Source organism: Aulostomus chinensis, chromosome 12, assembly GCF_037954235.1.
Source record: "Aulostomus chinensis isolate RoL2024-O1b breed Wild chromosome 12, RoL_Achi_v1.0, whole genome shotgun sequence".
NCBI lineage: Eukaryota > Metazoa > Chordata > Actinopteri > Syngnathiformes > Aulostomidae > Aulostomus > Aulostomus chinensis.
This window is the reverse complement of record NC_141331.1, coordinates 16,269,959-16,341,087: the sequence shown is the minus strand read 5'-3', so window position 1 is coordinate 16,341,087 and position 71,129 is coordinate 16,269,959. Positions and strand designations below refer to the sequence as shown.

The 71,129-nt window shown below is 43.3% G+C and overlaps 2 protein-coding genes across 2 annotated transcripts in view; both read left to right on the top strand.

Moving 5' to 3' along the window:
• The window catches only part of col4a1 (collagen, type IV, alpha 1), a 37,855-nt gene extending 14,147 nt beyond the window's left edge, over window positions 1–23,708 (top strand). The window contains exons 2-51 of the mRNA XM_086220511.1: window positions 4,350–4,403; window positions 7,225–7,314; window positions 7,542–7,586; window positions 7,675–7,719; window positions 7,871–7,933; window positions 8,128–8,181; window positions 8,393–8,419; window positions 8,542–8,616; window positions 8,701–8,763; window positions 8,888–8,923; window positions 9,019–9,057; window positions 10,152–10,247; window positions 10,347–10,382; window positions 10,482–10,541; window positions 10,674–10,709; window positions 10,793–10,837; window positions 10,937–10,969; window positions 11,967–12,027; window positions 12,142–12,177; window positions 12,267–12,413; window positions 12,540–12,623; window positions 12,713–12,796; window positions 12,999–13,069; window positions 13,176–13,367; window positions 13,583–13,751; window positions 13,877–13,969; window positions 14,117–14,221; window positions 14,382–14,479; window positions 14,929–15,079; window positions 15,196–15,309; window positions 15,450–15,617; window positions 16,383–16,472; window positions 16,552–16,704; window positions 16,795–16,893; window positions 16,980–17,069; window positions 17,233–17,372; window positions 18,282–18,489; window positions 18,666–18,764; window positions 19,207–19,257; window positions 19,765–19,950; window positions 20,039–20,172; window positions 20,281–20,353; window positions 20,438–20,509; window positions 20,663–20,791; window positions 20,889–20,987; window positions 21,063–21,275; window positions 21,358–21,535; window positions 21,621–21,735; window positions 22,590–22,762; window positions 22,866–23,708. Coding sequence (XP_086076637.1) covers window positions 4,350–4,403; window positions 7,225–7,314; window positions 7,542–7,586; window positions 7,675–7,719; window positions 7,871–7,933; window positions 8,128–8,181; window positions 8,393–8,419; window positions 8,542–8,616; window positions 8,701–8,763; window positions 8,888–8,923; window positions 9,019–9,057; window positions 10,152–10,247; window positions 10,347–10,382; window positions 10,482–10,541; window positions 10,674–10,709; window positions 10,793–10,837; window positions 10,937–10,969; window positions 11,967–12,027; window positions 12,142–12,177; window positions 12,267–12,413; window positions 12,540–12,623; window positions 12,713–12,796; window positions 12,999–13,069; window positions 13,176–13,367; window positions 13,583–13,751; window positions 13,877–13,969; window positions 14,117–14,221; window positions 14,382–14,479; window positions 14,929–15,079; window positions 15,196–15,309; window positions 15,450–15,617; window positions 16,383–16,472; window positions 16,552–16,704; window positions 16,795–16,893; window positions 16,980–17,069; window positions 17,233–17,372; window positions 18,282–18,489; window positions 18,666–18,764; window positions 19,207–19,257; window positions 19,765–19,950; window positions 20,039–20,172; window positions 20,281–20,353; window positions 20,438–20,509; window positions 20,663–20,791; window positions 20,889–20,987; window positions 21,063–21,275; window positions 21,358–21,535; window positions 21,621–21,735; window positions 22,590–22,762; window positions 22,866–22,947 — 4,854 coding nt within the window. The 3' untranslated portion in view covers window positions 22,948–23,708. The remainder of the gene's footprint in view (window positions 1–4,349; window positions 4,404–7,224; window positions 7,315–7,541; window positions 7,587–7,674; window positions 7,720–7,870; window positions 7,934–8,127; window positions 8,182–8,392; window positions 8,420–8,541; window positions 8,617–8,700; window positions 8,764–8,887; window positions 8,924–9,018; window positions 9,058–10,151; window positions 10,248–10,346; window positions 10,383–10,481; window positions 10,542–10,673; window positions 10,710–10,792; window positions 10,838–10,936; window positions 10,970–11,966; window positions 12,028–12,141; window positions 12,178–12,266; window positions 12,414–12,539; window positions 12,624–12,712; window positions 12,797–12,998; window positions 13,070–13,175; window positions 13,368–13,582; window positions 13,752–13,876; window positions 13,970–14,116; window positions 14,222–14,381; window positions 14,480–14,928; window positions 15,080–15,195; window positions 15,310–15,449; window positions 15,618–16,382; window positions 16,473–16,551; window positions 16,705–16,794; window positions 16,894–16,979; window positions 17,070–17,232; window positions 17,373–18,281; window positions 18,490–18,665; window positions 18,765–19,206; window positions 19,258–19,764; window positions 19,951–20,038; window positions 20,173–20,280; window positions 20,354–20,437; window positions 20,510–20,662; window positions 20,792–20,888; window positions 20,988–21,062; window positions 21,276–21,357; window positions 21,536–21,620; window positions 21,736–22,589; window positions 22,763–22,865) is intronic.
• Window positions 23,709–51,877: 28,169 nt separating this feature from the next.
• On the top strand, window positions 51,878–65,700 carry irs2b (insulin receptor substrate 2b). Its single transcript, XM_086220510.1, has 2 exons — window positions 51,878–55,436; window positions 63,202–65,700. Exons 1-2 carry the CDS (start codon window positions 52,094–52,096, stop codon window positions 63,204–63,206), a joined length of 3,348 nt encoding a protein of 1,115 aa, XP_086076636.1. The 5' UTR covers window positions 51,878–52,093; the 3' UTR covers window positions 63,207–65,700.
• Window positions 65,701–71,129: the final 5,429 nt, after the last annotated feature.

Here is a 71,129-nt window from a genome sequence, read left to right as displayed (position 1 = left end):
AGTGATGCCGGTCCTCCACATCCTGTTCTGCCCATTTTAGCAAAATGCACAACACTTACTGCATCTTTAATACCCCAGAGCGACAGAATTGTTGCACGGTTGTTGATCTTGCAACGTCTGTGTGAAAGCCGTTAATTTAAGGGGTTTGAAATGCTGTGCGTGTCTACATGTGTGTTCTGTATAATAACAAAGAAGAAGGGATGCCAAATGACATAAAGCTCCTCACCGGAACTCCAGGTCAGCCGCTTCGTCTAAAGCGGGGGACAAGTATGAGGATGTTTCGAAAGAAAAGTCTGCTGCTGACATTGTCCAGATGTGTTTGACCATCGGTGCGCACAGTGAAGCGGTTCAGTCAGTGTGGGGCCCTCCGGTGGTACAAATCAGCGATGCATCATTTATGAGCAACATGTAGCAGGCTTTACCAAAGCAATGTAGCATTTAGTTTTACAGGCTTTGAACGGTTAGGAAGCACGACAGCGAGTCATTAAACTCTAGAAAGCTGAAGGACACATTTTTTGAATTACCCTACTGAGAAAGCAACTCTCTACATTTGAAAATCATTTCCTGTGCAAATAAGTGATTTTCCTCCATTGTTTATCTTTCATACAAAAATGAGTCTTCACATATGTACACAGATGTTTCAAGTGGAAAGCAGTTCAACTGTAATGAGATAATATACTCTTGACTATCGGGTGAAGAAGACCATTTTTTTCCTTTGAGGCCTGAAGTTAAAGTTGAGCTTTTAACATTGATGCAGTACTAAAACTAACAGGACTGCAGAGAAGTACTCTATCACCAGTATTTTGCATTTGGACACGCGGTCGTGGATAAAAGGTGACAACCGTCAGCGGAGAGGAAGGTTGTTTGATTTTAGTTCTTTTGACATTCAAATTCAGCCAAGAAACAATTGGAAGGGAGCCTGTCAGAGATAACACAACCATGACTCAGTCCGAGTTATACATGATGTTGGGATTTATTTAGTTTTATACTGATATTGACCATTGGACCGGTAGCGATTTACACATGCTTATGACATGCTGATATTATTGTGCATGCTTTCTTATTGTTGTGATGCAACTGCAAGTTCCTAACCTGACCTTTGGTGGACTTCTCACTTACTGTATTTTCGAGTGACTCCGCTAGTGAACCTTCATTACTGCTCCATGTTACCAGCCGTGCCGGATTCCAATGATGCAACACTTCTATACTCTCACTCTGGTTTACACTGTGTGTTTATGTTGCAATCTTTCGACTGCCAAGATCTGACAGTGGGCTCGTCTCAGCGCCTGCGTATCTGATGATGTCAGACGTATCAAGCAAGTGTTGAACCCTTAACCTTTTCGCGATGGGGCTGGAACTGATGTAACCTCTGGCGCCTCGGACGCCGCTACATCATGAAGGCCTGTATTCTGCTCATCCTCAGCCGCTGGCGTACCTTGAATCTATCTCAGCTTGTGTTAAAGTAAATTCTCAGGTCTGTGTTTCTGTGCCAGTTCAGCCTCTTTAAACAATCGCAAACACACTGTCACACACACACACACACACACACATACACACACACACACACACACACACACACACATTATGCCATGTTGATTTTTCACAGTTTGGAGACGTCCAAGTCTACCATCCAGATTTAGGGATGACATAAACACTTTTCCAGACACACGTGAGGCTGCACAGCTTTACTGGATCTGATTTATCAAGAACTTCCATGAGTCATGAGCCACTGTATATTCACAGAGGACATCAAGTCACACTCAGCACAGCCCAGCCTCAGACTTCTGTCTGTCTGTTTGCTCTGTGGAGCATCAAGTAACTTGCCTGTGTTTGTGTGTGTGTGTGTGTGTGTGGGGGGGGGGTATAATAACGTCATCTGCATCTGCTGATGTTCCCACAGTCCATACATGAACACCCTCACTGGTTATTTATGCAAAGCAGGATGAGTGGTCAGATCATTTACTTAAATAAAACTTGTACCACAAAGTAAAAATACTGCGTTATAAAGCCAAAGATTCCAATCTTTGATAAGTTAGTAAACTATTCGCTCAAGTCTAGATGCCTCTTACATGAGAGGATTTGTGAGATGTGATCAACTGAATATCTGACAGTTAAACAAATGTTTTAAAAACTCCTTTCATGGTATTCAAAGAAAAATACATGGAATACATGCACAGGACTTGACAGTGCATTGAATGAGTTGGTTTAGAGGCGTTTCATTCAATATTCAGTCAACTGTTAAATGGTGTTTCTGTATGTTCCTGTCAGTTCTTGCGTGTGTGTGTGTTCAGTGTAAGTAAAACTGTCATCCACTTTTAAGGTTTGTAAGTGTAGGTTTGTAACCTAAACCTGAATTATGACCAATACTGATGACCACTCTGAGACCAGTTTTGATCAATCAGAACCTGATCGTTAGAGGTGTATGTTACAGATGTTAAACTGTGGCACAATATTTTGTGGATTTTATTATGAGAACAATATAATTAGGAATATGAAAGTTAGGGATGGATACCTGAACTTCGATACTCTGGATGAATCGCTTCAAAATGATATAGAAATTCCTCTTCATGTTGTAAAACTGGAAAAATGAGCTGAAAACGTACGAACAAAAGACTTGAAACTTACACCTTAGAAACGCACTTTGTATTTTTCATTTTAAAGCTGTCAGACTGTTTGGACTGTATGAAAACACCAGTGAGCTGAACGCTAAAACTAGCACTTTGTTAAAATGGATGTTATTGGGGTCAAGCAGCCCGAATGCTTGTAGACATAACAGAAAATGAAGATTGGCCCTGTTGGCACAGCTCAGGATGCACTTATTAGTACTGGGTTGATGCATCCCTTGAATTTACTGGTATAAATAGTTCTTCCTCTCTAAACACTCCCATCCATCATCGCACCTGAGGATGTGTTCGATAAAGAGAACAGAGAATCATCCAAACTGTCCAAACGTGCCTTCCCATCTGGTTTGTTTGGGTATGACGCTGCAGAACGGACGTGGAAGCAAAACAAACATGAGAAATCAAAAGAGGGGAAACTGCTTTATCTACCTGCTGTGTTTCGGGATCCGACATGAGACGTTCTCGGGTGGTGCCTTTCATCACACACTCACACATGCATAGCAGCCTCATTGTGTGCACCGGTTTGATGTTTGGGTTCACTGCTGGTGCCCTCCGACGTACAGGAATGTCTGCTCAGCTAAGTTTTTAGTCTTAAAAAAAAAAAAGACTCAATACAAAGAGAAATCAGTAAGTGAGACGGACCTGAGCAGCTGTGGGTGCTGGCATCAGCGTGCCTTTACTCCCTCGACGAGTTTCCACAAATCTCTTATTGCTGCGAGCCAGTAGGATTTTATTTTTGTTTTTTTTTCTTCCTCATAATGAAGCACACATGCGTTTCATTTTCACTGTCAATGATCAATTTCCTCTGTTTGTTTTATGACACTTATCTGATGCAAAGCAGGTGTTCTTGAAGTTTTTCCCTGCCGTGGATGGAGCGAGGGGTGTTTGAATGGGAAATGACGAAGGCCACACATGTGCAGATGGAGGAGAACAAGTGCAGTGGGACAGGGTGTGTGCGTGTGCGATGGGGGGGTTGAGTTTCCCATGGTTTCCTGTACTTTATAGACCACATAGTGATTCGGATATGTTGAGGAGGATTGCGTGTAAGTGGGGGAATTGAAGAGGGGAAATGGAGTTACAGGAAAGGTGATGAACAAATGGAGCAGACTGGACAGTGATGTAGTTGTTTATTTGCTGGATGTGTGGGAAGAAGAGAGAAAGATTTTTGTGGTTGCTGTTCATTCTCCACTCAAGAGTGCAGAGCATATCCCCCCCCCCCCCCCAAAAAAAATAAAAAATTGACAGACTTTTGGCTGGATGCTGTGCACGTGAGTTGAGCAACAGCTGGGCGATGGAGGGAGACGAGTGGAAGAGAGAAAGAGAGAGAGAGAGCAGAGCGGCCTCATTCCCAGGGTCCAGCCTCAGGAGACCATAGAACATACTGACGTTGTAGTCCGACGAAGTCTCCTCTAACAGGAAATCAAACATTATTCCAATAATCTCCTTCTAATCCTTTGACCCGCATCTGTTTATGATCTATTATTTCTGTGGGATCGATCAGGATCCAGCCGACGTTCACTGCAGTGATTTGGTGTATCAGCAGGTTTCATGTGATCCATCTGACGGTGGCAAGAAGCCAACGTGCTATAAAAGAGTGAAGACATTGTAACACTTCACACATCAGGCACCTTTTCTACTGCGGGCAGTAATTTGCTGATGGCGTAACACTTCGTTTTCGCTGTTGTCGTTAAGTTGACGGATGATTTTTATTGTTCTCTTCATTCTCAGGGTTGCGGGCCATCATGTGGAAAATGCGACTGCAGTGGTGTCAAAGGAACAAAGGTAGGACTTCGGTTTGTCTCTTTATTTGCCATATCTCTGTGTTTTGTTGGGGTTTTTTGTGCTGTTTCTGAAAAGCAGGGTCAGACTAATGGAGTCAGCTCACTCATGTGTGAGAGGATGCTCTGCTTTAGGTTCTATGAAACCAAACTTTTGGTTATGAAAATCCTGCAGGTGAAAATTCCCTGTGTAATTGAAGAAGATGTTCCATTTTGGTCACATCACAACATATCGCAGTGGTTTTCTACAGGTCATCTGAAAGGTTCCCTTTAGAACTTCCTGCTGGTGTTAAGGATGCCTCCTTGTTCTTTCAGTTCTTCTAAGTGTAGGGGAATGTTATGAGGAGAACCTTCAGGTAACATTCAGGATGTTCTTGGAACATTTAGAGGAACATAATTATAGGATGTTCCTTTTAGGTCTTTGCACTCTGTTCTCAGAATGTTGGCATAACTGAAGTGACTATACAAGAACCTTCAGTATGATTATGGGAACTTCTGGAGAACCTTAAGGGATCTTTTCGTATCTGTCAGGGAACCTGCTGGAAATTTCCTGACTGATGTCTTTGTTGGTCACATTCTCTGTGTGTGACTGTGATTGCTATTATAGTTTCTACAAACATTCTGCAAAAATAGTCTCGTAGATGTTCCCCAAAACATTCCTAGAATGTCCTGAATGTTCCTTTAACCTCCTCCAAGCTGAGATATCTGCATCGTGGCCATCTAGAAAGGATCTGCAAATGTTAGAAGGTGACATCCTTCACATCAGCGGGGACGTACTCAGAACTTTTCGTGCTGGGCACTGGGACAGACTGGGCGGACTCAGGTTCTTTGAGTGGAGACCTGGAGGGGAACAAAGATCAGTCTGAATAAGAGCAAGTCCGGACACACAGCTGGGCCCAATCCTTGTTCCCGTCTGACTGACGGAAGTTCTCAGATGCAGATGTTCGAGTGGCGGGGACCCCTGCCGCGGACTGGCTGAGAGGTCGTCGACCTGAAACATGAAAAGTTTCTGCTCAGTGCCAAGAACAAATTTTCCCTCTTACAGGTCCTCAGTTGTGAGAAGAAAGCAAATTTCCAAACAGAAAGTCTGGCAATATTTATCTGGACCTCAACAAATCACGACATGAAAATAATACAGCAAGTTGAAGAAGCTGTTTAGCCTTTTTGAAAACAGTTTGAATCGGTGACATATTTTAAATGACTTACAGAGATAAACAGCTTGGTTGTTTTTGCTGGAAGGTTTTTGTACATTTGTTGAAAATATATTAAAAAGAAAGTACAAGACCATCATTTTCCCTTTTAACTGTGTAACATGTCCACATGGTCAGAAACATAGGTGCCTTAAAATGAATATAATCCAGCAGTGAAGAACCAGTAACTAAAGGTCGCAATGACTGCTTTTATGTTTTCACGAGCAAAGAAACAGGAAGTGCATCACCAAAGCAGTACCAACTTTGTAGGTTTATTGTTCAGCGCAGCTCCTGCTGTTTACGTTTTCATGTGTATTATTGGCTCAGGGATATCAGACGGGTGCAGACGGTTACCCGTCCGCTAGTGGAGCGACTGGCTCATTCTTCCAGCAACAGTAGCCAAGCATGCAGCCCCAATGACAACAACAACAGATGACTGTGTTCAGTGGATCCTGGCCAGTCCAAAGCCCTTCTGGGTTCCTAAAGGTACTGGGAGGACAAACAGCCCCCCCCCAGTATCCAGTGATATCACTTCCTGTTGTTGCCATAGTAACCCCCGTGATTGTTCCCATGGTTCAATAAGCAATGTTTCTCGTGACTGATGTAAACCAGGTGTGTTGTATTCGGGGAGAAGTAATTTGTCCAGCCCTTCACGTCACTGTCGTCCTTGGCGGTTGCGAAGCTATGAGGCTTTGCTGCCATCTAGTGGCAGACGATGAAAACAACAAATCAGAGCATTCAGTCTTACGCAGTCAGACGCATTCAGAGCCTTTGCAACATGATATCCCGCATGTCAGATTTGAGCAGAAATTTAAATGAATGTGTTTGAATGAACTACAACGAACTAAAGGGCATTTCGGTCCAATTAGTTTGACATAAAACATGATTCATTCTTATTTTTCAATGATTGACCTTCTTTTTGCGTGGAACCAGTTTGACCTCCCTACCGGATTAAAGTACAAGCAGAATGAGACAGATTGTGTAAAAGAACTTCTGTGGTTTATTTAAAAAAAATAATGTGAAAAACTAAACAGATTCTATGAATGATTTAATAAGATGAAAATACAGAGCTAATTTCTTGTGAAAAACAAATGCAACATGCTAAACACAATGTGGTTTTCAATATACAGTATACAATCAACCTATCAATTTTAATTTGAAAATCATCTTGCACAGGTTGGCAGTGGTTGTTCAAACTGCAGTGTTAAGCCTCATGCTGCCTTTAGTTATAGCGCCACCTGCTGTTATAGAGGGAGAGTTTTCAGATAGTGTCTAGAGTTCTGGTGAGGAGAGGTTCTGTATTTGTTGATGAAGTGAATGTATTAGATGGTTACTATTTTACTTGAAACCCTGAAATATCAAATAATAAGAACATAAATTGTTTTCACGTATCTTTTTGTTACAATTCCAAATTATATTTAGATTATTTTTCCTTACCCTCAGTGTTTGGTGAACTTGCCCAGTGTTGACATGCAGTATACAAAATAGTCTTCATCAGCCTTTCTGCCTTTCTTGACAAGCTCCTGACTGCTACATACATACAGTATAAAAATGACTTGGAAAACCAGTGTATTCAAAATGGTTCCTGTTCTGTTTTTCTGCCTGTAATGACGTCAGTGCTTTCCCACTTAACAGGGTGAACGTGGACTTCCTGGTCTTCAAGGTAACATGGGATTCCCTGGGATGCAGGGACCTGAGGGGCCACCAGGAGCCATGGGTCCCAAGGTCAGTGCGCACTCATAATCATTCATTTTGATATTGACATGATCCTAGAAACATAGTAATCACCATCAGTGTGTGTTCAGTGTGTGTGTGTGTGTGTGTGTGTGTGTGTGTGTGCGTGCGTGTGTGCGTGTGTGTGTACATGTATTTGTGTACTTACTTATTGTACTTACTTCACATCTCACCAGAACCTATTTCTCTTGATCATAATGATAACTTCTATTTTTTAGGGAGATTTGGGTGAGCACGGGGCCCCCGGTCTTAAAGGAGTGAGGGTAAGTTGCTAACAATATGAGCACTACGACACGTTCCAGTTGTCGTCATGTTTGATATAGTAATGTTGGTATGGTCATAAACTTGCAGGGTCCCCCTGGTCTGCCAGGTTTCCCAGGAAACCCAGGACTCCCAGTAAGTTCCTCATATTTTCCTTCATATCTAACATCCTTCAAAAATCCAATAAAGTCCCACCAGTGGGAATCTGATTTTACATGCCACCATTTACTGAAATATCCTTTATTCTCTCCATTATAAATTGTCTCTTCTACTCTCCTGTTTGTAGGGCATTAATGGAAATGATGGGCCAGCTGGTCTCCCAGGTATCCCGGGATGCAATGGGACAAAAGTAAGACATGACTTTTTCAGAGTCTTACTCATGGACTTACTGGGTGTGAAACTCTACGTCATAGTTCCTTTGAAAGAATGGGGCAGCATCTCAAGACCAAGTACCTGAAAATCAGCCTGGTTGTTTTGTTTTATTCTCTTTTGTTAGACACACAGCTTCTTTTCCCTTCTACAAGTGTCCTGTGTGTGTTTCAGGGGGAGAGAGGTAGAGACGGCACTCCTGGCTTTGATGGCCTTCAAGGACCCCCTGTAAGATGTTACGACGCTACACCACACTGACCAACACATACGTGTTACTGCCACTGTGCCATCTTGTTGTTTTGACTGACAAGCAGTTTGGGGGGAGGGGGGGGGAGGGGGGGCTTCCAGTTAGCGGACCTAAATCTTATCTGCTACTCTGATATGGGCTCCTGGCTCCTGTCAGTTCTCTAGTTTAACTGCAACGTTGTTCTCTTTGCAGGGTATCCCGGGAATTCCTGGAATGAAGGTCTGTTGACATTCTATAAAGCTTGTATGTAAATGTATTGTCTCCAGTACAGTAACCAGCATGAATCGTCCATTAGTCAGATGCAACATGTTTCAACCTTCTTGTCGGTTCGACTCCTGCAGGGCGACCCTGGTGGTGTGATTGGAATTGTTCCCTTGAAAGGAGACAGAGGTTTCCCAGGCACACCTGGACTACCTGTACGGTTTGTTTGTGTGTTGAAAAGCAATTATGTGATCTCAACTGTGATTTGGTTACAAGTTCTTTCTACACACATCTTTCAGGGATTAATCGGAACTCCTGGACCTGTCGGCCCCCCAGGACCTCGTGGCTATCAAGGACCCAAAGTTAGTTATTACTAGAGATGGACTTTTATGTGTTTATTTATTGTGCTTCTCAATAATGGCGGGATGTCTGTAGATCCTGTTAGATAGAGTTTTCGGGTTGTAATGGAGTGATTGTGTTTTGCAGGGTGACCCTGGTCCACCAGGACCTCCTGGAGAGAAGGTAAAACACACGATGAAGAACGGTATCTCCATGAAACCCAGTCCACTATGGTCACACAGCTGAGACATGAATGTAACTTTTTAATTTCTCTGTAGGGTGACAAGCTGGCCTTTGTGAGTGAGAAAGGAGACAAGGTGAGAAGATAACGTATTACTAACTCTTTGTTTTCAATCTGGAGGTGGTAATTACATTATTTACACATTAATAACATATTAATAACAGTAACAAGGGATGTTCTCTTTGTTAAATTACATCTGGTCAGGTGAGAAGACGCTCCATTCCAAAATATGACACTTGACTTGATAAAAAGGTGTTTTCGTATTAATTTCCGATCAATTTTAATTTCCTGTAATTTACATCTGATCGTGATGGTGGAACACTGATATTCGTGTAAAATAGCTTTACACTCATCATGTGGAAACCAGCATCAACTGAAATAATCACAAATGTATGTTCCGAACCCAAAAATTCCAAACCATTTACTTTACATTCTACCAGGATGATTGTTATTATTATATGCCAATGTTTTGACACATGGAATATTTTACAAGTCAGGGTTGTTGCCACATTCATATTAGAAAAGTGTTCCTTTAGTTTTACCTGAATATTACCTGGCTAGTTATCTCATTCTTATTAAATCCAATACCAAATAGCAGAATATATATATATATATATATATATATATATATATATATATATATATATATATATATATATATATATATATATATATATATATATGTATGTATGTATATATATATGCAGTGGTTAGCACTGTGGCCTCACAGCAAGAAGGTTCCGGGTTCGAGTCCCGGCTCGGGCACGGGATCTTTCTGTGTGAGTCTCCATGTTCTCCCTGTTCCTGCGTGGGTTCTCTCTGGTACTCCAGCTTCCTCCCACAGTCCAAAGACATCAAGAGAGGACGAGGCTGATTGATACTCTAAATTGACCGTAGGTGTGACTGTGAGTGTGAATGGTTGTTCGTCTCTCTATGTTGGCCCTGTGATGGACTGGTGACCTGTCCAGGGTGAACCCTGCCTCTCGCCTGTTGACGCTGGGATAGGCTCCAGCCCCCCCGCGACCCTTAATGTGTAGGAATAAGCGGAAGATGACGATGGATGGGTGGATATATATATATATATATATATATATGAATGGATGGATGGATGGATGTTTTATTTGTGTTACAGGAGCCTCACACATTATCGTATCTGTCATCTCCCTGCAGGGTGAGCGAGGCTTCCGTGGCCCACCAGGCCCGCCTGGACCTCCATCACTGGGAGTAGAGGGGAGACCTGTCACTGAGCATGTACCCGGACCACCGGTACTCACTCATTCAAAGTCCCAACAGATTATTTCTGCAATGAATAAGTCACAAGTGCTTTTTTTTGATGTCAGTTGTAACCCTTCTTTATTTCTAAAGGGTGACAGAGGACTTAAAGGGGATAAAGGAGAAAAAGTTAGTATCTTGCTTTCTTATGTTGTGCTGCTGTGTCCACACAGGCTACTTCTTCCTATTTCGCACAATAATCACTGATTAGTCATGTGTCCTTTGCAGGGCTTTTGTGTCTCGTATCAAAATGGTATTAAGGGTGATCCAGGCCCCTCAGGACCAATAGTAAGTTGTACGATATACCTGCATGGGTTGATATAATAAGTGAAGTTTGTCACTGACATATTTGTGTGTGCATATTTATGTTTCCGTGCCATGGATCCATGTAACAGTGACTTTTTGTTCCTGTAATTTAAGGGCAAACCTGGCAAGGAAGGAGACACTGGACGAAAGGTGATTATTGTTTTTAGTCTGCTCTGTTGTCCAAACTGTAGTTTGCTTTTATCACTTAACCCCCCATATTTACTCTCATTCAGGGAGAAAAAGGTTTCCCTGGAGGTTCTGGATACCCTGGGCCCCAGGTAAGTTTTTACTCAACATACCATAATAGCTCATTCTTTCATCTAGCATTGTCTCGGAAGTGATATGATCCCACAGGCTGATTCTTTGTCTTTTTTCAGGGTGAAAAAGGAGAGAGAGGCCCACCGGGTTATGTAAGTTATCTCTTTCTCTAACTTCTATTTTTCTTTACCGCGCCACTTTCTCTCCCTCTCAACCTCAAGCAGGATGTATTCTAAAAAGTCACCAGCAGATGTCCCCACATCAGCATTCAGTTCAGAGGGTGGGTGTATGTGTCTTATAGTGACACCGAGGACAATCAGGTGAAACCAAGTGAGATAGACTTCCAGCCATGGAGGCACCTTGTAGATAGAGAGGCTCTTTGGAAAGATGCCCTCAATCTGCATTCTGGGACTTGTTGGATCTAGTAATACTGGAACTTTTATCAGTACTCAATTGCATTTAAGATAATAAAGAAATTCATTTGAGTCAATCGCACACAAGTAGTTGTAATTCTGCCATTTTAAACATGCAATGTTTCCGTAGTATTCACTGGTAGAGGAGCTTCCAGGTGAGTGAGTGCAGATTAGTGGTCAGAATACTTCCGGATCTCAGGATTGGAGTGAATGTAATCCACAAGGATTCAAGTTATTTCTAGCAACTAAATCATATAAGTTTCACCACTTTTAGTGCAATTGCAGCAAGGAGGTTATTATTGTTTATGAGAATTTTTTTTTTTGCACTGATTATGGCTGATTGTTTTATTCTGAAGTCCCCAAAGGGAATCTTTGTCAAGCCACATATCTTCAGTACAATCAGAAGTAGAATTGTGTTTTTCAAGAGAGATCAGGAGAAAATTGACTTTGTTTAAGACATTTCTGTCTTACTGTCTTACCAGCTTCTGTTATTTCGAACAGAACATTTGACAATTTTACTCATAATTCAACAATTAATTCACTGGTTATGACACAATTTTAGATTGAAATCAAATTTTAGAATTTGATTCCTTCAAAGTCTTGACATCTCTCTGAACATATTTGGATGTGAACTGCAGTTTGATTTGCTGGCAGTGGTAGACAACCACAGCAGTTCTATTTTTTTGTTTGTCTCGAAGATCGTGTATCTTTCTGCTTTGTAATTTTGAAATTACAGGGAAGTGGTTCCCCTGGTCCTCCGGGTCCTCGTGGTCTCCCAGGGTTACAAGGAGAGAAAGGTACATTGAGGCTTCAGTATGCCCACAAACGCACATGCTCTCCCGTGAATCACCTACACTGGATCAGCTCCATACATCTGTGCTTTTTGTTTCATTTTTGGTTTGTTCCTACAGGATTTCCAGGTCCTCAAGGAGAAGCAGGTCCACCAGGTAAAATGATCAGCTTTTTAATTGATTTTTTTTCAAGAAAGCACACAATCATTCAGAGTGAAGTACAAATTCGCTTTCCTTTGCCTTAGGTCGCTTTGTTGAAGGGCCTCGCGGAGAGACTGGTCAGAAGGGAGACACAGGTCCCAAAGGAGATAAGGGATTAGAAGGAGAGTCTCTCGTTGGACCACCAGGACAACCTGGGCTCCCTGGACCCCCTGGACCCCCAGGACCACCAAGTATGCATCATTTTTGCAATCAAGAGTGATTTCAGTACATGAACATACCTGCAATGAGTGTGTCTACAGATGTATTTATGGCCTAATTCGTATGTTTTTTGCATGTGTTGTGACACAACCACACAGTTGCCTCTAACTCGTGCAACATTCAGAAAGGACTTCCTGGCCCACCTGGACCTCCGGGGTTACAAGGGGAAGACGGACAGAAAGGTAAAGACAATTAATGTTGATGGATTAAAGTTCCACATTTTAATCTCTGAAGTATTGACATTCATGATGATCATATTTGTAACTGTCAGGTGACAAAGGTGACACCTGTGTTCAGTGTGAAGGTGTCAGCTCCCCTGGACTGCCTGGCCCCCAAGGACTTAAAGGAGAGCGGGGTAGGTGAATGTGGTCATTTCTGAATATGTTACTCTCATCTTTGTCCTTGCAAGTCCTCTTGACCCCAGTGGTTCATCACTGTCATTGTCCCGACACAATTTCTGCTTTTTTCTTACTTTTTATTGTCCAGTGGTGGCCTGTGTATTGAGCTCAACTATGAATTCTGAAGGAATTAAGGATTTACTCCTGTCTCCCTTCTAGGACCTCCTGGGCAAGTGGGTGGCAAAGGAGCCAAGGGTCAAACTGGACCCCCTGGATACCCTGGACAACCTGTAAGTAGAATAATGTCCACCATGGTGCTGCATTGAGGGGAGTATCAAAGAATGTTAATGACATTTCCACTGATGGATCAAATACTGTATGTTTATCTGTCTGCAGGGCTCCAGTGGTAGTCCTGGGTTGACTGGAGCCCCTGGTGCTGTTGGTGAGCCAGGGGATATTTTCCTTGCTCCTGGTCTGAAGGGGGACAAAGGTCTGCCTGGTGTTTCTGGATCACCTGGCCGGCCAGGGCGGGATGGACAGCCGGGGAGTGATGGCCTTCCAGGTGTACCTGGCATTAGAGGAGAACCTGTAAGTGTGTATGCTATATCAGGACATAACCAGTTGGCCCTGCAAATGAGCTATAGTCCTTTCTACTGAGATTCTGCCTTTAACACACTTTGAAATGTTCACATTCACCGTGTTTTACTTATTCCACTTTGTCTTACTGCGACACTGAAGTCTCGTTCTCTTTCATTTAACATCAACCTTTAAAAAGTTGACTGGAAATCTCTGTCATTTTTCAGGGTAAACAGGGCTTCAAGGGTGATCGTGGCCCAACTGGGGACCCTGGTCTTGGCGGAACTCTTGGAGAGCGGGGTCCTCCTGGTCTTCCAGGATTTGGCCGACCAGGAGAGCCCGGAGAGAAGGGCAGTCAGGGGAGACCTGGAATTCCAGGATCACCTGGAGCACCCGGTAGGCATGGAAAAATTTGATCCCTTAAACACTGTTAAAAGATGGACCCAGTTGTCCAAACTGGGCTCACAGACGCACACACACTGTACACTGCTGAATTTACTACGTATACTTTCATCGACCAGGTGTTAAAGGTGAGCCAGGTAAAGGTGTGAGCACTCCTGGACCTCAGGGTGTGCCTGGACCACGAGGAGAAGCTGGCAGACCTGGACCTCAAGGTGAGCAACACCATACTCATCTGTCACAGTCTGATAAATTTTGTTTACTTGATCAGTGAAACAACATTGATTTGGGGGAGCAGGAGCAAAGTTTGATCATGTAGAGATTGTTGGATTGTTGACCTCACTGCTTGTGGTTGGCTGCAGGAGACAGAGGTCAGCCAGGGACAGCCGGATTACCTGGTTTCCCTGGAAATAAAGGTGACCCTGGGCTTCCAGGAATAGGATTCCCTGGGCCAACTGGTCCAAAAGGTGATTTATTCCCATGACCATTCATGAAGGCATCAAAGACATTCAATGGATAGTATGTGCAAGAAAATGTAAAAAAAAAAGAAAAGAAAAAAAAGTTATTCACAATACATAAGATGTTCCCACACAAAATCAAACAGAACTCTTGTGTCTGGGTTTCAAGGAATTAGCGGAATTCCAGGAGCATCAGGATTACCAGGAGAGCCAGGCAAACCAGGACAGGATGGCTTACCTGGACAACCTGGACCACGTGGACAAAAAGTATGTATTTGTCTACATTTTTATATGAATGAATAATTTAATTAATTATTCTGCACTATACATTGATGTCACTGCTCTCTGGAAGAGACATTACTAGTACCGGTACTTAATGCTGATTCCAAAAAGGTGAGGTGTGAATTATGCATCGTGGATGTTATTATCAGATGTGCGTTTGGAATTTCTACAGGTGCAAATAAAATGTTGTCAGAGCTGCACTGAAGTTCACCCTTCGCAGCCATGCAGCCTTTGATTACTGCACTGCTGTTGGTGGCTCATCTTGCTTTTGCCCAGCTGTAGCAGAACACTAGTACCAAAGTCTTGTTATTCATTGCATTCTGAACAGACAACCACATCTACAATATCTGTTCTACTGTCTGATAACTTGAGGTGTATAAATTGTGCAAAATCACTGCTGTCCAATTTGACATGCGAACTTCTGTCCTCTCCAGGGTGACCCAGGACAGGGGTTGCCAGGTCCAAAAGGTTCACAGGGCCCCCCTGGAATTACTGGCTTCCAGGGAGACAAGGGTAACATTGGACTACCTGGAGTTCCTGGACGGGAAGGCCAGACAGGACCCGCTGGACCTCAGGGACCAAAAGGTACTGCAAGGCCACTTATCAATGTGAAGTCTGGTTCAAGGTTTACCTTGCCCTAGAGTTAAAAACTCATCTCTGCCCCAAAAACTGATTTGTTTTTCTTTGGTCTTTGAAACTAGGTGGTGTGGGACCCCCAGGACCTCCTGGAGTGACAGGCTTACCTGGTGCTCCAGGAAAAGGCTCGCCTGGAGCTCCTGGATCTCAGGGACCCCCTGGAGAGCCAGGTCCATATGGTGAGCACAAACAATTGCTGGACATTTATTCAGAAGGTGTCTTTGGACAATAAAAATGCAGGTGTTGATAGAACACTATGAGAGCCCAGACCTAAAATACAAAGTATTTCTATGATTACTCTTTTTTTTTTTTTTAACAGGTCAGGGAGGTGTAAAGGGAGAAAAAGGCTACCCTGGTCCTCCAGGTCTGGACATGCCAGGGCCTCAAGGAGAAAAGGGAGTCTCAGGATTCCCAGGATTGCCTGGTTCTAAAGGACAGACAGGGCCACCAGGCTTACCAGGCAGGGACGGACTTATCGGAAACATAGGTGAGACTTAAAAGTACCAAACTGACAAGGTGTCATCAATGTAAGCTTCTTCTTAGTTTTGGTCTGAGTTGCTCATTATTGGAAGAACTGTCCAGATTCAGAATATTATTTGCCTTGGAGTTATTTTCTTTGTTGTATTTTCAGTTGTACTCCACACTTTCTGTCCCAGTTTCACATTAAAGGCCTTCCTGGCAAGAGGAATTGTGCCTTTAGAGCCACTGGAGGGCTGACATATGAATAATCTACACAGAAAATATTAATTTTATTGACAGCTTAAAAAAAACAAAACATTATCACACAAAAAGAGTGCCATGCAGGTTCTCACAAATAGGTCTGATATAATCTATCTTATTTATTCAGTCGTATGCTGATTAAGCCACAAACACTTTGATTTAAGCTAAAAATGAACAAAAAAATTTACTATTGTTAGTCAGTTAAACATTAGCTTCAAGCTAAATGAACATGGCTGGAACTGTCTGCATTCTGGAGTCATAGACAAGTGATGCATGAGGAAAAGATTGTTTACATGAGCTCAAGACACCACAAAATTAAAACAATAAAGGATTCGCATATCTAATATTTGACACTACATGCCTAACTAGCGAGAGGTAATGGATGAAGGATTCGATTTGATGTTAGGAGTAGCAGTAGTAGACTGCTAGTTGACTATAGCTATAGAATTTGAATGAAGAAGAGCTGTATTCTCTAGATCTAGTCTTACATTTCTTTTTCAGTCAGCGTAATCTCACTATGTGTGTTTGCCAGGTTCAAAAGGTGAAATGGGAGTCATTGGGACACCGGGAGTACCAGGATTTCCTGGACCCCCTGGTACACCTGGATTTCCAGGTCCAAGAGGTGAGAACATTTCCAACCTCCGTGTAACTGGTCTTGAAGTTAATCAGCCAAGCTGACAATTTCCCACCATGTCTGTCAGGTGATCCTGGTATCACTGGACCAAGAGGAAATATTGGTGACTCTGGACCAAAAGGAGATAGGGGAGAGATAGGTATGCCAGGACCTCCTGGGAACATGACTAAAGTGGAGATGGAACACATGAAGGGGGATAAAGGAGACCATGGAGATACAGGTGGGATTAGTCTGTCTATGGACCCACACTTCCAGCTGTATCTAAGTGCTCCTACTGTAAATAATCTCTTTATAATTCTTTATCCATCAGGTCAACCTGGCCTCACTGGACAGAGGGGTCACCAAGGGATGCCCGGAGACCCTGGACTGCCCGGCAAAGATGGAGAGCCTGGTTTACCTGGACAGCGAGGTGACCAAACTGAACAGCCTACTTCAATGTAATTTATGTCTAATTATTGTAATTAATAACTTTTCTTACTCATTGATGCATTTTAGGAGAAAAAGGAGACCCTGGTTTTCCTGGAGAGCCTGGCAGCATCGGAACACCTGGACAAAAGGGGAGTTCGGGAGAGATGGGGATACCAGGTAAGAAAGAAAGATTAACTTTGCAGTGCACACTATTCATTGAGTGTATTATGAACATGAAATCTGTCCATAAAAATACACCTGTTATCCATTAGACCAATACAGACACAAAAACTTTTTAATTGGTGTGAAGGCCATTCTTAAATTTGGTGTGTTTGTTCAGGTCCAGGGGGTCCAAAGGGTGTTAAAGGAGATATTGGTACACCAGGACATCCTGGTTTCAGAGGCACTGATGGAGAGAAAGGAGATCAGGGATTACCTGGTGAGCCAGGTATTGGTCTTCCCGGATTCCCAGGACAAAGGGTAATAAATCCTCTTGCTAAAATAATGGCAATTACACCAGTGTCATTTCCACAGGAAGTCAAATTTTGGTTGCTATATGACTGTCTATCCCCTGGCTCGAGCACGGGATCTTTCTATGTGGAGTCTGCATGTTCTGTGCCTGTGTGGGTTCTCTCTGGTACTCCGGCTTCCTCCCACAGTCCAAAGACATCAAGAGAGGACGAGGCTGATTGATACTCTAAATTGACCGTAGGTGTGATTGTGAGTGTGAATGGTTGTCTGTCTCGATGTGTTGGTCCGGTGATGGACTGGTGACCTGTCCAGGGTGAACCCCGCCTCTCGCCCTAAGGCAGCTGGGATAGGCTCCAGCCTATCAGATCTGCCTCATTCAGACTGTAGCAGGTGTGGTTCAGACATGGTGTATAAATCAGGCAAGGACAGGAGCAGCAGTGTCTTGATTAAGCCCCTTTTATGGGTCAAAATACCAGATAGCAACTGCTAACATCTGGTTTTTGGCTGCAGTGGAAGCAGGTTTAATCATTATTCTGTCCTCGGTCAAATAATCTTGCTATAGACACCTGTATTTCTCAGCCCTGCGCTCCAGTTGGCACAGATATACGTCACACATCCAGTGTTTCTGTTCTTCAGAGCCACATACTGTGAGAGTTTACTTGCCCCCTCTGCCTGTAACGTTTGTGACTTTTGTCATCTCTGCCATAAAGTCTGTTTTCAAGCAGAGCTCTCATAGGCTGCTCTCTTTTCTTTACTGTTTTCTGTGGCATCAAATAAGAAATTGGCTTCTTTTCGTGGGTTCACGCAGGTTTAAGGTAACTGCATGTATGTTGGCATGTATGAAGATGAAGCAGTGCTGGCTATGAGGATTTATTAACATACAGGCAACACATAATCTCTCTTCCTCTTCTTTCATAGGGTGAAACTGGCCAGCCAGGATTCCCAGGGCAACGAGGAGACAAGGGCCAGAAGGGTCATATGGGTACACCTGGCACACCAGGACACCAAGGAGCTAAGGGAGAGACAGGACTCATTGGTGCTACAGGACAGCCAGGAATACCTGGGCAGAAGGGTGTCCCTGGGCTTTCTGGGTCAGCAGGAGAGCCTGGTCAGGATGGTCGGCCTGGTAAGTTCCCCTACCTACAATTAATTGATCATGTGAGAGCAGAGTGTATGGAAAAAGTGTGGAAATGTCTCAGAATTGCATTTGGACTAAAAACCAGACACCTGTTTAATCTCAGTGAACAACATCAGGAGAGGGTAACAAAATAATAAACACTGTGCAACTGTCCTCTCTCCCAGGTGAAGCGGGTTTGCAGGGACCTACTGGTTCTCCTGGAGAGAAGGGAGAGCCCGGAGTAGATGGCATCCCTGGATCCTCAGGAGAAAGAGGAAACCCAGGTAGGTGCTAAAATGTTCCTGTCTGTTGATCTACAAGTCTCTCTGCTCTACCTACACTTTGGGGTCACTCTGGGTCTGATTCTAAAATTCTAAAATTAAATGTCTTATAATTTTGAATTGTAATTCCATAGGGAATGTTATACATATAGTTATACTAAAGCCCACTTCATCGAAAAGTGTGTCCAACAAAGCTATGCTATCACTTACTACCATGTATCATGCTAAGCTACCAAGTGGCTAACTATCCCACATGCTGAAAAAAGATATATTTAAAGTGTTTAAAATCAGTGTGATAAATCAGTATCAGGTATGTATACAGATGAGAATATTCTTTTTTTATATCCCATATAATTATTATTCCTAGATCTGGTTTCTTAATAGATTTTCTCACTGCAAAGCTGTGAGTATAGACTGTAACATACCTCTCCAATTGTCTTTGCAGGTATACCTGGTGTAGGTTTCCCTGGACCACCGGGAGTGCTTGGTGGCAAAGGTGAGAGCCTCCTCCTCACTGATGATGTCATCTGTTAATCTGAATAAACAGACCCAAATTCCATCCATCCATCCATCCATTTTCTTCCGCTTATCCTGTTAGGGTCGGGGGGGGGGGGGGCTGGAGCCTATCACAGCAGCTTTCAGGCGAAAGGCAGGGTTCACCCTGGACAGGTCACCAGTCCATCTCAGGGCCAACATAGAGAGACAGACAACCATTCACACTCACAGTCACACCTACAGTCAATTTAGAGTATCAATCAGCCTCGTCCTCTCTTGATGTCTTTGGACTGTTGGAGGAAGCTGGAGTACCAAAGAGAACCCACACAGAAACAGGGAGAACATGGAGACTCACACAGAAAGATCCCGTGATGGAGCCAAGGCTTGAACCCGGAACCTTCTTGCTTTGAGGCGACAGTTCTGACCACTGCACCACCGTGCTGCTCCAGATCCAAATTAATGTAAATAAACTGACTTTAACCATGTGAACTCAACTTTTATTCCTCAGGTGAAAAGGGTAGTCCTGGTCTCCCTGGCACCCCTGGTCAACCTGGTATGCCTGGTATCAAAGGTGATAAGGGCCATCACGGCCAACTGGGGACCCCTGGTCATCCAGGAGAAAGGGGGCTCCCCGGTATCTCCTTGGAAGGCCCCAAGGGAGAGAGGGGAGAGACAGGACAACCTGGAGAAACAGGTACACCACATACACGACAGCACATGTATATAAAGTACTTAGACCATGATATTCCAGAAGTATTCATCTCTTATCTTGTATCAAACAGGGGCCACAGGAGCACCTGGAGTACCAGGTGTTCCAGGCAGAGACGGGTTCAAGGGAGACAAAGGAGATCAGGGTCTTCCTGGTTTCCAGGGAGAGACGGGACAAAAGGGAGACCCTGGAGTTCCTGGATATCCTGTATGTCACACTGAATGACTTTCACAGTTCACCTACATGTCATTCTGTAAATATCCTGTTTCCCCTCAGCTCTTTGTGCAACTGTCTGCATTTGGTTGTGTATTACAGGGACCAGCGGGCCTTCCAGGTATTGATGGACAGAAGGGAGAGCAGGGGCTGCAAGGCGTTCCCGGCTTTCCGGGTGAGTACGTACATACACATCAACAGTGTATCGTTGCAGTTGTTCGATAGAATATGCTCTAAAATGGCAATTGTCTTGATCAAGGTGCAAAGGGTAATTTCGGTGACATCGGATTCCAAGGAGAAGCTGGAGACAGAGGATTCCCAGGAGAGAAGGGTACATAGAAAAAGAATTGGATTATTTTTTTGCATTCTAATCTGTGATAGGAACTGAATTATATACTTCAAGGACAAAGCAGTCAGTGCCTGTGTATTTCCCTGATCGTATTATTATTATTACTTTGAGTCCATAAACTAATATAAATTTCAGGTAATGATGGCCCTCCTGGTCCCCCTGGCCCACACACCTTCATCAAAGGAGACGTTGGGCTCCCAGGGCCTCATGGCTTACCAGGACCCCAGGGCCCAGCTGGACTCCCAGGGCAGAAAGGGCAGCAAGGTAACATTCATCTCAACAATATCTGTAATCCTCTGGTCTATTTTAAAAACATGTCTATTTTGATAACTCCCTCCTTATTGTTCTACATTTCTCTCAGGTGTGACAGGTATTCCGGGGCCCAAAGGTGAAGATGGTCTCCCTGGATATCACGGTCAACCTGGAGCCAAAGGAGAGCCCGGCCTGCCTGGGCCTCAAGGTGAGCGCTTCTCTTTTAAAGGAGGTGTCAATGTGCCCCCAGTTTTATAAAGTATCAATAACTCCCTGTCTTTAGGACCTAGAGGACATCGTGGCCCCCCAGGACCTGACGGTCTTCCAGGTCAAGTGGGTCCACCTGGCCCCTCCTCCATGGATCATGGTTTCCTGGTAACCCGTCACAGCCAGTCGGTGGAGGTTCCAGTCTGTCCTGATGGAACCACGCTTCTGTATGATGGCTACTCCCTGCTCTATGTGCAAGGCAATGAGCGCTCTCACGGACAAGATCTCGGTGAGGCACACAAAATTAGAGAGAAAAAGTGGGATGGAAAAGATTTGGAGGATGAAAGGCATCGTATCGTCTCATCTTTTAGGTACGGCCGGGAGCTGTCTGAAGAAGTTTAGCCCGATGCCCTTCCTGTTCTGTAACATCAACAATGTGTGCAACTATGCATCCCGTAACGATTACTCATACTGGCTCACGTCCCCTGAGCCCATGACCATGAGCATGGCACCCATCACCGGTGAAAGCATCAAACCCTACATCAGCAGGTTTGTCACTCTGCCATCCATGCTTCTCTGCTGGTGATGCTGCTCATCACACTCACATCACACTTCCTCTTGTGTGTGTTCACAGGTGTTCTGTGTGTGAGGCCCCAGCCATGGTGATTGCAGTTCACAGTCAGACCATCATGATCCCACCGTGTCCTCATGGCTGGGACTCCCTGTGGATCGGCTACTCCTTTGTCATGGTAAGATGAGCCGCTTTAGGTGTCAGTGCAAGTAAACAGTCTGTTCTCTTGGGAGTGGAGTCATCCTTCATTACACCGGGCACGCATTCGTCAAGCCCGTGTTGTGATGAGTCACTATACTGTGATATGGCAGCATGTTCCAGTAATGTGCAGATGAATTACGAGGAAGCTGTCAGGTACAGCTTCTTTAGACATTGTCAAAGTGCAAAAAAATATCCACGAATACAGAAATACAGTAAGTTTACGAATAATGTTTCTTCTTGTTGTTAATTCACATCACCTGAAGACAGGCAAGAGAGGCTATGGTCCTTTTAACTTGTCCAAATCAAATTTAAAAAAGCAAAACATTCATTTGCTGAGGGGCGTTTTGTGAAGTTAATATTCCCACAAGAATCTTCGAACTGGCTGAAAGTGAAATACTGGAAAATATAAACTCCTGGGCCCAGTTGTCCAGCAGGTTAGATTTCAACATAAGTCCCTGCCAGTCTCCTCCCTGTCACCTTACCTGTCCTTTTGTTTATGTTACACACAGGCAGCACATGATGTGTTGTGTTTTGGTTCCTGCCATCAGGTCAGATCTGTGTCACATTGTGCTCTCACTGCAATCAACTTGCACTTGGAAACAGACTGTGACAGCTCGGGAGAGTTGGTCTTGGACCGGCTGTGGTCCAGAATACAGTAACTGCTACTAAATAATGTTGGATTGTTAAAATGCTCCAAGTGCATCCGGCTAATTTGTAAAACCATAGTACACATGAACACTTGTATATTTAAAGAAACACACATTGCGACAGCAAACCACATGTAAATGCAAAGTTTCAGTTCTATTTTTTTTTTTTTTTGTCTTTGTGTAGCACACCAGTGCTGGTGCTGAGGGCTCCGGCCAGGCTCTGGCATCTCCTGGTTCCTGCTTGGAGGAGTTCCGAAGTGCTCCGTTCATCGAGTGTCATGGTCGTGGAACCTGCAACTACTATGGCAACTCTTACAGCTTCTGGCTTGCAACGATCGAAGACAAGGAGATGTTTACGTAAGACAGAACCACTTGCTTTTTCTGTTATCCCACATTTACACGATGAGCTTGGTAATACAGCATGAACATCTTATATGTCTCCCTCTTTGCTCCTCTCCAGGAAACCAGTCCCAACAACGCTAAAAGCAGGGAGCCTCCGAACACACATAAGCCGCTGTCAGGTTTGCATGAAGAGGACATAAGCCGGAGTCCTCCTTTCCTGGCCTATGACCAATATCACGTGCGCTGATGTCCTCATCTTGGCTTTACTTCCTGTTTTCCAAGGATGGTGCTATTTCCCTGCATGTGTGAGAGGAGAGGGACAGAGACGTGGGGTTTCAGAACAGCCGGGGATGGGACTTTACAAATCAGAGACCAAGTGGCCTTTTTTTCTCCATGCAGAACATGAAACTAACATGATCACAACATGTCTCCAAAGAATGGCATCCAGTTTACCACTGCACTGAGTACATGCCCCCTAAACTGGTAAACGAGTGTTCATTTTGAATGGGCGGTGTGTGTGTGTAAGTCAGGTGCTATTCCATTCCATTCCCTTTCATTGCCCTTCCCCTGTAGTGCCACATCATTCAGAGATATAGCTACATATTAATATTATAGATCCACACTTTTAACTTCTTTAGCCATACTAATGTAAAGGATGGGACTTACCACTGGTTACACAAGTGTGTCATTTTCTAAATCACTATAATGTTGCCGAAAATTTATCGCTCTGTTGTAAATATAATGCATTCCTGTCTAAAGTAGTTCAGCATACTCTCCTCAGGTTATTATTGAATTTACATTGTGTGTTATTACGTCCATTTTTTTTTTTAATTTATAAGATGTAAGAGAATATGTTGAGACTGTCCATGGAACCCTAAAGAAAAAGACCTTTCTGACCATCAGCGCCTTAATAACATGCAAAACAGCACTGAAATAAAATTGGCAGGTGCCTTTGTCCGTGCATGTGTGAGTGTACATACAATTTATGATAGATTTGAGCAGTTTGGGTGTGGTGTGTGTTGCGACATCCGCATATACGTTGTTGCACAAGCCCGTTCTCGACAGAATCAGAAGCGTATCCCTCCACAGGAGGTTGCGTGAATACAAATCTGTTCAGACTAAAATAGGGGTCACAGATATGGGATATGAGTCGGTTGGTGTCCGGAATCATTTCACATGGACTCAAGGAATTTGATTGAAATCTCCAACATTTCCACAAATATAGCGAATATTTACATCCTGTTAATGGTCTAGAGGATTCTTCAGTATCCAGGATTTAAGATTTGATCCGGATTGCTTCCAAAAGTTAACCACTTGTTCCTTGTAATATATCACACATCATTCCAGTAAATTGAAGCAAAATCCGTCCATTCGTTTTTGAGATATTCTGCATATGAGCAAACACACTTTAGCGATCTCAACTTAGTGGTGGGAATTCTGACTCTTTATAGTAAGCTGCCTTGTTTGGTGAATCAAATCTGTCTCTAGTTTTCTGGTTCTTTCTATATTCATTTTTAAATTATTTTACTATTCAATTCAGTTTCTACTTCTTCTGTTACTGTCACTCGTGTATTTCTGCAGTTTTGCACGTGTGCTCAACATTGATCTGACTTGAATCTTAAACCTACTCGTGCCTCCTGATTCCAGAGATCCGTCATGTCTCTTGAATCACACGTAATTGGCCACCCACTCAAAGCACATTAACACTACATTCAGTCAGTGCATGAGTGTGTGGCCCAACAGTGCAGCAAACAAGTTCATCCTTTTATCCTGTGCTTTATTGATTAAAAAGTCAGCTGGGCGCTAGGTCGCATCGTTCACTTAAAAGAGCCGCTTCTATGAACTGGCTTGTTCGTGACTGGCACGTCACTGCCACCCTGTCAGAATGACATTCTTTGAGTGATACAGGATTTACTCTTCACATTAGCTGAATCAGATGTTTCTGATATTTGATCCCAACGGTGAAACGTAATCTGCTCTTGTTGTCCTACTCATGTGCTTCATTCGTTGTCCCAACATGACACAACATATACAAATGTGGAGTGCTATCTTTATCTGTGTGGGTCTTTTTACCACTTGGTATGCAGTATTCAGAGACATCTTGAAGCCCAGATGTAGTTTCAGCGTCGTGTGCAAGCTTTTCTACTGTTTCAGACATTATACTGACTGCAAGGTGCTTTTGTTATTGTGTTGTGTTTGGTTGTGATCCATGAACTACAAATCGCATTTTCCCTTCACACAAACTTGAGTACAGTGGGATGGTCTTAACTGATTAACAGACAGCACATACTTCATCCACATTTTATGTTTTTCAGATCTCATTATGTGTAATTCCTACAATAAAGTAATTTGTAGAATATTTGTTTCTTTCGTCGTTTTGAGGATTTCTAATGCAGTACATCATTATGGCCACAAGATGGTGGCATCAGTGAGGTTTGTAATGAAGTATGATGATCCATGACCTTACTGCTCCTCCACCAGCTGATTCACAGGAGTTGGGGTTTTTTTTGTTTTTGTTTTTTTAAATTTTTACTTCCTGGCAGCAAAAGCTGACCATAAAAATCTTGAAGCCTAATTTAAGTGCAGCTTCTGCACCAACTCTTCCAGCATGCAACGCAGCCACTACCTCAGCACTTCTGCTGGGACTGTGGCCAACAAACCCGTTCACCCCATGAAAACACAAACAGATCAATACGCTCCGCAGAGAACCAGATAACCCCCCCCTCCTTCATCTCCACTCTCATCTTTCATCTATTACCGGAATCCTATCCCTTGTTTCCTCTCTTGTCACCAGACGGACAAACAGAGACCTTGACCCATGGCTACCATCATAAACATGTCTAACAAAGCTGTGACCTCTGACTGACAAGTGCAAGGTCACATAGCCGGTAGTCACACAGGAGCGTCATACGACACAAATGGTCAAATGACCAGTACAACTGCGTGACGACCACAATCCAGATCATTTCTACAAGGAAGACATGTCAGCTGTCTAAACAACAAGCATGTGCAAGCCCCTCCTTACAAGGGTCACTTGTAAGACACTTTAAAAGTAGAAGCTGCATTTTTACTAACATATATCAATGTACTAAGGAGTTTTCACCTCCTGTATTTCCAATCAAAATGTTTTTATTTGTCATTTTCTTCTTTAAAGCCTCCACCTACTCTCTTTGACTCTTCCATTTCATCAAGGTCTCTCTTGCTGTCGTCACCAATGAAACTAATACCTGCAGACATGGACCCTGTTAAGCTGCTTGAAGCTGTTATTCCGTGAGCTGCCTGTCAGCTGTTGACTCTCAGAAAACGTGTCTTGTGATTCTGTTGTTGGCTGTGGTTCTGCTAGAGGTTCTGTCAGTTTCTTAGAGTGGTTTTGGTTCTGTAAGAACCTGTCTGAACTGACACCTTTTACCTGTTTTACTGCTTACCTTTGTATATTCAAACTTATTGATTGGAGCATAAAAGCTAGAAGAAGCGGTAGTGAATAAACACGTTTACACAGTGCTGCATGTGCTGGGCTGTCTCTGGGGGGTCTTTGCACTTGAGTCTCAACCAATCTTTTGCTGAGTGTCTGTCCTTGATGACCAAAGCCTCTGTGTTGTCCTTCAGACCAGCCTTTTAAAGCAACTGGTCAGATTTCTCCAGCTCTGTTAATGGTACAGCCCATCTTCCATGATACTCACCATCTTCCTCTGTTCTCCGCTTTTTTTCTCCAGCTATTCTGAGAGTGTTGCTGGCCATCTTCTTCTAGCAGGGTATGTGCTGGACAAAGGTGTTTACAGGTGCAATTGTAACCCTCCCATTGATCCCACTTGGAAGTATTCCATCTGCCTATGGACATCCAGGTTATTCATAGCCGTCACGTATGTCTGATACCTGCTGTACGGTAATTCAGCTCTCTCAGTCCTCACCACTGTTCTTCTTTTTGCCATAAAAATCCTGTCTCAGTTTCATAGATCCAGATGAGCTCAATCCCCGAGTCCACGTCTCGTTCATTCCTTGCATGAAACACCTCTGAACCTGTACCCATATTGACTCTGAATGAAGGGGGTTCAAGCCAATCCAGGTCAGCAGCAGGGAAAATATGTCACATTTGGCAGTTACCTGTCTCTTTGAATTGGCCCTTGGTAATTGCCACAGTTGGCGATGGAGGCTATTAGTGCCCCGTTAGCTTTGCATGGTGCCAAACACTCCGTTAACCATGTGTGGGGCTTTGCCTCATAGGTCTTCTTATATGGTGGCAGGTTATTGGAACTTACAGACAAATTGCTGGCGAATATGAAAGAAAATGATAATCCTCATAAAACATAATATAACAAAATAGGTTCACATGTGATCACAATAAAGCATTCAAGCCATGGCAAGTGCTGCACACAACAACTTCATACAAATTCATCAAGTTGTTAGTGGAGAAGTAGGTCATGCTGAAAAAAGAAGTGGCATTCAAGCCGCAGCAAAGTATTTTGGCAAATTCAATAACACTATTCATGGGTCTTGTTGTGAAGGTGGAAGTGTATGTTGAAAACAGCATTACAACACAAACTGATAATCCCAGAAAAGTAGGACTAATAGATCTGACATATCTAGAGCTCATAGAAATATGTGAAATGACCTTTTAACACCACATTACAGCGTGTTAAAATGACGTGCCAGCAGAAACAATGCTAATACAAAGTCAGTTTGGAAGCTTTCATGGTGGGTGAAGAAACAAATCCCTGCAGCAGTTTGTGTTGTTTCGCAGTTAAGAAAACTTTATTTTATCATTACTCACTGACAACAGGGCCTTCACTGTCAGTGTCGGAAAATAATGTTTGTTTAAAGTTGTGAAACAGAGATGTTAAACAGAACTCTAGTTTGGAAGTCTAGGAAGACTGGTGTTCATCGCTAACCAACCACCACCACTGCAAACTTTCTCAGACTTTCCACACCACCAATTTATGACATTGTTGAACCAAAGAATTAATTTGCCAACCATGAATAGTTACTTATTTATTCAAACTGGCATGACATTACATGCCACCGCCAACACTATCTTTAGAGTTTTTGTTTCTCGTGGCTTTGATGACGGACCAAGCAAGGACAACAAATAAACAAAATCATTTGCTATATATTGTTTCCATCCACACAAACCACTTCATTTTGCGAGCAGAAGCACATTCAAAAAGTGGGCCCGCAAAATGAAGAAGAAAAGAATTTGATGCTGTTTTAACGCTCTTAACTGTTAAGATTAAAATCAATAGTTTTTCAGTTTGAAATCGGTTACGTTCCTTGTTCACTGTTTCCTTCATCAGAAAAAAAAGAGACATTTTTTTTCTCTTGTATTTCAGCTCCTTTTTTAAAATTTTTACTATTGCTTTTGAAGGAAGTCGTGAAAAATCTGGCATTTTACATCCTGGGTGTAACTGTCTGCATGAGGACACGGTTACGAAATAGAACCATCAGATTTAAGTGAAGCACATAAATCACTGGAATTCACACATGCACACACACACACATACACTCACGCAGCCATGTGGTTGGGGGTCAGCTTTGCTCAGGGGCTTTGGAGTTCACAACCTTAACGTCTCTAAGTGGTCTAATCCTATTTGTTTGTTTGCTAACATTGGTAAGTTGACACATGACTTAATGCAGAGTCGTGATTATTACCATTTCATGCTGGTTACTGCAGGGGAAACTAGTTACTGTCTACAAAATTACACAAGAATCAAGACTGTGATAATGTGCTGACTGTTTTTTTTTTTAAATTTTGATTAAATGTCAGTTACAGACTTACATACTGATATTTTTTTAAAGCATTTATTTATGCTTAACTGAGGATTTGACACTATTCCTGTAATTTAATTACTTAATATTTTCGGTGTCAGGTGGTGAGGATGACCTCGACCTTTCTCCTGACTGGCTCAAGCACAACCACCTCCATATCCCCTGACCTGAGCCCTGATTAGCTGCTAACATGGCATGCAACATCAAGCGTAACAAAGGCCAAACATCCACAGATATACTCACACACAACAAGGGAGAGGTGCTTTTCATGTCAGCCCGGGGATTACACAATCGGTTACACTCACAAGTAAACAAGACGACGCTGTCTGCTTTTGAAAATGCTGAATTTCCGTCCTGACTTAAGGGTGAAAATCCTCTATGTTTTGAATGGCAGCTGCTACAGCATCTGTGTAGCATTGATCCACTCGGAGGGGAAACGGATAAAATGGAGTGATTGCTTCATTCGCCACCCTAATGAAGCTAGCAACATTCCGAGAGGACCAGTGAACTGGGGATCATAAATCCTAATTTATCTATATTACTTTGTAATGGGCCTTTCTAATGTTTATGTGAGTGCAGTCTCGGCACCACCTGACCTGCAAACACTTCAGCTCATTAGTGGGGAGAATTTAGTGGGTCTCAGCCAATCACATGGGTTGTTAAAGCTGACACTTTCCACTGAGAGACATGTTAGTAGTCCATTTAGATTTTAATTTAGTTTACTTTTTAAGTGTCCAGGTTTTAGCTCTCACTATTGCTGTTAACATTCACCTGAGATTGCCTTTCTCTGGAAACTGATGCAGGCATGTCATACTTAAAATGTTTCTGCTGTTTGTTAAATGCCCTGCACACACACACACACGTGTAGCTGCTGTCTTTTATGCAGGCTAAGAATGTTATTCAAGGAGCTTTGCTAATGTGACAAAAATCTCCAACAGATGAGAAAGATAATGGCGCTGGGGTAACGTACAACAAATGTAACCAACCACAACTCAAACTGAAAAATAAGAGCATTAATGTGCAGTTAGTTCTCTTGTTTTAAGGTTTTATTTTAATTGGATTTCCAATAAAAAGCTGAAATGACATAAGCGGCTCAGATTAGCTTAATATATTCGAATGTTTTGTTTTATGGACTGTTGAATTTTAAAGTGTTTATATCTCTCTAAAAAAAAAAAAAAAGGTAGCTGCTAACGAATGGCTGAGTGAGACTACAAAAACTCCATCACGCTAAAAGCAGAAGACGAGTGAAGGCGGCTGTGGTAACGTGGAGGTCACGCATTCATGATGGAGTTTGTTCATAACATAACATCAACTTCGTTCACACCTTGACTGCATTAACAATACACTTCCTGGATCATGACAGTGCTGTTCATTAGCTAAGCTTATATAAGATGGTGGACTGTGTAATTGTTAATGCAGCACACACTGATTGGGTATGCAGGAGGAGGTATGTTAGTATGTGCCGTGAGTTTGAACACTAAAAGTGTGATCAGATCACATCTCATGGTACGACAAAACAGGAAATAAATGTATTACATCACATGCTAACAGTAGCATTTTGTCCCTGCAGTACTATAAAAATGACAATCATCCCCTGGTTTCAGAATTCACAGTCCTATGTTTTGTATCGACCTTTGGCGATCTTGTCTTGATCTTTGGTGAGCTGAACAAAATTTGGGTCTCAGCAGGATTAGCACAATGTGGCTATTAGCCATTCTGGATTGGTATGGTTCCATGGTGGTGTACTGGGGTTTGCATGCTGCGGTGTGTGTGTGTGTGTGTGTGTGTGTGTGTGTGTGTGTGTGTGTGTGTGTGTGTGCGTGATCTATAAGATTAAAAAGCAGAATTTTATTAACTTTGGCTTCAATAATGAAATCCTGCTATTTTTAAACCTGTCCTTGTGAGTAAGCAGTATGGCTGCATCCTTGTTTTGCTGCATGACATAATTCCATCTGTAGCTGTGGAGCCTTCTCTCATGTGAGATCTGATCACGATCTCAGCATGATCGGAAATCTGATGCGCTTGGATGAAGCCAAACATGGTGCTTCCTCTTCCTCCTCACCCCACTCCCACACACACACACACACACACACACACACACACACACACACACACACACACACACACACACACACACTCCCCACTCTAACTCCATTGAAATTTCGGCTCAAAGCACAGAGTCCACTCACAAATACAGGGTGGTGGTGTTTGAATGAGGGAAGAACAGAACACCTCCACAGCAGAGCGGAGGAGTAGAAAAGAGGAGTGGACGTCACAGTAACAGAGAGTGCGTGGGCACATGAGGAAGAGTGGGAGTGAATTTGTGGGAGGCATTCCAGTGTAACTCTCTCAATTTGTGTTTGGCCTCTATTCATCTCAATTCTATCACATGTTCTTTTAATACGTGTCTTACAATGCAGTTCCTGTTTGTTTAAAGGGAAATCACATGTTTTATCCCCTGTCCCGTAGCACAGCTGTTATTTATACATTAAATGGCACTTAATACTTCACAATCAATACCCTGCAAGTCCTCCATCTCCTGAGACCTAAGAAGATCCCGCTATAGACACACAGCCTTATCTCTGTCCGGAAGAAATATAAATAGAAAGGAGAAATGGGGAAATAGGACAAAGATAACATCGAACTTCTTCTATTACTACTATGGTTGTAGGTAATGTAGCTCAGAGAGCTGCAGCAGGGATGAGTTCAGTTCAGTTCAATGTATTATCCCAGGTGGTAAACTTGACTTGCAGTCAGTGTAACAAGATTAGAAGAAAAAACAAAATGAATATAAAACAGCACAGAAAAAAAGCAAAATGTTTCCTGAACTTTTACAAGGGCAACAGCAAAAGCAGTCGCCAAGATGCTAGATGCGAAGATGGCTGGTCATATGTATGTAGGAGAATATATATTGTGGTAAATGTCTGGCAGTCAGCGCAGGAGGGGTGTGTGTGTGTGTTTGGGGGGGGGGGGCAGTCTGGACCTTCTGGACTGTTGATACCATCAGATGGTTGGTACTCATTCAAGGGCCAGCCGTATTCTGGGACTAGAAACCAAGAATGAGGACAGAGCCACAGAAAGCATCCATAGCAGGCAGCGTGAAGGGATATCTCGCAGGCTACCGACGCAATAAGGCTTCAGAAATCATTCAGTGACTTGATTTGCTGCTCGATTTCAGGCTACGTTATTGTCCAAACTGAAACGATTCCCCAATGTAAATGCAGGTCTTCGTTCATTCCTACGCTGGAGAAAATAATTCCTGAAATCCATGCATCCATCCATCCATCCATTTTCTACCACTTATCCTGTTAAGGGTCACGGGGGCTGGAGTCTATCCCAGCAGCTTTCAGGCGAGAGGCAGGGTTCACCCTGGACAGGTCACCAGTCCATCACCGGACCAACACACAGAGACAGACAACCATTCACACTCACAGTCACACCTACGGTCAATTTAGAGTATCAATCAGCCTCGTCCCCTTTTGATGTCTTTGGACTGTGGGAGGAAGCTGGAGTACCAGAGAGAACCCACACAGGAACAGGGAGAACATGGAGACTCACACTGAAAGATCCTGTGCTGGAGCTGGGACTTGAACTCAGAGCCTTCTTTTTGTGGGGCGACAGTGCTGACCACTGCACCACCGTGCCACCCTAATTCCTGAAATCAATTATTCAATTATTTTGTTCTTATTTTTATTCATATTATTCAGTGGGACTAACACCATAAGTTGACTTTTTCCAACAGCGTGTAAATGTGAGGGGAGAATTTAAAAAAAAAAATCTAATGTGTTTTATTCATCCTCTTTGACAAAGGTGTGGGGGGGGGGGCGGTCTCATGAATATGCACTAGCAGCCCCATCGTCACGCTAATGAGGGTTACAATTGTAGGCACTGGTCCTTCTAAGTGCAACAAAAGGATTGTGGGTGTTGTGTGAACATTAGCAACTTAGCGTGAGAAAAATCATAGTTATAAGCATCATTCAGATGCAACCTCTAATTTTAGGTAATTACCTAGATGTGTCATTAAAGGGTACTATAAGTTCCTAATTATCAGTGGTAGCACACAGAAGTGAACATCTCCTCCATGACTGACCAATATTTCAACCAAACTGATGATGGTTCGCTTCAGATTTTATGGTCTTGTCGCATCATGATGTAAATTACTAACTAATGACTATTAAAGTATATCTTCAGAAGAAATGCACCACTGATAATGCTTGACAGTGTCATCTGTCTTTGTGTCACTTTATGGTGTAAAAGGCTGGGGGAAGGCACGGCGCTCACTGCTCTACAACATGACTTATGTTCTAATTTACACAACAGATAAATTTATATCTGCATGTCACACTCAGAAAATAACATTTTACCATGTTTCATGGTAAATTACCTCAGGTAATATATTGCAGGCAGAACGTAGGAATCTCTCACTGGCTCCTTCATTTGCATGCTGAGTGAAGTCATCACCTACCTCAAGCGCCATTAACATACGTGGTAAAAGAAGCCAAACTGCACCAGATGAAAGAGCCAGGCACGCGGCGGTTAAGAAAAATCACAAAAACATGGACAGTGAGGTCTTCATACAAATGAGACCTTTGAAAGAACCACATAAAGCCACCTATTTTCTTTCATTTACCTTTAAATACTGCAGGACAACGGTTTCTCGCGATATCTAGTGGAAGGCAACGCATGTTTGTTTTCTTACATAATCTTACGAATGTCCAGCAACACCCCTCGAATGAGAAGTTCATACACATTCCTTTCCCTCAGTGGAAAATGCAATATTTGAGACAGTTCTGACAACTCTGTGATGTTCACCCCAAAAAAAGAGGGCATTTTGGCTGCCAAGCACTCACAAATGTGACTTAGCGAGGCGCCATCTAGTACTTGGAGCCAACAATTTGTTTTTTCAATGGCTGTTATTTTTATAAAAAATGGCAGCCAATATTACTTTTGTAATGATCGGGTTGATTCAGTTAAATTTAATTCAAGGTAAGTTGTTTTATTGTTAGGAACTTCATTTGAGCAGAGCATCAGTGTTTCGAACATTCACATACCCAGCAACACAACACATAAAGTTCATATCGTCTTATTTGTTTAATTGGTTTCCAGAATAAATAGGGATTGATCAGAAGTTGCTACATTTATCATTGATTTGAAAAAGGCCCAGATTAAGATTTAGATGTCATTGATCAGAGGACCAAATGAACTCAGACTGAGCTTCTACTGCCGCTGACTTGATGCTGGCTGCTGGTTGAGTGTCGCTGTCAAACAGATGACAATCTGTGTCCCTCATCATCCTGAGTATATGAGTGTGTGTAACAGAATAGATACTAAAAAACATAATAGGGTCTTCGCCAGAAGTACCTTCTGGCTCAGGCCCTAATAAATTGAGAGTGAGGAAAAGCATGATTAGCCAACCCATTGCTCATTCACAGTGGTGCCAAACCAAGTGATGGTTGTTTTGTTTTTGTTTTTACCTCAAATCAAAGTGTTTAAGGACTACTGATCACATAGCTGAGTAATGAAGATGTGGATTATACTGGAAAATATGTTTTAGAGGTAATAAACGGACGTTTATGGTCACTTTTGTTGTTGCTATTAGCTCTTGGCCATGTTCACCAATCGGGCAGCATGGCTCAGGGGTAGAGTGGCCATCTAGCAACCGAAGGGTCGCTGGTTCAATCCTGGACCCCGGTGACCGTGTCGAAGTGTCCTTGAGCAAGATACTGGACCCATAATTGCTCCTGATGAGTAGGTTGGTGCCTTGCATGGTATCTTCCACAATAAGTGTGTGAGTGTGTGTGAATGGGTGAATGAGATGACGCTGTAAAGCGCTTTGAGTGCCGCTAAGGTAGAAAAGCGCTTCATAAAATTGAGTCCATTTTACCATTTACCAATACCCTCAAGCTAAATATACATGGCTGGCTCAATCTGAGGTCTGAAGTCACAAAGAAAGCAATGCAGTGGGGACAAAATATCTTTGTGACCTATTTGTGAGTCGTATTGCTTGAAGGTCTTGAATGAATGCAAATTTTCCAAAGTTTGATAAAACACCTGGTTTTATTGCTGGAACAATGGCTCCAAATGCCCCAACGACTCACACCTGGCTCATGATTGCATGGGCTGTATACAAATTATAGGGTATTACTAGATTGTACAAGAACTGCTTGGACAAGTTGCATTGAACTTCAGCGTGGGGCAACACACACTGCTGTGTGTGACTTGAGCCACTGGTTATCTAATGACATTGTCTACATCATTGTTTGCTCTCCCAGAAAGCTGAATTGCTGATTTTCTCTGCAGCTGCTGAATTATTGAACAAAGCTATCATCACACCAGCAGGCTGTGTATTTGCAGTACTATTAGGCTTGTTGTGGTGTTAATGGTCCTTCCATTAGCCTTCGAGAAGGCCAGAGTAACACCTGCATCAACAAGAGCATATGCGTGTCCTAGACACAAACACTGTCACACACTGTGAGTGTGTGTGTGTGTGTGTGTGTGTGGGGGGGGGGGTGCCTTGCCCTCATGGGAGTTGGTTGTTTTTCAACAGTGGTCTGAGTACGTCACAAATGTGCTTACACCGTGACGACACGTGCTGGCTCAACAGTATTACAGAGCGTGGCTGTCCCTCAATGTCTCCAGAGATCCCAGATCAAACCCACAGTCACACACACACACACGAGCTGGATGGTGACAGCGTGTATGAGGGATGGAATGGTGCTCTGGAGTCTACTTGGCCCGGCTTCTGTTTATGTATTCATACGTGAGCTTCTATATTTGCGTGTCATGTGTCTTTTCCATCATCGTGGGCAATGAGGGGAAGGCTATAAGAGGCTGTGACCCCTCCACAGAGATGAGGGACGGCCTTTCACAGTGCTCTGGGAACTTCCATATTTACAGTCTCCTCCACCACTGAGCCCTCAACAAACAGTTACGTAAGGCAACTTAATGGTAACAACATGTTTGTCAGGATCTGATTTCCTGGCTGATGCTGCCTCCCTTATCACTTACCCTCTTGCTTCTGGTACCAAAAAGGACAACATCATTTGCCTTTGCCAGCTACAGGATGTTCATATGGCTATTTTTTTTCTGTCATAATCCCTAATCTAACACCCACATTACTTTTGAATTCACTAAAGAGTTATATCAAAAGGCCTTCAAATATTTATATCATTAGTGTTATTTTTTTCGATTCCAATGGATGGTTGACATGAATTTGATAAAACTCCTGATTCCACAAATGGCAATTAATGACCTTAAGATACTTTTTCATGTTGTTCCTTTTTAGCTCAATTAATCAATAAATAAAGTCATGCTTTAATATCATATAATATGTTATATATGATATGAACATCAAAAGCATATTTTGACACTGATCAGAAAACAGCGACAGCAGTAAAATGACCCAGACATCCTGGCTTCTCTTGGGGGACCCTGAGGCGCTGCCAGGCCAAACGAGATATAATCCTTCCAGCATATTCAGGGTCTCCACCGGATGCTCATGTCTGGGGTATCACTCCGCAGTCATCAAGAATCAAGATACATTCTTGCCTGAATTTTCCAAGATACACTGCAAATGTGATTCATCTCTCATCATGGTGCATATCCATATTCCAACATAATACGGGATATGCAATGGAAATGGGGTGTATGCTCTAAAGAATCCGAATGTCTGAGCTTTACACCCCATCTCTCAGGCGAAGCCCAGCTCCCCTGCAGAGGAAATTTATCACAGCCGCATGCATCCGCAGTCTCCGCCATTTTTCAGCAAAGAATCGTGACCTCTGACTTGGAGGTGCAGGCCCTCATCTCGACCCCTTCACACTTTGCAGACCGCCCCGGGGCTGGCTGGAGGTCACAGTCTGATGAGGCCAACTAAACCACATCATCTGCAAACAGCAGAGAAAGACATTCTGAGGTCCTTCTACTGGAGACTCTGCTCCCCCTGGCTGCACCTCCAGATCCTGTCAATTAAGCAGTGACAATGGGAAAGCCCTCTGGGAACGTGTTTGACTTACTGCCGAGAACACAAAGCTCTCACTCTGGTTATATGAGGAAATGAGGCATGCATAATACTTTAATACACATTGCATAAATACATTTTTTAGTCTTCTACTCACTATTCTGATTTGTAAACTGTCTCTGGATTTGGGTTTATAATCGACAGTCAGAGCAGTTTCTGCTATTAATTTCCTATTTGCCCTTTCATGGACTGTAACACATGATGGAGCAAATAATTAGCATCTGCCCCAATGAATTTGTGGGGAAAAAAAGACAATGAAGATGAGCACTGTTCTTATACTGGACTGTGGAGCTGCTTTGCCTTTTGCCTGAAACAAACTGGAGACGTGCGCGATGCGTTCCCTCATTGCAGAGCAGGATTGCAACTTGCTACACTGCCTTCATTTGTTTGGTCGTAGACATACAGAGTTTATGCGTGTCTTTTAGTATTGACCAGAATGATTACTGACAGCAGTGACCGTCACTACCCTCATGTCATGCTTTGTGGACCGACCCGGTATGTTTCTGCCCCTACTGTTATGGCACACTATGAATAAAAATATTATTGGTTGGTGCGTATTATATTAATTCCAAAACCCAATCAAACGTGGGACAGAACCACCAATATTCTGATTGGCTTCTTCGACAAAACGAAGGTGTGATTTCTCTCCCACCTTAATCTTTAATTATGCCTCCGTAACAATAAAAGCTGTCGGTGGGAAGAATATTTACGTCCATCTGGACATCCTATTTTTTGATGTCTTGGTTGAATCTTTTCTTCTTTTTTTCTGAATAAGAACAAGGGTGGCAAATCATCACCCTCTCCTACTGTTTTAGAGAGAGGCGTGGACAAGAAGATTGATGTTTTAATAGTAATCAAAGCATCACGTTATTTTACGAGGCAAGACTGTGTGCTGGTGCATGCGAGGAGGCCCGGTGATTAGCTGCGAGCCTGTCTTGACTGAAAGTTCCCAAATGACCTGGATTGATTCTGACAGACCCATGCTGCGTCGGGTCTGTATTTATTAAAGTCTGACAGCGTGTAACTAAAGCATAGGCGTTGCTACTGATGAAGACAAGTGGAAAGCAGTGGTAAAGCCCACTATTTCAGCGCCGTCACACATGAAAGCTCCGATTGTCAACCATCCAATTTCGTGCATATAAAAGCTCCTCCCACGTACTATCAGTGTCAAGGCTCATCTCATGAGGCCAAAACCTACAGGACCACAATTTGCCAGATCCCGACGGTTACTATATTCAAATGTATTTCAGATGATTCCCCCATGTATCTTCTAAAAACATCATCTATTGTGTGCATGAGGGCAGCCATGCAGGAGGAGGTTCTAACCTTTCACACCGAGCTATTACCATATTTGTCGTTTGATCGTTGACATCTTGGTTGGAAGGCAATGGTATCTCCCCGGAACAGCCTTAGCATGCAGCTAGAGCTCTCTTCAACATAAGTCTTCCCACTATACGGACAAATATGTGCAAATTTACTTGCTGTCATCTTCATTTCCATACATTTATGAATATCCAGCATATGTGCATTGTTTGTACCCACTGTGTAGAGATTTCGTTAGCTTGTCCACAATCTTTTTGCAACCCTGTCGAACAGACCACAGAATTAGTCAAATGTTGGTATGTAAATGTATGTAAATCTGCTTCAGTCACACTGAATGGATTCAGACGTTTTCACTTTTGTGCTTTAACCACATAAACCTCAGATACCCCCCCCCCCCAGGTAGAACCCCCTCAGATGGGTTTCATCGGTGCAATCCTGTCTCTTAATAGTCTTGCAAAATCATTAGGACTTTAGCTTGAATGTATGCACAATTAAACGCAGTCTCGAGCAATTATTGTCCTCTAAATGAGATCAGGTATTCTTAATGAAATCAGTGGTGGGGATCTTAATGGTTTCCTATGGCCTGATCCTGTTTGCCAGACTGCTGGATGTACAAGGGGTTCAGATGAAGATATCATTTAAAACCATGGGATCTATTTGCACATTCATTTTTGTACTGACTCCAGATCTGTCTGCTGTATTGAAGAGTATATACTCTAAGAAGAAGGCTGACACGGTTCTGTATTTTTCATACTGTCCACAAATCCAGTAATGTCTCGCTCAGTATTTTCCACTTCAACCTCCAAGTTCATTTATGGCTTTTAGCAAAGTAACTCTTTCCCAACAGATCTTAAACACATACTGTAGTCTTTTTTTTTTTTTTTTTAAAAGGTTGAATAAGTTTAATAAATGCCATTTTATACAACTTTTTACGTACATGGCATCATTTGCGACATGCAACATTCAGGAATAGTAAACAGAGTCTAAGACAAGTGAGAATTGTCATTTTAAATGAAAACTTTCAGGCATAGATTCTGTGTTATCACGGTAGAAATGAACCTGCCTTTATGATACTTTGCATGTTTTCACAGAACCAAACAATGCCGGCGTAATGCAGCGCGTGTCTTTCTACGCCATCCAGGCATTCTGCAACAGAGGTGTGACATGTGTCAGTGAGTTGTTCCACCATTCCTGCTGCTCTGACTCTCCTTCCAAGAGGCAAAACAATCTGCTCCCCCATTCTATTTCGGTGTACTTAAACATATGGGGAAGCATAACAGAGGCGAAATATTCCCGGCTTGAAAAGGCTGTGTCACCATGGCTGCATATGGTCAAAGCACCGACAGCTGGAACAGGAGTCTAGTTCATTTACAACACAGACAGCACTGGAATGTTGTATAAATTCATATGCTGCCGTGGCATGACACTGGTGTTCTTTGGTTCTATTTAAGCAAGCTAAGTTTTACAATGCTGTAATTTTGGGGAATATCCTGGTAAAACGGGTGTAAAAAAAAAAAAAAAAAGGAAATCGTATAAAATGGCGAATGTGTTGAGGACTATTTTTGGTTCATATTTCTGACAGATTTGAATCAAAAGATTCAAAGTTGTTCGTAGGGGAAACAAGGACCCAACCTTTAATGTCAGAGGGCGAACCAGGTAGTCACCTTTATTGGAAACCTGCTTTTTATTTTTTCTGCAAACATGGTTCTCTCTGCAGCTTTTATGAAGTGAATGGTGTATTGATTCTTCCTGGATTATTTGGCTACAGTCGATGTTGCTTTGGCCTGTAATTGTTGATTCAGGATACAGACAATGATAGTTTGTCCCACAGGGGGTGTCCAGTGCCTGAAGAGGACGTTTCCTGTGTTTTCTGGCTACTACTGCACCTCCTCACATCCTCCCACTCCTGTGGTGAGTAAAACCGCTCCACTACTCCAACCCACACAGCCAGCCTCTGACTGATCTCTGTGCAAGCAGAGTATTTTACCCCGCTACATAAGACAATCGCTATCTTCTATGATCTCCACCCACCAGCAGCTCATGCTAAGAAAAACAGCCACTGAATCTTATAGACAGTGAATGAAGATAACATAAAACAGCTTTGTATCCTAGTGTGGAGTGTTCAAGAAAACCTGTGTAGAGGAAGACAGACACAGATCACTCCAAAATGTTAAATATTTAAGCTCAGCAGGCCCCTGAGCGATGGACGGACAGAGGGAGGAGAAGACAGGAGGTGGGGGAGGGGGAGTCAAAGAGAGAAAGATGAGGAAGGAGAGAAGAAGCGCTATGAAACTCCCTCTTTCTAATTCCAGTGTAGAATTCATTACATATTCATGTGATGGTGCAGCCATTATCTGTGTGTGTGTGTGTGTGTGTGTGTGTGTGTGTGTGTGTGTGTGTGTTATTACCTATGGCATCCCCTTTAATTGCACTTGTCAAAGAGAAGGTGGGCTGATATCAATAATTCTAATAATAAATAAAAGCAAATATTCTCATTTTCAAATGATTTGCTTGCATGCACTCTGTGGAGCCTTTGATGAATGCATTTATAAACTAAGTGTATCTGGGATGGGCTATTATGACTGATTCTTTCATTAAGAGAGCACATATGGACATTCGTGTGTGTGTGTGTGTGTGTGTGTGTGTGTGTGTGTATCACATTGTATCCATATAGAATTTCATTACAACCACTAAGAGCACATCCAATTTATTAGATATAATTTCTTGCAGCATTATGTGTATATAAGGGGGTGTTCAACAAATTATTTATTCTATTCCAGGTTTATGTCTCCTGATTAATTATTTAAAACATTTGTATAAGAAGGATAAATCCAAGCACGGTTACTCAGTCAGCCAGTAACCTGATGCTTTTGCTCAGGATGTTGCTATCAGACTGCATAAAAATGAGACCGTAAATGAAAAAAAACAACCTAAAATCTCATTTTGACACTTTATCAAAGTTACAGTGACGGATCAAAGAAATGCCTGTGATGTTCATTCCTCTTCCCTGTCAACTTCAATTAAACGAGTGAATAAGGGTTTCTCTGTCGGCGCAAGCTAAATTTATTTATTTGTTTCATTAGTCATCCAATGTTTGATGACATTTATTTACAAGATGTGAGGACCAGTCCAAACCTGGTAATAATCACTTGACTTTTAACACCGTTTAACTTTTTTTTTTGTTCAAAGTATTTTTATTGTTTTCTTTAGGTTATACAAAACAGAAATTTACATACAATTTGACATATTTTAGGAAAATCCCACCCAATCCCGAACTATCCACTGCACCAGTAGAGCTTTACAGTATGATATAATACAGCATAGTTTACGTATGATAAATTATTTATAAACATAAAACCACAAATAAGGTATAAAAGGAAGAGAGAAAAAGGAATAAAGGAGTTCAAAGGCAAAAAATACATAGCAAATGAATACATTTACTAATAAAATAAGTAAACAAAAAATAAATGGAAAAAAAGGTAAGATAATAAATAACATTATTTATTAACATTCAAGAAAAGAAAAGAACAAATTGTTAGGGGGTAGCAGAGTTTATATTTATATATCTGTGGCGTCTATCTTCTCTATATGATCCAGAACTGGTTGCCAGGTGATATAGAAGTCAGAGACACAGCCTCTTGTAGTGTAACGGATTTTTTCTAAAGTCAAATGATGAAGAAGATCCCTGATCCAGAGTCTAAAGGTTGGTGGCAGTTTGTCTTTCCATTTAAGAAGTATAAGTCTCCTTGCCAGCAGTGTGGCAAAAGCTATCATATTTTGGCTACTTTTGTTAAGGCGCAAGTCTTGGGGTATAGTGCAAAAATATGGCTATTATGGCCAGAGGTTCCATAGATATTTCCAAAATATCCGAAAATAATTTAAATATAGCTTGCCAAAAATCGATTAGTTTTGGACAGAGCCAAAACATATGTGATATGGTTGCTGGTGTTATTCCACAGCGGTCACAGTTAGGGTCAATATTTGGCGTAAATTTGGCCAGTCTTGTTTTGGACCAATGCAATCTATGTACAATTTTAAATTGTGTTACTTTATGTCTTAAACATATTGAAGATGAGTGTATTTTGTCTAATACAGCTTCCCACATGTCCTCTGTAAGTTCTGTGCCTAGTTCTTCTTCCCATTGTCTCTTTAAATGTGACAGAGGTTCTGAATTATAAGAATTGAATAGGGTGTATATTCTGCCAATAATCTTTTTAGCGGAGGAATGAAGTTCTAGAACGGAGTTCAGGAGAGAGGTGGGTGGTAATGATGGGAAGTGAGCTGAGTGTGAGGAGACAAAGCTGCGAAGCTGCAAGTACCTGAAGAATTGAGAGTTAGGTAGTTTAAACTTTAATTTCAGCTGTTCAAATGAAGCAAAATGACCATCAACATATAAATCTTTAGGTAAAACTAATCCATTCTTAGTCCAAATATTGAAAGAACCATCAATCAGAGAGGGTGTAAACATACCATTTTTTGCAATAGGGGCATTAATTGGCAAGTTATTGAGTGAGAAGGTCCGTCTGAACTGTGCCCAAATCTTTAATGATTGTTTAATCACTGGGTTCATAGGAAATTTGGATACAGGATAGGGCAATGGAAGATTGGAACATAGTAAAGATCTTAAAGATATGGGTCCACATGCAAGGCCATTTTGGGTCACAATCTCTTGGGTTAAGCCAATACAACATAACCCGTATATTAGCTGCCCAATAATAATGTTGAAAGTTAGGCTAGGATAGTCCTCCATGCTCACGATTCCTCTGTAGAATGGTCTTACGTATTCGTGGATTTTTCCTATTCCAAATGAATGAGGATATTAATTTATCTACAAGCATAAAAAAAGTTTTTGTCAGGAAAATAGGTATGCATTGGAACAGGTATAAAAATCGAGGTAGTACATTCATTTTAATGGTGTTAATTCTGCCTCCCAATGACAAAGGTAGCATGTTCCAACGTTCCAGATCTTGTTTCAGACAATCTATTAGTGGGGAGAAATTAGCTCTGTAAAGATGTTTAAAGTCATGAGTGATCCAAATTCCTAAGTATTTAAATTTATTTTTACTTACTCTAAAGGGCAATGAGTCGAACACGATATGTTTAGCTGCAGGATTAATGGGCATAAATTCACTTTTTTGAGTGTTTATCTTAAACCTGATATTTTCCCAAATTCATCTAGTAGAGTAAGTACTTGTGGCAGGCTGCTTAATGGTTCAGTTAGATAAAGGAGCATGTCATCGGCATAAAGAGATACTTTATGCTCAGAGTCACCCCTCTGTATACCTTTAATTGAAATATCATTCCGAAATGCAATTGCCAGCGGTTCAACTGCCAAGGCAAATAGAAGAGGAGACAGGGGGCAACCCTGTCTCGTACCGCGACACAGTGGAAAGAAGGTGGATAAGTTATTATTTGTTCGAATTGCTGCTAGCGGGAAGGAGTAGAGAACCTGAATCTGTGATATAATCCTTGTACCAAATCCAAATATTTTAAGAGTGTAGAAGAGGTAATCCCACTCCACTCGGTCGAACGCCTTTTCAGCATCAAGCGACAAAAGTACCTCCGGAATGTTGGGAGGAGCAGTTTCGTAAAGTATGTTGAATAACCTCCGTACATTAAAAAAAGGAGTGCCGATTTTTAATAAATCCAGTCTGATCATCAGCAACTATTGAGGGTATAACTCTTTCTAAACGGCGGGCTAACATCTTAGCAAGCAATTTACTGTCAACATTTAATAAAGAAATGGGACGAAATGAACTGCACTCTGGTGGGTCTTTGTCTTTTTTAGGAATTAATGATATAACCGCTTGTCTCATTGTTTCAGGTAGTGAGCCGGTGGTTAGTGATTCTTCATAGACTGCAAGTAGGACAAGGGGCAAGTTCGTTCGCAAATTTTTTAAAGAATTCACTCGGATATCCGTCTGGTCCCGGAGCTTTTCCATTCTGCATGGATTTAGTTGCTGTAATAAATTCCTCTTTTGAAAATGGATTCTCTAAATCCTTAGCAGTTTCCTCATCAATCATGGGAGTGTTCAGGTTACTAAAGAAAGAGTCAAACAAGGATTTATCATTACCTGACTCTGAAGTATAAAGTTTTGAATAATACATTTGAAAACACTTATTGATCTCGAAGGAATCTGTGGTTTTAATGCCCGTCTCGTTGTTTATTGCAACTATAGATCGATCTGCATTCTGCTGTTGTAGCTGGTGAGCCAAAATTTTCCCAGTCTTTTCCCGATGTTCATATATATTATGTTTTGATTTATTTATAAGGTTTTCAGCATGTTTAGTAGATAAGAGGCACCGTTTAACTTTTACCAGTATTGTGATTGTTAGGTTTGCCGTCGTGTCCTTTTAAGTCAAGCGTTTCCCGTCCTGCATGGTCAGGAATAGGATTTTTTGCATAGTTTTAAAGCAGCTTGTGGCGCCAAAAACCACAAACAGACTTTCACTCAGCTGTCACACTACATGGCTGTTCAAGGATGTAATCTGTGAGCAGCAATACATATTTCATATTTCTGACCCCACCTGATTCAAGGAGCCTGCATATGGTTGAGGAATAACTGGACTGTGTGAAATCTAGACTTTGTAATATCTTCCGTATGTGGTGAACACAGTGCATGCGAGTTTCCCCTGTGGACCCTGTGAGCATCCGTGGATACAGCTCTTTTTTCTTTTTTTTAAAGGAGAATATCACTTCAGTTCTGGTAAAGGAATGCATATCAAATGTATTGCAAGAACCATCAATATGTGGATTTCTGCTCCCAATTGATTTTTTTTTTCCGTGGGAAACTGGGACTGCTCCTGAAGAGAACATTTTTATCTAGAGTTGAGGGTTGAGTATCTCCTCTTTGCTAAAAAAACAACAAAAACAAATGGCTTATACAATATGAAGTGTTTGTCCTTGTGACGTACTAACATCACGCATGCACGCACGCACGTGTACACACACACACACACACACACACACACACACACACACACACACACACACACACACACACACACACACTCTGGAGGCAAACCCAGGAGTGATGAGGTTCTTCAGAGCTCACTGGTGGCAGGAGGAGTAAATAATTTACTTTATCTTGTCCCATTATTTTTTGCGGGGAGAAACACTGATAGTTGTGAACAAAAGCCTTTAATCAGCTTTAATCACGATGAGCTGTCGTCTGTTTAGGAGAATTTCCATGCTTTATCATTCAAATCCTGCACGCTAGCATGCACGTCCTTGTACTGATATCATTGCACATTCCCTAGCCCCTTACGTAACAATTAAATGCATAACCCTAATCCTGACCCTAAACTTAACTATGACCTAAACCCAAGTTAAAAAAAAAACCTTCTAACAACCCTTTGAAGTTGTGAGGACTTGCTGAAATGTTCTTACCCTCCAAAATATCCTCAAACTGTTGGTTAAAAACATGTTCCGGGTTTTGTACTATGTTGCAAATACAAGTAAGCTAAATATATTTCCCTAACCACGGAATAACCAGACTCTAAAACCAAGTCTTGTCCTTGAAACAGCCCTATAAAGTTGTGAGGACCAGCCAAAAGGTCCTCACAACTCAAAATGTCCACACAGTGGTGGTGTTCTGTCAAGGTCAAGGTTTTGGATTACACATGCACGTGTGCACGCTCACACATGCGCGCGCACACACACACACACACACGCACGCACGCACGCACACACACACACACACACACACACACACACACACACATAAGTATATCATTTTGCTGGACAGGCTGGTTATTTCCAGTTAGCCCTCCGCTAGCTCGTGGGTGAGACTCTTCTAAACTCTCCAAAATATTTTCAGATCGAATGGATGTAACTGCGACAGTGAAATGAGTGTTTTAGCAGAGGCTAGATGAACTTAGAACAATTTTCTACCATTTAATAGCTAAAAAAGTAACTACAGCAGAGGAAGACAGCTGTTTGTAATAATTCTCCCTGCCAGAAGGGGGAGACAGAGGTACTGCTCTATTGCTTTAACTGTCCAGCATGTTTATGTCCTAAAACACCACAAATTCAAATCTCTTGTTTTCAAATGAATTTCAATCATTCTTAGCGTCCATTCACTTATCTGATATTGTGTATTCATCTTCATCATTTTGTGTGACATGTATTTCTGTATTTTCAGACAGTCTCTTCACACAATATTGTTCTACTGTGAATTTTAGAATGGAAATAATAACTGGACAGGGATTTTATTTTGTTTTATTTTTTTACATTTATGGTAGTAAATTGTAATGTCACCAAATTCACACAAACTGATAATGGCGGTTGTCAACCTTCTCATCAGGAGCAATTAGGAGTTGAGTGTCTTGCTCAGGGACACTTTCACACTACAGAGGAAGTGGGGATCAAACCAGAGACCCTTTCAATTACTCAACAGCCACTCCACCTCCTGAGCCACTCTGCCCTCATGTGCACTCCGATCTCCCTTAATACTGCAGTGTCAGTGAGATATGTTGCACAATATTTTGTACGATTGTGGGTTGAAGAGGGAATTCGCTGAAAAGCACACATTCATGCTGGCGTTTGTGCCTCTATTTGTTTGACTGACAGAAAAGCAAACAGAGTCTTGTTGTGTTTTTGAGATCAGTGAGTTCCCCTCAGGCGAAATAACAGCAAAAATCAGAGCTCAGAGTTTGTACGCACACACACGCGCGTGCGAACACACACACACACACACACAAGCTTGAATGGGTCACTGCCTACACATTCCTATTAGATCATTTCCAATTTTAATGCTGTTTATGCCACCTACACCCTCCATCTTCCTTCCGCTGCTCTATATGTGGACTGAAACAAAATAATAAATCACTATCTTTGTGCTGCGAGGGACAAAAGTACAAACACTACCTACAATTTCCTCGACAGTCAGCAAAGCAGCGCGTGTCATCAGTCTCGGGTCTATCGAGGAACCATCTTTCGTTGGCTCCTCTGATAGCATGTAAAGTCAGATGTAAAACCCCTCCGTTTGGGAGCCAGACTCACTTGAGATTTAATACAGTCGTTCTGTCAGAGTCAATAAGGTCTCCCTTTTCTGACTGAGGCGGAGAGGAGGGGGCTCATGTATCACTGTCATTTATATCAAACCATGTGACCCCGCAAGACGCATAATTGTGACAAATGAGTGATGATGGTATTATGGAGCCTGAATATCATATGCATTCATATCGATTTAATCAAAACTACACAGAGCTACGATTTCACATGGCAGGCGGACGTTAGATCTTTCCTGTGTGGCCAGGAGAGTTTGCAGGGGGCGACGTGCTCATGAATAAATATGTTATCTGTGTGTGTCTCATGTCAACACAAACACGCTATCATTGGTTCCCCTTCTATAGTGAAATAATCATCCGCCCGACCATCACTTATCCCTTCTAATGAGCATATTAGATAATTATCTCAGCAGTGGCTTGTAAAACGAGAAGTGCATTAAATTAAAAAAATAAGAAGAAAGATTATGATATCAGGAAAGGTTTCATACAACCGTGCATAATTTGTACTAAATTGCAGATCGATTTAAAAAACAAAACAAAAAACAAAGTAAGATGTCCATTCCACTGGGTGAGTTAACTGACGTAATCAAGAGCGTAATCACTTGTGCTGCAGCTCAATAGAAGCACGCGGTCGTGTCCAATAACATACAGATCTCCATCAGCACACGCCGCTTCGCCTCCAGGTTACTCGACCGGATCAATGGGTGCCGAAAAATGAAGCCAGAAAATTTTCAATTTCACATTTGCCGTATTGATTGGAAAATCGAGTCAATTATGGGTGACAACATGAGATTGAACTGAGCGATCCATATTGTATGTGACCAAGATAGAGAAGCTGCTTCCATGCTCATTACTGGTTGAATTCACAGTTGCTTCACTGTTTATTGAAGGTGTAAAATACTATAAATAAAAAACAATTATTAGCGTATTAGCTTTTCATGTTAAATTCATTTCTTGTGCTTCTGACAAACTCCAATAACAGCAAACCCAACGAAACTGTTTAGGATGTAAGATTGGAAGTGTTGCCCGTTGCAGGTCAATGAGGTTGACATCAATCATCGTGCAAAACACAACATCCACCTAATTCAACAGTGTTTCACAGCTGGTGACTCACCGGTTTTATGAGCTAATTAAAATCATAAAGAATTAGTGAAACTGGTGAAGCAGGTTCTCATGGTCAAGTGTTCCACAGAAGCACTGATAGGCAGGACAGATGTCTTGAAAAGTATGGAACATGTATGGAATATTTAAGTACTGGTTCCACCACTGCTTGGATTGGAGGTACAATAGTCTTATTATATGCAGAATTTTAGCATGAATGTTTCATTTGAAAAATCTTGGAACATTTATTCAACTTACACCAAATACATGTGCTAGCAAAAAAATTGTTCCAGGTTCCAGTCCCGGCTCCAGCACGGGATCTTTCTGTGTTAGTCTCCATGTTCTCCCTTCTCTGTGTGAGTCTCCATGTTCTCCCTGTTCCTGTGTGGGTTCTCTCTGGTACTCCAGCTTCCTCCCACAGTCCAAAGACATCAAGAGAGGACGAGGCTGATTGATACTCTAAATTGACCGTAGGTGTGACTGTGAGTGTGAATGGTTGTCTGTCTCTATGTGTTGGTCCTGTGATGGACTGGTGACCTGTCCAGGGTGAACCCTGCCTCTCGCCTTTAGAGCCAACATCTGTACATAACAACATGAAATAATTGCCTTTTCAAAAAAACCCAAAAAACCTGGGACAGCCAAACCTGGTATACGTGTAGTGTCACTGGAATTTTTGGTTTCCTAAGAATTTTTCAAAAAGCCTAGAATGTTTTAAGTAAGCATCGTCATCCTCAAATCTCCAGGTTCTTTATTAGAACTCGTAGGTAGCATGTACAACATAGGCTAAGATTCTGAGCTGAGTCTTTATGTGCAATGGCAGAACAGCGGCGTTAGATATTTAGGACGGTACCCTGAGGGGAGGCAAATGTCTGATACAGGGTTTGCTGCTCATCTGACGAGGCTGTATGTGGCACTGAGTGAAGTATGACGGAGCCTAATCTTTACCCACACTCCTACTTGTCCTTAATCTCATCTCATCAGATTGGCTATTCTAATCTGCTTTATGAAGCTTATGAAAGTAATCTTTACACACAGTGACAGTGTGGCGGGTGACTGGGACATTATTCTCCTGTGACTCAGCAAACGGAGGGAGTGCGGCGGTGTGAGAGTTAGCCCACGTTAACCGAGTTAGATTAGACCTTTAGAGCCATCTAATCTACACCACTTTGCTTATTTAATCCTGTTTGACTTGTAAATAACTTGTAGCATCAGCGGCGTCAGGTCATTATGTCAGGCTATGATTTAAAACATCAAAACAGGAACTGATAGGCTGAGATGAATGAGACATCTGAATGAGTACTGACACACAGAAAATTGTTTAAAACCAAATTTTCCCCGAGCTAGTTAGTATCAAACAGGTCTGAATGTTCCAGTGTTGCTGTAGCCAATCTGAAAGGTAAACAACCATATCTTAAGGACACATTCAAATTCCCAATGACTTCGACGTGTACTTTGATGCTCTTATATCGAGTTTTTCTGATGTTTGTTGGTTTTTTTGGACTGTTTTTCTTGTTGTTTTCATCCTTTCCTCTGCGTTAAGATTGTTTTTTTTTGTTTATATTCATGGCAATTATCTCTTTATCTGCAGGCTATTAGTCATCTTCTGGTTCTTGTTATGGATGAGCAGTGAGGGGATGAGATAATGTGGGATGCTAATAAGGGGTGTGGATAAAAATAACTCATTACATGCTGTTTTTTGTACAGGTTGTCTAATAAATCTTGGAAACAAGCGAAAAAAACAGATTTATTTTTTTGACTGAAAGGGGCAGAGTGCATAAAAACATCAAATTAGAGCGTGGTTTTTTTTTGTGTTTTGTTTTGCTTTAAAGCGGCGGAGGTGATCCCTCAAACACACTTGAGGATGGATGTCGTCAAATCCTACAAATGCCTCTGACTTGTTGTTAAACTCAGTGAGGAAATAGTTGTGTGTGTGTGTGTGTGTGTGTGTGTGTGTGTGTGTGTGTGTCAAAAAGAGTCTGTTACCAACCTGTTTTGAAAGGATTCTCTGAGTCGCGCCCTTCCCTTAAATTAATAATCATATAAAGACTTAATGGGTTCATACCAGGAGATGAAAGGGGTGATTTTAAATCCCTGTAAATCAGGTTCACTTGTCCATTTAATTAACTTGTAAATTAATGCACCGTGCTGTGTAAATTGGGCGTTGATAAATATTCATGTAGTTATACCTAAGAAAAGGGCAAGGACGCATCACATCCACAAACAGATTGGGTTTGCGAGCGGCTCAGGCCCGCCGTATTGGTATTTTATAGACAGCTGATTTGCATTTCTCATGGTTCATAGATTATGCAAAAGGAAATCGTCATTCCCTCTGCCTCTGCCTTCAGTTCACACCAACCCCCACTCACTTTCTGTTTATCTTGCCAGCAGCAGGTCATGGTATTATACAAGGTGAGCTGTCACGGACTTCAAATACCTCTGACGGGGACATTGGACACATAATTTATCTAAGATTAAAAGCAATACAGCAAAAGGCTACATTCATGCTCCTGTCAGTCTGCAGTGGTTGTTTGTTATCAGACAGAGTGAAAGTTCAGATGCAAGCCCATGTCTGTCAGGCAGGAAACCTAATACGAGCAGACAGGGAACCCTCTTTATCCTACAGGGAGATATGTGAGCCTCGGAGGTTTAGGCAGCCAGCTCTGCTATATCTATTTATATCGGTATGCCTTCATAGCACTTTGGGCCATACTGAGGTAAACACAGGGGCTCAAATTTATAGGAAGAAAACAAAACACATGATCTGGTGACTTTTATAAGCAAAGGTTATTTCAGAGACACAAATCCTTTTCTACTGTGACTTTATAGTCAAATCGTTGCATCTGGTAGCATAATTGACCTGTGCAGGTTATGGTAATTGACCTTGCGTCTGAGGAAGGGTGGTGCTGAGCCAGCACTGCAGGGTCTGAGGGGGAAAAGTGGTGTACATGGTGGATGGAGGGATGTGTGTGAGTGAGGTGGGACGTATTTGTCAGTCCTCACTGAGTATTATTACTGTAATAAGTGGCACAACTATGTTATGACTTCTTAATTACACTTAAACTATTTCCATGTGTTTCATTGCTGCACATTATCTATGTGTCTGCCAGTCAAACCGCAGGGCAGGAAGAATCCAACTCCCCCAGGAAGTGAAGGTTTAGCCCCTCAATGACGATCGCAGCTATATTTCATCATCACTCCAATGCCAGGCACTGACGCATCCATATTTTTCGCGTCATCATACATGAGCATATTTTATTTTTATATACACCCATATATGGATAGTCCATCTGACACCCTGGCACGGGAGATACGCAGCCTTGAGCATTACCTTTCTGCTGTTTGTATTCTCCTTATGAATGAGCCAGACAAATGTAGGTTATCGTCTATCTTGGGAGCTGAATAAGAGCCGTTACGCAATAATTGTTCCACGCAAATCCCGTGTATGTTTGTCGTTTTCGCTGCAGATTAAAGTGGGTTGGTAGATGTTGTGTTTTTTATCATGTTAAACTCGTGGATTCGTCTGAATGGAGGATGCGGACAAATATGAGCTGCAGTCGTTTGTTTACTGGTTAAAGACCGGAAGGACTCACGGTACAGTTTCGGAAAGGAAAATGAGAATTTAAAAAAAAGGGTCATCTTGGCTCCTACGATGCGCTTTAACGCAGTAAAACACCAATATTGTGAAAATGAATATATTTAGAGTTTAAATCAGACAGACTTTGGATGAAAGGAGCAGGTCTGCCTCAGTGAAGCGGCTCTGCCGCGCTCGAACGAGTCAGGAGGTGGCGGAGTGATAGTAGGAGGGCTTTCTCCTTCTCTCTCTCTCCAGCGCTCATCTCGTTTCCACCAATAAGCCCAATGAGCTGAGCGCGCACCGCCCACCGTCGGTGTGTGTAATTTTTTTTCTTCCTCTTTCCCCCTTTTTTTTTTAACCAAAGCTGAATGTGTGTAGACCGTCACATGTTGTTCCCCCTCCCCAGCCCGGACACCAGCGGACATGTGTTATTTATTGCTCAGCTGTGAGAGAAGACGAACGCACAACCGGCTCTTGAGATAAGGGATTCAAACGTTTCTTTGGGCAACTCAAGGAGGAGCAGAGCGCATTGTGTCTACGAGCAACGGACGCGAGAATGGCGAGTCCGCCAACAACGGGACAGCAGCCGTTATTGTCTAGTAAAAGCAACAACAGCGTTAAAAAAATCGGGTATCTGAGGAAGCAGAAACACGGACACAAGCGCTTTTTCGTGCTGAAGGAGCAGAGCGAGGGTTTCCCTGCGCGCCTGGAGTACTACGAGAGCGAGAAGAAATGGAGAAACAAATCAGCGGCGAAGAGAGTTATTCCTCTGGACTGCTGCCTCAATATCAACAAGAGAGCCGACGCCAAACACAAATATCTCATCGCGCTTTACACCAAGGACGAGTACTTTGCCGTGGCGGCGGAAAACGAGCAGGAGCAAGAGAGCTGGTATCTGGTGCTGACGGATTTAATGTCAGAGGGGAAAGTCTACGACGGATCCGCATCCAACTCCGCGTCCTCGCTGGTCGGCTTCGATGAGGCTAGCTACGGTGTGATAACGCCGGTCACCGCCGTCTACAAGGAGGTTTGGCAAGTGAATTTGAAATCTAAGGGCCTGGGACAGAGCAGGAATTTGACCGGCGTGTACAGGCTCTGTCTTTCCAGTCGGACTATCAGCTTCGTCAAGCTGAATACGGAAATTGCCTCCGTCATTTTACAGCTGATGAACATCCGGAGGTGCGGCCACTCTGACAGCTTTTTCTTCATTGAGGTTGGTCGATCGGCAGCCACGGGACCCGGTGAGTTGTGGATGCAGGCGGATGACTCTGTGGTGGCGCAGAACATCCACGAAACTATCCTGGAGGCTATGAAAGCTATGAAGGAGCTGTCGGAGTTTCGTCCGCGCAGCAAAAGCCAGTCATCCGGCACCAACCCCATCTCCGTGCCTACGAGGAGGCACCTGAACAATCTCCCCCCGAGCCAGACCGGGCTTCTCCGGCGGTCACGCACTGACAGCATGGCTGCAACCTCACCCGTGAGCAAAATTGCCTCCTGTCGAATACGCACGGCCAGCGAGGGTGATGGTACTATGACACGCCCTATGTCAGTGACAGGGAGCCCCCTTAGCCCAGGTGTCCACAGGACCCTCCTGAGCAGGTCCCACACCATTTCAACACGTCCTTGTCGAACGTTTGAATCTTCTTCCCTCCAACACAGTAAGTCCATGTCTATGCCTCTGTCTCCCTCCCCGCCGATCACCACCCCCAGTCTAGCGAGCCTGTCCTCCTGCCCGGACAGCAGTGCCCCTCGCCCCTCCAGCTGCAGTGCCTCCTTCTCGGGCTCCCCGAGTGATGCCGGGTTTATATCATGTGAGGAGTACGGCTTGAGCCCTGCAGACGCCCGGGATCTCAGGCTACCTCTCTCCTTCTGTAGCAACACTCCCGAGTCTCTCAAAGCTGACACCCCCCCCTCCCGGGATGGCAGCGAACTTGATGGATACATGGTGATGGAGCAGCAGAATCAGAGTGCCTATCGGTGGTTACCGGATCTGGACAAGGCTCGAAAGCGCACGTACTCCCTCACTACACCCCGCCAGCAGAGGGGACCTCCACAAGTGTCCTCAGCTTCCCTGGATGAGTACACTCTTATGAGAGCCACATACACGAGTGGAAGCCAGTCTTCACGCAGATGTCACACCGCCTCACCTAAAGGGACCTTTCCTGAGGATTACAGGGACGTCCAGATGGCCCCTAGCCATCTCCAAGGTGACAGTGGCTACATGCCCATGATGCCAGGAGTGGCACCTCACACACCGGGGCCTAAGAATGACCCCTACATGCCCATGAGCCCCATGTGTGTTTCTGCACCGAAGCAGATCATCAATCCCCGTTCACACTCCTCCTCAGTAGGGCTGCCCCCCCAAACAGACTCCCCTAGTAGTCTTTCTCTGGATGACAGCGGCTACATGCGTATGTGGTGTGGTACCAAGATGTCAGTAGAGAGCACTGATGGAAAGCTCGCTAATGGAGAGTACCTGAACATGTCTCCTGTTGACCCCCTAGTCTCTCTCACGCCTCTAGACTACATCCTCACCTCTACAGGAGACCTCCACCCCCACCCCCATCACAGACAGCCTTACTCTTACAGCTCTCTACCACATTCACTTAAAGGCCAGTTTCAGAGGAATGGGTCCACAGACACGGACCAGTATGTGGTGATGAGTTTACAGAAGCAGCGGATAGAAGAGGAGTCCAACTATTGTCCAGTCTCTCCAGGAGACTCTGTGGTCAGCAGCTCTTCAGGGACACCGGGTGCCCCTTCTTCTGCTCCCTCTCCTCTCAGAGTCCCTCAGGTAGATGGGGGTCTGGTGCACCGGGGGAGGGTGTGTCGACCCACCCGGCTGGCTCTGGAATCCCTCAGAACCCTTCCGTGTATGAGTGAACACCCACTTCCCTCAGAGCCACGCAGCCCAGGAGAGTATATCAACATAGACTTTAGTAGTGCCGCCCATGACCCGGGGGCACCCGCAGCGTCAGAGGGCTCAAAGTCCTCTGTGAGTTTATCGTGTGTAGAAAGGGGGTCCACGCCACTCTCAGACTATGTTAACGTTGACATCAGCTCACACCAAACCGGAGATTCCCCACCTGCAGGATGCCTGAACCACACCGCTGAAGTCTTGATGTGTCCTCGGCTGCTGAATGAGGAACAGCACACGCAGGGAGACGAGGAGGTGAAAAGCACAGAGGGGGGGTCAGAGGTGAGGGAGGTAGTGGTGGATGAATACCCCCTCCAACATCACCTGAGCCTGGTGTGTCCGCCAGCTCCGGTCAAGGATGACTACACCGAGATGACTTTCCCTCCCCCTGCCCCGATACACGCTCTCTGCACCCCTGACACTGCCCCCCTCCCCACCAGCCCCACTGCCTGTGTCCAGAGACTCAGTCTTGAGGGCAGCATCGCAGATGGGGTCCCACCTGTGCCCGTGGACTCCTTCCTCTTAGGGGGTCCTTCATTGTCTGTTACCCTCTTGGACCCACACAGGGGGGCTAAAGTAATCCGTGCTGACCCTCAGGGACGCCGGCGGCACAGTTCTGAGACCTTCTCCTCCACCACCACTGTCACACCCGTCTGCCCGTCCTTCGCCCACGACACCAAACGACACAGTTCTGCCTCCGTGGAGAACGTGTCCCGCACTGTACGGAGCTCCGAAGGACATGACGAGGACTACGGCAGCGGCAGCAGCCCCATGTGCAGGGAGACATCAGCCGGTTATCAGAATGGACTTAATTACATTGCCTTAAACTTGATGGAGGGTAACCTGGGAGGCTGCAGGTTAGGGGGCTGTGATGGACTCCTGAGATTCAAGACAGCCTGCGGTTGCAAAGGCGGCATGAACGGTTTCAACACGAGCCCGTACGCCAGCCTGGGATTCAAGGAGACTGCTGCTGCTGTGAAAGGTGAGTTTTCATACATGCTGCACACGTTCATTCAATAGCTTTTCATTCATGCAGGGAGTGGCTTGAGTAGGATGTGCCTCTGGACAACTGTGTATTCCAGTGAAATCTACAGCTCGTTGCTAGGCAGCGCTGAGCTCATTTTCATTCCAAAATTGAGGAAAAATTGCATTTCATGCTTTAAAAAAAAAACAACAACAACAACAACCCCAAAACAGCAGCTTGTGTGTGTAACAGAGTGGATTCAGCTCACTGACCTCCACCCTAGCGTGTGTGCTGGTGTGTGTGTGTGTGTGTGTGTGTGTGTCTGCACGTGTGCGCGCGCGCGTAAATATCCACACTCACATGCACGCCTACGGTAAATTTAGAGTCGTGTGTATTTCTGTCAAACGAACATTCTTCAAGGTGAAGCCTCAATCGTGACTGAGCACTTCCACTTTTGCGTTACGTTGCCGTTTTCAGTCTGTAAAGAGGCTGCAGGAGTCGGTGGGAGTGAAGTTGCTGTAAACGTCGCTGGAAGGTGTAGGCTGGGATGTTTAAATGGGATTAGTCACATACTCGTCACACCCATCACACACTGAGAAATCTCACGGCGGTGCGATTCTTGGTCTGTGTTCAGCTCGCAAGAAGGCGTTGGAACAGACAAAGCTGGAAAATCAAAGGAAATCATAGTGCGTGACGGCTCAAGTCCACCCGAGCTCTCCAGAGGATGCTCGCCGTGCCCCTCTGCTTCTGCTTCTGTCGGCTCTGAAAAGCTTCTATCGTTACTAACTTGACTTTGACTTATTTATTTTTTTTACACCTCCGTCCGGCTGAAAGCTGTTGTTTGTTTGAGGACGGTCTGCTGTGCTCTGCCCCTCAGTGATGCAGTTTACCACGTCAGTCTCTCAGTAACGTCACATCTGAGACGGTGACGCATGACCAGCGAATGGAGTGGACAGAAATACAGTTGTTTTATAACACGAGGTTCAGAACGTTAGTGAATAATCATGCAAAAATAAAAAAACGAATATGTTGTTGATTCTTGGGAAAGAACCGCTACCCTCACAATATATCACCTTTCACCTCATTCTGAGCGACGTTGCATCAGCGACTGTTCACGCATCTCTAAATGGGGAGGATTATTTACAGGGATAGATGACCTAGCAGAGGCATGTCAGAAGTTGCTGTTGTTTGAAAGAAAATAGAGCGTGGGGATCACGGTGAGTCAGTGTTCCTGATGGTGAAATGCAAGAGTTTAATTGCTGTTTGTGCTTTCACAAGCCAGTCGTGTCTTCTTGTCTTGGTGTCTGTCTTTGCTGGCTCTCATGCTGTGAACACAGCCATTGTGGGGCTTGGTGCAAGTCATCGGGTTCCCCAGAAAAACAAGTGAGTCAGTTGTTTATCAATTGTCAGGTACTGGGTTTCAGGACTGGAATGCGGGCTGTGTGCAAAGGTTGCTGGGAGAGGTGAATGCTCACTTGTTTTTTTTCTAACCTGGATGGGGGGGGGGGGGGGGTTGGACGGGTGTGGGGGGGGGGGGTCATTACTCAACTTAAAAAACATTTTTTTCTCACACTGGTTGTATGAAAACATGACCTTCTCCTGCGCACATTAACTTGACTACTTTTTCACCATGTGATACTTTTTTTTTTCTTTCAAAAATTGGACTACAAAAGTCCATCACAATAACCAATCAAATCTTTTCCAAACCTCCATGGCGACAGGTCACTGACTCCTTTGTCAACTCAACATCTTTTACTAACTTTTTGCCGAGAGATGAAGCAGTTGGGAACTCTAGACCGATGTTGGTGACGTTTAAAGAATTCTTTGACCGCTCGCGTTTTTGTTTGTCATGTTCATTATCCACCATTTCTTTTTGCTTCTTCAAAAGAGACTTTTGAACTTTTTATCAGTCTATTTCAGACATTTCGAAAAACTAATTTCACGTAAAAAAGCAGGGAAGGAGGAAGTAGAGGAGCCAGGAAGGAAGTTATTTGTTTTTCATGTTCCTTTATCTTGACTAGAAAAAAAACAAAACAGGTTAGAGACAAAAAAAAAGTCGGTCAGCTTCCAGTTAATCAAAATAATCTGATATGCTGTTCTGTGAACGGAAGGACGCTTAGCAGTAAATATATGATTTATGGGCTTTCCAAAGTTAAAAAAAAAAAACGAAGAAAATTTTCATCTGATTCACAATGTTCACACGGTTTTGTTTTCGTTTGTTTTTTTCATTTTCCGAGCTGTAAAAAAATGGATCGACCGGCATCTGTAATATCGGCTGTCCTCCATGACAGCCATTTTGACACGGCTCTAGTGTGAGTCCCACAACTGAAGAGACTTTGGGATACCTGTTACTTGGTGGGAGAAAAAGTTGATCGTATCAGTCAAAATTTTGCGGGAATCAGTAGTGAAATATCAGATATCAGAAAAAAACAGAGGCGTAAAAATGTATCTGCGGATAAATGGGTCAGTTCTGATCGGGGGGTGATATTTGCACTTGTGTGTTTGACAAAAGGGACATGTTTACTAGACGGTCGCATGCTCTACTGCGTGGTACCGTTATCAGTGAGTAAAGCAGGCGACGTTCTCTTCGGCTAGATGGTAGATGAGGACATAAAACCACGTGTTCTCATTTGGCATCAGAGGATGAGCGACAGAGAGCGAGAGAGAGAGAGAGAGAGAGAGAGTGAGCCTTTAAAATTCTGCATGCGAATATGTAAGCACATTGTGTCTATATATGGAGTGTCGAAGCTGGGGAAGACGTTTTAATGGGGAAGGTAGTCAAGAGGCTAGTTGTTTGGGTTCTGGCTGGGGTGGGGGGGGTTGTTTAGCATCCACGCCCCGCCTCCTGACCCTGCTAATGTCAAGTCTTTTGACCTTTGAACTAGTGCCATGCCTAACAGAGAGGGCAGCAGATACCACCGTCAGGGCAATCCCAGAAACACACACATGTACTGTTTTTCTCTGTGGTTGGATCAGAAACAGAGAGGTGTGTGTGTTTTCTACTACGACATTCATCCCTCCTTTCATCGTGGTTCCCTCCTTTATCTCCCGGTTCTCAGGCGGAACAGCAGTGGGTGCGTTTAAGGGGACACGACTGACTCACACTCTCCGTGTCTTTTATGTTCCATGCAACAACAACAAAAAAGACAAACGCACAATATTCCACTTTCTGTGTTCCATGTCTTTGTGCTCACAGACCATCAGCAAGCAGATGGTGGAGAATCTGGGAGCGGGGTGTGTGTGTGTGTGTGTGTGTGTGTGTGTGTGTGTGTGTGTGTGTGTGTGTGTGTGTGTGTGTGTGTGTGTGTGGTTGGGGGGGGGCATTTTTTTTTTTTTTATTTTTTTTTTGCACCTGCCCCACCAAGCAGTACTCACTGGTTATCTGGCCCCTTCAGAGGAGAGTGACAATACGCTAATGACTGGCCACCATCTGCCATGACAACAACAGCGAGAAGGGGTGGGGGTAGTCAGTGGGTGTGTGTGTGCGTGGGGTGGGGGGATGGAGGTGTGGCTAAGCAGTTTCAAGAACACCAAAAAAAGGAAGAAAAACCCTCCCTCTCCTGAAGCCACCCGTCTATTTCTCCTCCTCATCTTCTCCCCAGGTTCTGTTTTTGAGAAATCATGTGATGTAACACCCCCCAGACACACACACTAACACACACACACACACATACTCTCTCTGGCATTGGTGTGTATGTTGTCTGTTGTTACCTGACCACGGCCGACTGTCCCTGATTGGCTTTGCACACCAGAGGCCGTAGATGATTGTCTAACAATGCATTAAACAATTAGCTAATCATATATGATTAGAGCCACCAACAAGACTCCCGACAAGCCCTCTTGTGTTATCCCACAGACGACTACCGGCTTGCTGGTTTGAAGAGGATGATGGGAAATGACGCGTTCACTGGCTGATCTGTGTGTCCGAAATTTGAGAATGAACATTTTCAATTCAGACCTCACTTTTGATGTATTTGACTCATCAAAAATACACAGAGATTTCTTCCAGGGAACTTTTCTAACATCAGCTCTATTTGACTGTGATGACACACAATAGTGGAAGGAACATTGTGTCTCTTGTCATCACCTGTGTCCTGCGCACCCCTCCCTCAGCGCTCCTGACAGAGTGATACATAACTCTTGTGAGTACAGTAGGGCGGGATGTTCCAGCGCTAGATAAAAACAAAGTCAACCTATCCTCAATTTAGCTTGGAGGTAAGAAGGGATTACGTTCACTTCAGGATTAGACATTGTTGAGCAGCTTGTTTTGTCTAGAGGTAGAAGACGAGATAGGGCTAGTGTGTGAGCGCATGTCCGTACACACACACACACACACACACACACACACACACACACACACACACACACACACACACACAGAGGAGGTAAGCATAATCAGCTACTGTCGTGTTGGTATTAGTTTTCCACTTCTAAACTGTTGAACCCTGAAATTTGGGATTAGTTGTGGATATGAAGGAGAGAGTGCTCTTATCTGTTGGTACATTTTGATTTCAAGGGTGTCACAATTTACTGATAGAGATGATCAAGGATGACGTCAGACCAATTTATGTATATCATGATAATATTATGTGATCAATTGAGCCCTTAATTTTTCTGAAAAGACGATCAAAAACAAACAAATTTTTAGCTCATTTTACATTTCCGTGTAAGATATAGTCGCCGCGCCGCGCAGATGAAATTTTAAAAAGCTTCTGGCAGGTTATTGATGATGCTTTCGGAGCCAAAACAGTTAACGATGAATCAAACTGCTGACATCGAATCAGCAACTGTTTTTAATTACTAGTTAATTATTTAAAGCAAAGTCATTTTCAAGCCAAAAATCCCAACCTTCCTTCTGCATTTACCCTCTGTGCTGTTGGGATATTCCTCTGCACCTGATGTGATTGTAAACTATGTCACTACGACTACTGATCCTAATCCTGCAAATACTGGTCAACTATTTTTTTTGGGGGGGGGGGGATTTACAGTGAATCTTATTAATTTTTTTCTTGACGTCAAGCCTGCATACTGATGTGGCTTGTGAGAGTGTTTTGTTCGACTATTTCAGTGTCGCCATTTACATTGTCATAGAGGAAAATACATTGGAATGTTGTGATTTTTCATCTCTATGGACCACCTCCGACAGGTGACAACAACCCCCTCATCAGACCCCGACACCCTTCTACATGGAACATGAAACTATTCTTTCCTTGATGTCCTCCACTGAACGGTCTCTCAGGTGTTACTGGAAGCTAAAACTCCATTGTGTTTGTGTGTTATCTGGGTCATGTGTAATAATGACTCAGCAGGAATTATTGTGTCAAAAGTAAGTTTTCGTTGCTGTTGTTGTTGTTGTTTTGCTGGACAGACAGGGGTGTGTGAGGTCAGAGGTGAAGAGTCAGTCAGTGTTTGTGTAGCCAAGTGCTGCTGTAGATCAGGGAGGAGTTAACAGGGCAGGAATGTAAACACAACATATCCCAGCCTGCTGATCTCTGCCTGTCTGTCTGTCGGAGGAGGAGGAGGAAAAAAACCTGCACCCTGATATCGCTTGTGTTGTTTGCAGTGGCTCAGTTCAGCAGCATCTGATAATAATAATAATAACAATAAAAAAAAAAACACAACTGGTTATCTTCTGTTGTTCAGAGCTATGGTCAAAGGAGTCGCCGAAGCGCCGGCAGAAATGTTTACTCTGCTACTGAAGCGCTGGCGAAGAGGCTGCTAATACATGTGTATGTATATCCTAGTAGCCCTGAACGGAGCAAGGCTAAATTTAGCCTGTAAGAACTAAATAAATAATGAACAGAGCTTGTGTGTGTGTGTGCGTGTGTGTGTGTGGGATTGGGGGTACAGACGTAGGTTGTTAGGCGGGGTTAAGGGGTGTGTTTATGTGCTCCATAGAGAGGAGGGGTAGTAGAAGCCATTGGGTTCATTCCTTGATGGACCCCTGTCCCCTTCTTTCAATAGCAACCCCCCCCCCCTCTCTCGCTCTCTCTCTGTCTCTCCGCCCACCCACACTTCTCTCCAATCAGCATGTGTTTGAATAGCTGTGTGTGGGTGTGCATGTGTGTGCGGTGAGCCTGAAGCCCCCCCTTAGTAGAGACACAATGACAATCATCTCAAGTGTGTGTAACGTCTCCACCTGTTTATTAATCTGAGCTGCCGGTGATTCATCTTCCCGGCAGATCTCAGTCATTCTCACCCAAGTGTTTGACTCTACAGGCTACTGTCTGGACCAGCCCTGACACACACACACACACACACACACACACACACACACACGCACACACGCACACACACACTTACCCAGATTGTTATGGGCCGTCGGTCCCATGACCTCACTGCATTCCCGTTCCTCTCAGTCAGGTTGACTCTGTTACTGTGGTTTTTCCACCACTTCCCAAGCCTCTGTTTCTCCCCCCCCCCCCCCCTCTCTGAACCCCCCAACAATGGGTTTGTTTCTATTCAATTGTCAAGTGAATTTTAAGTGAGCTTTGGTGAGGTCACAAAAAACTCCAATGAAATGGGCTTGGTAAAGCTTATTCTCATCAGATGGTGGCCATATTGGCAGGGTTACACATGGCAAGTTGTAATTTAGCGAGTGTCGGACATGTTGCATGATGTTCAGAGACAAATGTAAAGTTTCTAATATCTGGGAAAATGCCAGCAACACTTAAAAGATTTACTGTATTAGTTTCTGTTCCCATTTAATGAGATACTCTAAGCGTTTGTGAAGTCGGTGGAGTTTCTACAAATTTCCATTTTCCATCAACCTTTTCTAATGAGATACTTCCACATACATCATTGATGGAAACACGAGCACAGAGATCAGAGTCCAGCAGCACGAAACCCAAATTCTGGTTCCACAGTTTTGTATCTCAGACAACTTGGAGCATGTTTCAGTCAAATAAATTTGTACGCAGATGTTTATCTGATATTATCCTATCTTTCCGTTGCTGTATGTGCAAAGGCAGAACAAACGTGTGTGTGTGTGTGTGTGTGTGGCTTCAGTAGTTGAGCTGTAACTGTGAGAACTGAATGAGTGGTTTGTTTCAGAGTCACATCCAGCTTTGTGAAAACTGCTCTTGTTTGTGGTTTGGGGGGGGGGGAGAAATGCAGCCGTGCTGCGTGTTTGTGTGTGTCAGCCAAGACTTCCGCTTCTGTTTGATCGCTGCATGCAAATGAAAGCTCACAAACAAGTACACAGGGGCAAAGGTCAGCGCAGCATTCCACTGGGAGGGAAGCCACACTCTGTGGGTTGGTAGTGAATGAGAAGACACTGCTGTGGTGTGTGTGGGGGAGTGGAATTGGCATTTTTGTTTATCTGACTTCAGTGGGTATGTGTGGGTGTGGGTTGGGGGGTGTTGTGGCGAAGTCTTGCCATTATCAGAGACTGCCCCGTGTCAGCTGCACGTTGCTAAATGCCACTCTGTATTTTTGCGCTGCTGTGAAGGTACCTACCACTTCAGTGTGCACCAACTGAGGAGTACACACACACACACACACACACACACACACACACACACACACACACACACACACACACACAAAGGCAGACCCCTTGAAGAGCACTTATTCCTTACTTGGTAACAAAGTGGGGGTATCCGTTTGACCTCCCCCGCTCCCTCTGTTGCTCCGTCCTCCGTCATAAATCACATTCACTGTATGTACACACACTTAAACTAAATCCCTGGAGGTTTAAAGGTTGTCTGATATATTTGAGTTAGATTCAACAGAAATTTCAGTTGATGTCCATAAATTCACTTCTGTGTTTTCCTTCTTTCAGAATGAAGTCTGATGGACGACCCCCCCCAACACACACAGACACACACACACACACACACACACACACACACACCCCTCTTCTTCTCGTCCTCCTCCTGTGAACGTAGGATTGGGCTGCAGCCTGGTGGCAAGGTCGCCACGGCAACAGCTGGACCATGCACTGCAGCCGATGTCCTTTGACCCCTTCGTCGTCTTTGAGGGTCGCAGGGACGGCCTGTCACCATAGCAACACGGACACTTGACCCTTACCCCAAATACTCTCCTTTACTTTTCTCGGCACCAAAACATTCAGGCGCCATCGCTGCTCCTGTTCTAGAGGACTTAAAATCTTAAAAACTATTATAGATCTGTAACTATTTATATCTGTATGTAGGCCTGCAGAATGATTCTATCATTTTAATTATTCTTGTTGTCACCATTCTTACACTTTTTTTTTTTTTTTTTTGGTTTTGTTTATGCCAATTGTTGCCAGACACTTTCACCTGAAAACATGTAAACCAAACCTGGAGATCACATATGTGCAAAAAACTAAGAGAAAAAAAAAATCTTTCGTGCATACGGAATACATATTTATTTATTTATCATGTTTGTATGCATTTGGTTAAAAAGTGTGTGTGAATTTGTATACAGATTAACTGCAAAAAAAAAAGAGGTGGCATTTATGAAATTATTTAAAAATCAAAAGTTTGCTTAAAAAAAAAAACCCTACCTCAACAAAAAAACCAGGTTGGTACCAATTCACATATATATAAAATATTTATTTTCAGAGGTGAATGTTTTTTTTTAAAAGAAAAAAAAAATCACCAATCCAAAGCCTTACTCGTGCCATCAGTCGCCGTCTGATGGAGTTTTTAGTTTGGACCTACAAACAGGATAGAATTTAAACTGAACTAAGAATGTTTATCAGAGCTGAAGCCTCTCGGAGATTAAGTTCATGTTACATTTATGACAAGATAATGTATTAAAAGATCCAGAGTAATATATTTATTGTTATGTCTGAGATGGAGGATTCATACACACTAGGAGAACACTCAGAGGAATGCAGACATGTAAACACTGCAGCAGGGTCTCTCTCTCTCTCTCTCTCTCTCTCTCTCCTTCTCTCTCTCTCTCCTTCTCTCTCTCTCTCTCTCTCTCTGTCTCTCCCCCCCCCCCCTCTCTCTCTCTCGACCTGACCGCCTGATCTGTGGCCTGCCTGAGCCAAAGTCTCAGCACCTTCTCAACACACTTTAAGATTTGGACCATCCACCTGCACCACCCACCCACAACATCTGACAGGAAGTTATGACCTGTCAGGACCAGAGATGGGAACGTGAATGTTATTTATAACTGGACAGCCCAGAAACATACATTTTAGATTTTTTTTTTTTATTTTATTTTAAATTTCCTCACCTGATGCCTCATTGCGGAGCTCTGACAGACTCTGAGCGATGTGGCCGTCTGATTGAGCCGCTCGATAGCTTGAATCCTCCGCTGCAATGTTGAGCCGAGGGAGAGCCAGACACCGGAGCTAATGCATGGTCTTGCACTTACAAACTGTTCTAGATTGTAACACAAGGCACATTGAATGTAGTACATGCTGTGTTCCAAGAGTGGGAACGCACACACACATACACACACATACACACAAAAGAGTGAAACATGCAGAGGTACTGAGTGGAAACAGATACAAAAAAAAACAACAAAAACCTGGGGAAGTATCTTTATTTATCTGAATTGACTGGTACTTTGCTTCTATACTGTAAATACTGCGATGAGTCCCGCAAACCATGTTAAGTTAAATAACTTATGTTGTTTTTATTGTACATAGTACGTGTTTGAGTAATACAACAAAAGCACTAATTAAGTTATATGCTAACCATTTCGGTTCTGCTTTGATTTTTCTTTTTTTAAGCTGTCGGGATAGTCTGGTGATGCCCACAATGAGGACGTTTTCTAATGCTGTAATTCTGAATTTAAAAAAAAAAAAAAAAAGGATTTTTACAAGAAATTATTAATACTTGACGTAATTAATTCTTAGGTACAACACAAAATGGCATATATGCAATTACACTTTTGAAAATTAGTTTACAAAGACAAACCAAATGTATAAATATTGTTGATAATGTTTGTTAAAACTGAAAATCCAATTTTTTTTGTTCTCTTTGTAAAATTTTTCTTCAAATTTGACTTTTTTTTTGTTTTTTTGCTAATCGAGCCTATTGGTGTTTGAGCAGTGTTTTGCATTTGGATAATGTTTTTATTCAGCATCTAAGGTAACTATTGAACTCCACCCCCCCACCCCATCACCCACACCGCCGCCACTGGCTTACCTTGCTGTGTCTTTTTCATTGTAAATATTTCACATCTTACTTATTGTGACGCTACTAAGAGATGATAATTTAAACTTCATTGCTTTAGATTGTATTGATTCTTTATAGACACATGAAATAAATAAGGAGCTTATTTAAGAAAAGCCTCTTGTTTTCCCTCCCACTCGCTTGGCCGTCACATCACAAACAAGCTTTTCATCTCTGCTTTGAACAGACACTCGCCCCAGCAGATGTTTCAATTCATTTTTGCTCCTGCTTTCATTAAGAAAAAAAACCCGTGCCCTCGTTAGGACAGAAGAAAGGAAAGAGGACGCGTCTGGAATCTCTCTCACTCTTGTTTTCTCTCTGAAGAATTATTGAGAAAGTGTGTCTCAAGAATGAGGCGTTGGCCAAACCTAGCGTTGCCTCCAGCATCGGCACTGTTATTGTTTTTTTTTGTTGTTGTTGTTTTTTTGGAGCTTGCCTTCCAGGCCCCCCCCCCCCCCCCCCCCCAGCAATAGTAATTAGACCAGCATGTTGAAACAGCCCCTGGACCTGGAGGGAATAAATAACACTGTGATAGATGATCTCGCACACTTAGCCATATGCTGTCAGATTATTCATTCTCACAGCCTCGCCAATTAAAATGGTAATTCATGCTGAGAAATAGGTCTAATTGTGTAGTGGAGTGAAGGTTGTTGTTTTTTTGAGGGGGTACAGGGTAATTGTATGTGTTTCAAAACACACCTTTCAAGTAAAAAAAAAAAAAAAAAGTCATTACATTCAATATAAGACAATCAGATAACCAGCAGCATCTCAGTAAGATTAAGAAGCTTGTTTTTAATGAGATTTTTCCTTTTTTTTGGGTCTCAAACGGGTAAACGAGAAGCCTTGAAGAGGCATGAGTGTGCAGAGACTGACAGGACGAGCCCGGGGTGGATCGCTCTCCTCTTATTAGACCAGCAGCACCGATGCTATGGAGGCTAATGAGAAAACAGCGCAAAGCATGACATTCTTCGTAAATCTCATCCATCAATGTTCTGCCTCTTGTGTGAATTGCTCTCAAAGTTTAATTAAAGACTAATTTATCTCATTAAATTGTAAAGGGAGTGGGTGAGCCGCCAGCTTTACTACCCCCCCCCCCCAAATAAAAGAGTGTCAAAAATATCCCTGAGTGAAGACCAAAGGCTCCTGAAGTGAACTAGCCTACAAATTAATGTCATCTATGTGTCACCTTGTGTGCGTATGTGTGCATGTGATGGAAAATATCTGTGTGTGTATCTGGTGGTGGTGGTAGTGGGGGGGTGGTTGTGCAACAGTAGATGGGTCCATTTAAGCAGCACAAAGTAGCTAGTTGCCCCAGGGAGTCATCAGCCTTATGGACAGCGACCTGCAGTAGCTCCACAGGAAATGGCATGCATCCGGAGCGCCGTCTGGGACACCGTGACTACATAAGTGGCTATGCGTGTATGTGTGTGTGTGTGTGTGCGCGCGCGTGTGTGTGTGTGTGTGTGTGTGTGTGTGTGTGTGTGTGTTCAAAGCTCATAGCCATTGCCCCAACTGATTTCATATCTACCTCTATGGATGAATTGATGTGTTGCCTTTTGAAGATCATCCTCCATGAGAAAATTTGGTTCGCTGGCTGACATCCACACAGGTGGTGGACAATACCCCTGCTATGATCAGGAGCCAAATTCTTGAATAAATAGGTCAAGCCTGGTGAAATCGGCCTGCAGATGTTTCTTATAGAAGATGGCCAACCCTTCGTTATTCAGAAAAGTCTTCATATGTGACTGTGTACATAAGTTCACTCGAGCGAAAGAACAAATACCTCGAGGCACACCCATTTTACACTTGTGTTCATAACAGATCCGTTTCTTACTGCGGGCAACTATTCAAATAGCGCTACCTATTTGTACTCCTCCTATTCTTCAGTGTAACTCACTCTGTCACTCTCACTGTCACTTGTGCAATCTTCCGCGTTGCATAATCAGCCGGCAAAAGTGCTGTAAACAAGGACTTTACTTCCTCTTTCGAGTGAAATCTGAGAAGGCAGAAGTTGTTTCTTCCCCTCTGCTGTTACATACAAAGGAAAACACACATGTACATTCTAGTAAACCATGTTAAAGAGTGTGTACAGAACTAAAATGTTAACGCACTAAGTGAACAAAGTCTGGATTCAAATAACTTATATTATATCTTAATATCAGAAAGAAAGAAAAGGGTCTTCTGCAGACCCAATTTGGTTAAAAATCCATATCCTAGTTCAAGTATTTGTAAGAATATGTACAAGGGGAGTGCCTGTGTCCAACTTACATGAATGACAGTGTGTGTCTCTGTGAGTGTGTGTGTGTTTGTGTGTGTTTAAGTATACGCATATGTTTGTTTAACCGACATTCCCAGCTGTTTTCCAGGTAGTGTTCTCACGCTTCTTGTGCATCTCCTGTTTCTCACACTCCCTCCTTTGACTGTAATCTCTACTGACACAAATACACACGCACGCACACACACACACACACACACACACACACACACACACACACACACACACACACACACTGCTGCCTCTCTTTACCTTCCACCAGGTGAAGAAAAACCCACCTGACCCCACTTCCCCCCCCCCACACACACACACACAAACACACACACCCCTTCCTGTCTCTGATGATAGAGAGAGACAGCCACAACAGACTCGACGGGGGTAAATAAGCACATTCACAAGCAACCAAAACACAATGGGAACAGGAAAGTTTGAGGTAAAGATGGATAGAAACACAAAGACAGAGTCTGAGGAGTGTGTGCATATTTGCGTGTGTGTTTGTGTGTGCGCGCGCACGTGCATGGGAAGGTTAGGAAGGGTTGGAGATGAGCTGTGAGAATGTGCAGGAACCAACAGGATGAGCTCATGCTGGTTCCTGGCCCGGCCCCTTGTGTGTGAGTCACTCTTGGCAGGTGTATCTGCATGTGTGTTTACAGCTGCAGGTCAGCTCAGGGTGTGTCCTCATTAAAATCCTGGGGAACATGTTTCCTCAAGCTCAGGTAGAACCATTCATCTCTCCACTGTTTCAGCCCACTTTAGATCCTTATTACTGTGCTGTCAGGGCTCATTGAAGCAGCGAAACAAATGCTCCACAGTATAGATTCTTCTTTTGTTGTCCAACAATCATTTTTGAAGGGGATATGTCAAGTTTATCCCTTTTTTTACTTCGCTAGTTGTGTATTTTTGGTGTTTGTTTGAGCAGGGGCCCCTGTAGGTTTGGCCGCGGGATCCCCTGTGGTCCTCTTGGTGTTTGATTAAGGTGGTAGCTTGGGGCACCTTTGTGCACCTCTCAGGGTCAGCCGTTTTCTGGCTTCTTATCTAAACTAACTCCATGAACTTTAGGGTTTGAGTTACCTAGTTAGCTTCAAAGGCAGTGGTCAGACTCTTGTTCCTCTGGATTTGGATTTCTATTTTTCCAAATAAAATTTGTAAAGAATTTTGTAGAGGCGGCACGGGAGTGCAGTTGTTTGCACTGTTGGCTCACAGCAAGAAGATTTGAACCCCGGCTCCAGCACAGGATCTTTCTGTGTGAGTCTCCATGTTCTCCCTGTTCCTGTGTGGGTTCTCTCTGGTACTCCAGCTTCCTCCCACAGTCCAAAGACATCAAGAGGGGACGAGGCTGATCGATACTCTAAATTGACTGTAGGTGTGACTGTGAGTGTGAATGGTTGTCTGTCTCTATGTGTTGGCCCTGTGATGGACTGTTGACCTGTCCAGGGTGAACCCCGCCTCTCGTCCCAAGGCCGATGGGATAGGCTCCAGCCCCCCCGCAACCCTTAACAGGATAAGCGGTAGAAAGTGAATGGATGGATGGATGGAATTTCTGTAGCTGTGTAGTTGTGAGCTTCACCATTAGCACCAAAGCTTGCTCTTCCACAAGTTTGTGCACCTCAGCATCACCAGGCCTTTATCAAAGGCACACTCAGCCAAGGGTGACCCACCTCAGCCTGATCAGACCCTGCTGTGAGTGCGTGTGTGTGTGTGTGTGTGTGTGTGTGTGTGTGTGTGTCTACTATGAGTAGGTCCTCTTAACACCTACGTACCTTGAGAGCTTTGCGGTTGAAGTGGATGTGAAGTTCCTGCATCCCACCAGAACTGGCTGCACTCCTACGTTGCAGCCTTCTTCCTCTGCCTCTGCTGCATATTGCAACCGATCTTCTCCACATAGCTTGTCCACTGTATCCTTAGCTAGAAAGACGCTCAGTGAATTTTCATGGTTGCAGTCGAGCTATAGCTGTAACTTTAGCTACACACAAGAACCATTTGATAAAGGAAGTATGTCTGCCTCTGGCACGGAAGGTGACCCCTCACAGCCGGCTGCTATCAGAAATTTGTAAATGGTAAATGGACTCAATTTTATGTAGCACTTTTCTACTTTAGCGGCACTCAAAGCCTTTACAGTGTCATCTCATTCACCCATTCACACACACACTCACACACTGATGGTGAAGGCTGCCATGCAAGGCACCGACCTACTCATCAGGAGCAATTATGGATTCAGTATCCTGGACACTTGGACATGGTCACCGGGGTCGAGGATCGAACCAGGGACCCTTCGGTTGCTTGACAGCCACCCCTGAGCCAGGCCACACCCTTTGTGCATTTCCCCTTCTTGTGACATTCCAAATAAGTTTGTTTCCTTGTTGAACAGCAGACTTAATTTCAAATACCTTTCAAGAAAAAAACCGAGAGGCGAAAACACAAAGTGTGTTTCCTTGTTCGTCCAGAAACACGTTGCTAAAGCACCCGTCATGATGATGTTTACTTGACTGCACTTCTCACCTTCTGGGTTAAATCCCACTGTGGAACCTACAGAACATGGGCAGAATAGTTCGTCCAATCTGGGGCTGATAGATGATTCATGCTGAAAAATGCTGGAGAAAATCAATGCATTGTCTGTGTTTGACTTTCAACAAACGTGTAAATGTGCTGAACAAGCTTGCTAATTTGATCGCTCACAACCCAAATTTTTATTCAAGGGTTTCCTGTAGTGGTGTTCACATCATCAAACAGCAGAGGAAGCGCCAGTGACCACGCATTATCAGTGCAAACTGTTGCAATCGTACAAAGAAAACACTGTTACATCGTGAAAGTGCACACAGTGCTCCATCTTGGTTGTTTTTTTGACATATTTCAGAGGAGATGAAATATTTTCAGAGGTGTGATGGTCTCAGTTGGCATTAATGTTACCATGTTCCTTCAGTCCGATCACCTCTCTGCACCCACCCTGCTCCTAAAACACATTCATCATCTCAACTGATGACCTGAAAAAAAAAAAAGTTCAGCTCCTCTAATCTCCGTGTCGCCTCTATCGTCATACTTCTCGATCTCTGATAGCGTTCAAGAATCATGTTTTATCTTTGCCTCTCTCGCTGAATGACGCACAGAGCGGGGCAAGGACATGTGGTTACTATGCTACACTGAGACGACGACCTTGATTCACACATATCTGAAGTCCGTGTGATTGTTTTTGTATTTACAAATGATGGATAGAAAAGAGATAGAGAACGTGAACGAGATCTGATGGACAGTGACACTATTGTTAACATTCACATTTGGAGTTAAGTCCACAAAAGCTTATTCAGCCTGCGATTTGAC

What these genes read in the sequence shown, in the direction of transcription:
- irs2b (XM_086220510.1), top strand. Translation starts at nt 52,094, where the DNA reads ATGGCGAGTCCGCCAACAACGGGACAGCAGCCGTTATTGTCTAGTAAA.